At 38.8% G+C, this 72,089-nt stretch overlaps 4 protein-coding genes across 5 annotated transcripts; all 4 read left to right on the top strand.

Moving 5' to 3' along the window:
* The first annotated feature begins 772 nt into the window (after nucleotides 1-772).
* Nucleotides 773-2,965, top strand: LOC126630519 (uncharacterized). 2 transcript variants are annotated; one of them, XM_050300639.1, is made up of 3 exons: nucleotides 773-993; nucleotides 1,277-1,543; nucleotides 2,637-2,965. In XM_050300639.1, exons 2-3 carry the CDS (start codon nucleotides 1,288-1,290, stop codon nucleotides 2,783-2,785), a joined length of 405 nt encoding a protein of 134 aa, XP_050156596.1. In that variant the 5' UTR covers nucleotides 773-993; nucleotides 1,277-1,287; the 3' UTR covers nucleotides 2,786-2,965. The 2 variants fall into 2 exon arrangements, with proteins under 2 accessions (XP_050156596.1, XP_050156595.1); XM_050300638.1 differs by having other exon boundaries at nucleotides 773-1,543.
* Nucleotides 2,966-10,845: 7,880 nt separating this feature from the next.
* On the top strand, nucleotides 10,846-12,394 carry LOC126629759 (homeobox-leucine zipper protein ATHB-12-like). Its single transcript, XM_050299875.1, has 2 exons — nucleotides 10,846-11,413; nucleotides 11,683-12,394. The coding sequence occupies exons 1-2, from the start codon at nucleotides 11,042-11,044 to the stop codon at nucleotides 12,037-12,039; spliced, it is 729 nt and encodes a 242-aa protein (XP_050155832.1). The 5' UTR covers nucleotides 10,846-11,041; the 3' UTR covers nucleotides 12,040-12,394.
* An 8,231-nt stretch (nucleotides 12,395-20,625) lies between these two features.
* LOC126627720 (uncharacterized membrane protein At1g16860-like) lies at nucleotides 20,626-23,708 on the top strand. Its single transcript, XM_050297236.1, has 4 exons — nucleotides 20,626-21,102; nucleotides 21,857-22,012; nucleotides 23,010-23,218; nucleotides 23,339-23,708. The coding sequence occupies exons 1-4, from the start codon at nucleotides 20,791-20,793 to the stop codon at nucleotides 23,556-23,558; spliced, it is 897 nt and encodes a 298-aa protein (XP_050153193.1). The 5' UTR covers nucleotides 20,626-20,790; the 3' UTR covers nucleotides 23,559-23,708.
* Nucleotides 23,709-43,513: 19,805 nt separating this feature from the next.
* Nucleotides 43,514-44,065, top strand: LOC126630185 (uncharacterized). The gene has a single exon (XM_050300303.1). The coding sequence runs from the start codon at nucleotides 43,514-43,516 to the stop codon at nucleotides 44,063-44,065; it is 552 nt and encodes a 183-aa protein (XP_050156260.1).
* Nucleotides 44,066-72,089: the final 28,024 nt, after the last annotated feature.

Here is a 72,089-nt window from a genome sequence, read left to right as displayed (position 1 = left end):
TGAGGATATTCACTCTCTCCTTTTTTTTGTTTTTGTTTTTTTGTGTTGAACTTTTCAAGGATAGCCAAAGCTCTCTGTGTGGACAAATTCATACTCCATTACTATAATTTAATTGTAATTTGATGGTGAATTGAAACTCTAATTCTTGCAAAAGATGTATTTCAATCAGATACAAGCCTTTCTCAGTCAGTTGGGGTTGGGCTATGCCCTCATTTTGAGTGGCAAATGGTTTTTAAAACAATGTTAGGTCTGCCTTCGTGTTTGCCAATATCAAATTCAGGCCCAGCCTCAGAGTGGGCCTTTCAACCTTCAACTTGTAGAGGTGAATTAGAGGCCAATTTGTTTTTTTATACAACTGATATTTTAGAAGGGACACTACAACAAATAAACGTTTCAGCGACGAAATGATTCCTCAGTAGAAGTTCGTATTCGACACTTGAGGTGTTTGGCGAGGAAATCGCTTCGTCGCTACGATCGTCACTGGATCTCAGCCAGTGAATGTATACATGAATTTCCTCGCTGAAGTTTGGCTTTAGCAAGAAAGAAACTTTGACACTACTGTCATGGAATTTCTCGTGGTAGCTCAATTTCAGCAATGAATTTTTGAATCAAGTCACATGGTTTGGCTATAAATAATTAAAGTATTGACTTCTCTCCTTTTATGGATGTTAGGAGTATTAAGTGAATGGCTAAGATGTTGCCAAATGTCAATAGATTAGTTTTGCAGTTATAAGGTTGTTAGAAGATAGCTTAGTTAGGAAGCTACCTTAGATAGTATAAATACCCTTGTAATGAAATAGTTAAGGATGATGAAAAACATTCAATACAATTCAGATATATCTTTCTCTCTAAATATTCTCTCTCATCTCTCTCTCTCTCAATCTTCTTCTTCTCTGATATATGTGTAGCTTGTTTTATATGGTATATTCGCTGGAAAAAGTACGGTTCATCGATCTGGGAATTCTGTATCTGCTTCCGCTTCTGCTTGCACACGTATGCAATTCTTTCTCCGTATCTTGCTTCTTGATTTGGGGTTTTTCTGCTCAAATTAGGGGTCTTGAATTCGTGTTTGGTTTTATGCACACCAAGTGTTCGACATTTGTTCTCTGTCAATTTCAGTGAAGCAATTTTACAACAATGGTGACCATCTCTCAGTTGCAAATCTTGCAACCGCCTATTACATCTCTTATCTCCTCTGTCTCTAAGTTTGTAATCATGAAGTTGGATGATACCAATTACTTGACCTGACATTTTTAGATGCAACTTTTGTTGGAAGGTTATGGAATTATGGGGTTTGTTGATGGGTCTACTCCTTGTCCTCCTCGATTTTCTGATGTGATATATGGGGATTCTGAAGTTGTTTCTAATAGTACTACTGCTCGAGTGGAATCTGATGCCTACAAGATTTGGAAAATGCATGACAAAGCGTTGATGCAGCTAATTTTTGCAACCCTTTCGCCTCCTGCAATTTCTTGTGCAATTGGGAGCATTAGTTCTTTAGATTTGTGGATCCGTCTGAAGGAACAATGTTCTGACAAGAAAGGTAATGATTACATCACTTTGTATCTTTAAAGGATTAAAGAAGTTAGAGATTATTTGTCAACTGCTGGTGTTTATTTTGAAGATGATGATATTGTAATTCTTACATTAAATGGTCTACCTTCTGAGTTCAATACTGGTCTACCTTATGAGTTCAATACCATTCGGTCAGTCATTAGGGGTTGAGATACTGTTATTTCATTGAAATATCTTTGTTCCCAGTTACTTGTTGAAGAAGTAATGTTGAAAGTATGGATGCTGCCCCTATGCTTACTGTTTTGGTTGCTTAACAGTCTGCTTTTCCTTCAAAGAACTTTGGTGGTTTTCCATCTTAGAATACTAACCTCAATTATCAGTATAATGGTCATCGAGGTTTCAATAACAAGAATAAAGGTAGGGACATGTTTAATTCTAATAACAGGATTGGAAATAACAAGCCATTCTTTTCCAATTCTGGACTTGGAATTTTGGGAAACTCTCCACAATAGTTTGGTTCTCCACAACAGTTTGGTTCTTCGTTAATGACTTGTCAAATATGTGGCAAGCATAATCATCTTGCAGACACTTGTAGATTTAGAAATTCTCATGTTTCTCAAGGCTGCTAAATATGTGGGAAAAATAATCACTTTGCTGATACTTGTCGTTTTCAAAATGTTGGGGTTAATTCAGGATGTCAAATTTGTAGGAACCTTAATCATATTGTTTCTTTTTGCTTCTAGAAGAATTCTAATGTTCCAATGAATGCCATGTATGCTCACACCAACTTTGGACCTCAGTCTCATTATCCACAGCTATCTGCTCCATCTTAGCAAGTATGGCTCACCAACTCGGGAGCAACAAATGACATGACAACTGAGTTGTAGAATTTGTCTCTTGCCATACCTTACCCATCAAATGAGACTATACAAGCTGTTAATGGTGAAGGTTTAGGCATATCTCATATTGGCTCCAAAGTTCTTCAAACTCCAATACATTCTTTGAAATTAAATTCCGTTTTATATGTACCAAAATTAACACAGAATCTGCTGTTAGTTCATCGAATCTGCTTGGATAATAATTGTTGGTTAATATTTGATGCATTTTGTTTCTGAATTCAGGACAAAACCACAGGGAGGATAATCTACAATGTGTAATAATGGGTTGTATCCTATTATCTCACCAGCATCTAATGCTTCTTCAAAACGTGCCTATGCTGCTGCTTACCTTGGACAACAAGTCAATTCAAGATTATGGCATAACAGACTAGGTCACCCTTCTAATCCTATAGTAGCTCAAATTTTAAGAAAGTCCAAAGTGTTTTGTAGTACTGATTCACTGCCTATATTGTGTTCTACCTGTTTGGAAGGAAACTTTACAAAACTTCCTTTCCTTGTGTCTCAGTTTAAGTCTGTAAAACCTTTTGAGATAGTTCATAGTGATGTGTTAGGCCCAGTTCCTTGTTTTTCCATTGAAGGGTTCAAATATTATGTAACCTTTATTGATGAGTGTACACGTTATACTTGGATTTTTCCAATACGTAATAAAAGTGATGTTTACCATACTTTTGTCTTCTTTTATCAATACATTACAAATCAATTTGACATCTCTGTGAAAATATTACAAATAGATGGGGGATAGGAGTATATAAGGAAATCCTTTCAAGCTTTTCTTTTGAATAAAGGGATTCTTCATCATATGTCTTGTCCTCATACCCTTGAGCAAAATGGCTTAGCCGAGTGAAAACATAGGCACATCATTGAGACTTCTATCACACTGTTACAAACAGCTTCCTTACCACCTTTATTTTGGTCATATGCAGCTTAAACCTCTGTTTATCTTATCAATAGTATGCCATCTTCTACATTGAATAACAAATCTCCATTTGAGCTACTCTTTCATGCAAATCCAGAAATTCAACATCTTAGAATTTTTTGTTGCTCTTGTTACCCACTACTGAGACCTTATAACAGTACCAAACTCCAACCTAGAACTACAAAGTGTATTTTCTTAGGGTATGCTTCGAAGTTTAAAGGGTACATATGTTTTGAGGTGACTAAGAAAAAGGTTTATATATCAAGGCCTGTGATCTTTGATGAATTTGACTTTCCTTATTCCACCCTAGTGTCTTCTGTTAAAGCAGTCACTTCTCCAGTAATTACCTCAATGGTTTCTCATCCTGTTTTGGTGCCAAACAATGATAATGTGATGGTTATGCCTTCTGCTTTTTCTCCTAGCCTTATTTAGTCTAGTTCCTTATAGTTTGATTCAAATAGTTCAATGGACACTAGGAGTCACCCTATACCTACAAACAGTCTGTCAAATGAATCTAGTCTGTCTATGCCATCTGCCACATCAGTTAGCAATTCCTTCACTGGTGATTTCAATAAAGCTGCACCCATTACTGACACTGCAGATTAGTCCTTATCCTCTTCTATCCTTGTGGTACCTGAATTCCAGCCTAACGAACTCTAAGTAGCCATACTTGTTCCAACATTCAATTTGCATCCCATGCAAACTAGATCGAAGAGTGGCATTTCTAAGAAAATTGCATTCATGTCTGTGATACGTGAACATGGAAGGGCTAATCTCACCAAAGTGGAACTTGCTACCTATAAATCTGCTTTGAAATCTCCTGTGTGGTGTGATGCAATGAAAGAAGAACTCACAACACTATATAATCAAGGTACTTGGTCCTTGGTACCTCTTCCTCCTCACAAAAACTTAGTGGGCTGCAAATGGGTGTTCAAAATAAAGAAAAATGTTGATGGATCTATAGGGAGATATAAGGCCAGATTAGTTGTAAAGGGATTTAATCAAGAAGAAGGAATAGACTATGGGGAGACTTTCAATCCAGTGATAAAACCAACCATTGTGAGACTAGTTATTGCTTTGGTTGCACACTATGGCTGGCCTTTAAGACAATTGGATGTGAAAAATGCCCTTTTACATGGCATTCTTCAAGAAGATGTATATATGTCCCAACCTCCTAGATTCCTTGATTCTAAACATGGTGGTTATGTTTGCAAGCTTCATAAGTCCTTATATGGTTTGAAACAAGCCTCTAGGGCATGGAATGAAAGATTTACCAAGTTTCTACCTTCATTGGGGTTTCAGTCCACTTATTCTGATTATTCACTGTTTGTCAAGCATGCTGGTGGTTCTATTATGATCATTTTATTGTATGTTGATGATATCATCATCACAGACAGTGCAAGTCAATGTGTTGGTAAGGTTATTCATACCTTGGCAAATGAGTTTGATATCAAGGATTTAGGACCATTGGATTATTTTCTGGGCAAACAAATTGTGATGCAACCAAATGGGATATTTTTGTCTCAAGATCAGAATGTCACATATCTTCTCACCAAGTCTGACATGTTGTCTTCCAAGCCATGTGCCACTCCCTATTTACCTTACAATAGGTTATTGAAGGATGATGGGAAACCGTATAACAAACCAACATTGTATAGAAGTCTAGTGGGTGTTCTTCAGTATCTCACTTTCACACGGCCTGATATTACTTTTGCAGTACATCAAGTGAGTCAATTCATGCATGCACCAATGGAATCTTATTTTTTGGTAGTCAAGAGAATTCTTATATACTTTTAGGCAACACAGAGCTGTGGTATTCAATATGTTCAGGGAAACTTGGATCTTAAAGCTTTTAGTAATGCAGATTGGGCAGGGGATTCTAATGATAGGTGATCCACTACTGGTTTGGTTGTTTTTCTAGGGTCGAATCCGATATCATGGTCATCCAAGAAACAACAAACAGTCTCTCGGTCATCCACAGATGTCGAGTATATGGCATTATCTTTTACTACAGCTGAGATTGATTGGATTAAATAGTTATTGAATTTTCTGCAGGTATCTGATAAGCCAACTTTGTACTGTGATAATCTTTCAGCTATAGCCTTAACATTGAATCTTGTTCAACATCAACAGACAAAATATATAGAGATTGACATACATTTTGTGAGAGAAATGGTTGTTAAACAGCTTCTGCAAGTTCATTTTGTCTCTTTTGGTGAGCAGTTTGCAGATATTTTAACCAAGGGGTTGTTTGCACTTTTGTTTCGGCAACATTGCAACAATCTCTTGCTCAATTTCTCTATCCCTGAGCTTGAGGAGGGATGTTAGGAGTATTAAGTGAATGGCTAAGATGTTGCCAAATGTCAATAGATTAGTCTTGCAATTATAAGGTTGTTAGAAGATAGCTTAGTTAGGAAGCTACCTTAGATAGTATAAATACCCTTGTAATGAAATAGTTAAGGATGATGAAAACATTCAATACAATTCAGATATATCTTTCTCTCTAAGTATTCTCTCCCATCTCTCGTTCAATCTTCCTGTTCTCTGATATATGTGTAGCTTGGTTTATAATTGAAACATTTAAACGATCAAAGAGGATTGAGTGTTCCTCTATTCCTACTACGCTAGATATTCTCGAACCCACTCGATGGACAACAATGGTTCAATATTTTAACAATCAGATCTCAAAATATAGAGTTATAAACCATAGTACTAGTGGTGACATGCCAACTCTTTAAAAAGGAGAAAGGACTAGTCTGAGCAATCTTCTTTAACCATTTTTTTAAGGTAATAAGAATTTATAAAGAAACCATCAAGAGGTCATGCGTGTCGAACATAACCAAGAGGTCACACATGTCAAAAAAAAAAAAAAAAAACCACACAAATTCACTGTTACAAACTCATCATGATACAATATAATTCTCCAACCACCACGGAGACCCATATCTATCCAACAATAAAGATAACAATATTGCGAGTTGTAGAAGCACCGTAACAACATCACGAGGAAAAGACTACACCACCTTTGATGATCTTGCAAACTATCAACAAAGAACTGTTGTAAGTCATCTCCAAAAATATTGAGCTTCCTCCTCATAGTCCTTTGCCATGGACACAAACCAAAAGAAAAATAAAAATCTACTTAAATTTGAACAATAGACGCTTCTTAAAGATTTGAATTTGATCCTTCAACCATAACCATCAATACATCCATCCTAATAAAATCAATTGATAACAAAAGGAAAAAGCCTATGATTATTTAAAAAGTCATTCAAGGCTTCACCTCAAGACGTGAAATTCATATTCTCCACAATACATAACAAATTTAATTACATCTTAAAATTTCTCATCCAAATACACCATTAGTCCGAAATCTTGCACATCTTTCTAACGACAAAAAGAAGAAATAGGGAACTCAAACTACTAGTAATCCACAATAAAAGATAGGACGAGTGTCGTTTGGACAACAAAACAAACTACAAGTTTGTCTTCTTGATACTAATTTTTCAAGTCACATCCAATATGGTTTTATCAATTTTCCCTAATACAGATATCTGCTATCCTCTTTATGTTGGCTACGAATCAAACTTAGAGACTAATTACAAAGGTCATTTTCGCGACTTGAATGTAGTAGCACTTTGGAATTTAGGCAACGAAAACAATAGGTCATCCCCTTCTTAGGAGTTTGACATGCATTCACATGCACTATTCCACCAACCTTCATGATGTATAAGTATAACCTTAATTCCTAAACGCGATGGGCACTATGACTATGATTACAATTTGATCCCTTCCCCGTGTTCCTAACTTTTGATATCCCAACATACACTAGTAAAATAAACCTACTTCTTCCAACAAGCTCCACCTTGTTCCGCTCGTTTTGCACCATGTTGCTAGTACTCATTGGTCGTTTGCATCCGAACGATAAACATAATGCTAATCTAGCAAGAAGGAAATGGGACAAACAAATTTCATTTCGTAAAACATGATCAACTAATTATTAAGTCTTGGTCTGCTTTGCTACTCAAACAGTGTAGATTGGTTCAATTCTTTTTTTGCTGTCCAAACTTTACCCCATATGGAACGAATGAAAATAATGATGATAAGCCTGTCTATACAAATAAACTAGTGTCATCTTCAAACACCATCTTCATGGTCACTTACCATCTCTCTTTTCCTTTCTCTTTAATTTTTACAATGATGCTAATAAGGACTGCGATCAAAATACTAAAACAAACATGACTTCAGTCTAATAATGGGTTCACCAAGGACTGGAACTAAAATAACCCTTTATTTAATTTAATTAATTTAGTTTTTCATGGTCACGAGTCTATGTTTTAGCACACGCTTAAAGTTTTCATACTTTTTCCTCTTGATACGATATAAAGAGGAAGTTCCTGCGTAGCAACTAGGTTCTAAAAGATGCTAGGTGTTAGTCGGGGGCGTGCTGGGGTCTAGCGCCTAGGCGGGGGCATAGACGGATTAGGCGGATTTAAGTAAATTTTATTGTATATCAAATAATTAAGTGCCTATTTAAACTTAAAAGAAATACAAACTTGTATTGGGATACATAAATTACAAAATAAAACTATATATAAATTATAAAGTATTAAAACATATTGAAAACATGGGGAATAAGTATATAGTGAGTGTTTATTTGAGTATTCCACAGGTTTCTTACATTTAATTGAAAGTTTCTTACATTTTATTGAAAAAATAAAATGCAAAATGAAAGTTATCCATTTTGTGTATAAGTGAGAGTCGTGACCTAAGCCGGTGCCTAGGCGAGTTTAGGTAGGCTAGGTGAACACCTAAGCAAGTTTAGGCTCCTTTCTTAATTTCCAATCACCTAAAGATTAATTGAGGCGGTGACCAGCCGTCTAAAGCCCACAGCTTAGGCGGTGCTGAATGGAGATTTTAAAACAGTGCGTAGCTATGATGATATTGTAAATAAAAGGCCTCAGTAACCCAATCCCCATCGTCCAACTGTTGCCTACACACAATAGTATAAGGAGAAAAAAAGGACAACAAACATTTTAAAAATTAAAAATTAATAAATCAAAAGATAAACAACAACATAGAAGAAACGTGAGGACATTCCCTTACCCTACATTTGTGCCCCATAGAGTATTTAAAGAATTTTTCCTACTCATACAATTTTGTGGGTTATTTAACAATAAATAGTACAATAAACTTTACTAAAGTAATACACCATTATTCTAATATTCTATAAATCCTTCAATATGATATTAGGAAACGATCGATTTGAAATGAACTTTTTAAACCGGCATCGACAGCATCCCAGATAGCTGTTAAGAAAATTAGTTTCATATAATTTTCTAAGCTAGAACTCTTTATAATTGTGCAAAAGGATTAAAAACAAACCAGGGTTCTTATACCAAGTAAAAAATGACAAAAAATTGTGGTATTTGAAGGGTTTACTATGATGTTGTGAAGATGTGAAGGCAAGATAAAAAAAGGGAAGGGTTTGCCATAAGGAAGGATTAAATGAGTGGACTAGGATTTTTTCCTCTCATATTTTCATTTACTTTCAACCCTTCATCTTACACTCTTTATTTTATCTTTTTTTTAATAAAAAATTAATATAAAATATTAGCATTACTTAATTGTGATCGTTTAAATAAAAAAGAATGAAAAGGAAAAAAAAAAGGACTTACACTCTTTATTTTATCTTTTTTTTTTAATAACAAATTAATATAAAATATTAATATAATTTAATTATGATCGAAAAAAAAAAGAAAAAAGAAAAAAGAGAGAATCCTTCTCCTAAACGACCACGTCGCAAACAGCACTGCATGACAGACAACCTGAAAGACTGGTCCCCACATGCACGACGCTGTGAATTGGGCCACTCAGATCAAACATAAGGGCACGTGTCGGCTATATTCCACAAGCTTTCTAACGTACAACCACCAGATAAATGCCACATCAACGAGCCAGCAATGGAAACCCTAAGAAAATGGGTACCAAGATTTGACCGAGGGCAGGTGGCAAGGAATGAATGGGTGACGTGTGACAGGTGACGGACTCTTGTCAGGATGCAACTAATTTTATTGGTTTAAAATAATATCCTTTGGTGAATTAGTTAATGTTTATCGATTTGAATAAGATTTAAGATTTAAGGTGTGGGGTTTATAAATTGATCGTATGGAAGGAGAACCAAAGTTGGACACGTTCAGATAGGGACTTGATCAAAGCCATTTTCATGGCTTCGAGTCGAAATTGGAACTGGCTTACCTAAGTCTAAGCCCTACCCTTGAGAAGTTTTTAATCGTAAGTATGAAACTTGGTTTGTGACGGAGAACTATTACTCACTAAGTTTAGGTCCAATGTTAATAATATGTAAAATATCTACGTGATAAACATGACGATCTTTCTTTTATAAGACAATTTGACGCATTATATTACTAAACTCTTACACAACTGTATTGTATAAGTGTTTGAATAGGCAATTTTGTTGATAATCTCATGCTATCCTAAGCCAAATATGTTCATGTTCTTTTTTAGAGATCTTTGAGTGTACATGTTGGAAACCTACTATTTAATTAGTAATTAAGGAGCGGGTGTTATACCAATTTGCCTCTCACGAAGTATGTAATAAGATCAATATATATGTAATACATTATTTTGATGTTCTCTTTGATCATGAATGTCGCAGGAGAAAGTTTTTGACAAAATTCCTAAAAATGTTGGGGGTAAAGCAAGCAAAGTGTAACAAGGAAAAGTGGCATGCAATATTCATTTTGCTTCCGAATTAAAAAATTCTTGGATTCACCATGATCTTTCTGTTACAGAAAATATAGTATATAGAAATTAAACCTGAATGTAAGTTTAAACTACGATTATTTCAAAGACCTGGAATAAAAGACACCAAAACCTAAACATAGATTAGAATAATTATTGTAACATCATAAATTCATATATATATATATAGGTCTCACAAAATCAACAAAGGCGGAAGGTTCAATATTGGAACGTGATTCACGTTGCCGACACTAAATAGCTCACTAGCAGAAGACTTGGCCAGAGTTCTATGTATTGTTCAGATTATGAAAATGACAAAGGCATTTTAAAATCATATCATAAACAATTTAAAAATCACTAAAAATGTGCCTGCATTAGTGCAAGATAATTAACAAAGACAGCTCGGCTGCAAAGCTAGCTAGAGAGCTCTAAGTTAATGAAATGAAAAATCATATTTATTATATGGTATTGCCTATGAGTAATTTATAGAAGAGATTTTTTGGTGTATTCATAATACCGTCATGTGTATTTTTTTAACACTTTAAATTTAGAACATGTCAATAGTATTGTTTTTCATGTTTATAACACGTAAAATGTGATACCAGGTAACAACTGCCCTGAAAAATACATAAAACTTCTCGCAATTTAGAAAAGAAAATGGAAAAAAACCATCATGATGTTTATAACAAGTAAATCATGTTGATTACTTCAGAGCCCATGGATTGTGGATATAAAGAAGAATCCCAAGTCACTAAGTCACAAAACCCAGTCAGACCAAAAAACCATGACATCAGACGCACATTGCTTAAGGCCTTAAAAACCACCGAATTCCATATCATGCATATATCAGAAAAAGCACACACGCACACTCCCAAAACATTCTTTCTACAACCACCCACAAAACCCTATTAGGATTTTCTAGTTAAGCTACGAAGATCCTAACAAGATGCTCGATCAGATCGAATATTCGAGTCCCTCGGCAGAAGATCATGAGACTTTCAGCTGTATGAGCTCACCGGGAGCTGCTACTACAAGGAGGAAGAATGACAAGAACAAGAAGAGGTTTAGTGATGAGCAGATTAGGTCACTGGAGTCCATCTTTGAGTCTGAGTCGAGGCTTGAGCCGAGGAAGAAGATGCAGTTGGCCAAAGAGCTAGGGTTGCAACCGAGGCAGGTTTCTATTTGGTTTCAGAACAAGAGAGCTAGATGGAAGTCCAAGCAGCTTGAGAGAGAATACAGCATATTGAGAGCCAATTACAACAACTTGGCATCAAAGTTTGAAGCTATGAAGAAAGAAAAGCAGGCCTTGGTTGTTCAGGTAATTATTCATTCATTCTGGTTTTTTAAATATGCCTAATTGAAGAACACTGCTTGTCCTTACCTGTAAGAAGTCATTCTTTGTTAACCATAAGTTCAGACTAGCGCATGTAAAAGTAACTCTTTAAAACCATAAAAAAGGAAAAGTGTATGCACATGTCATATATAAGAAGTAATGAACCCTTACATGTCCGGAACAAAACATTTTTCACTAATTTTAACATGTTAAGATAATCAATAACTGATAGATTATGTCTTATTTTGTGACAGGTTCAGAAGCTGAATAATCTGATGATGCAAAGGGAGAATCGTGGGGAAGATGTAGCTATGAACAGTGGCATTGATGGTGAGTCAGATAATGGAGATGCCACCATTTCTGAATCTGATCAGGTGAAGCTTGATTTTTCAGTGGAAAAATCAGAGCAAGGAGAACTTGGGGTGCTGTCAGATGATGACAGCAGCATAAAAGCAGAGTACTTTGGACTGGAAGATGAATCAAACCTTGTTAACTTAGTGGAGTATGTAGATGGTTCCTTAACATCAGCTGAGGATTGGAGGAAATTGAATTCTGATGGTCTTTTTGATGAATCAACTGGTGATTATCAGTGGTGGGACTTCTGGTCTTGAAAACAGAAAATGTGTGTATATAATGAAGTGCTTCTTCTATTGGAGTGATCAAGAGAAAGGGGCTTATAAACTCATCAGAGTTACATTAGCTTTTGGAGATTGTTTGTTCTTCACCATGTCACTTGCAGACATTGTGCTACACTCAATCACTTTGATGTCCTGTTTAATTACGATGTTGCAATTCTGATATGTGGGTCTGTGTCTAATCTTGGATAAGTAACATCATAAGGCCCAAAGACACACACATGTATGCCTGCAGTCGGCTAGAATTTTGTAGGAGTTGGCATGTTGCTCAATACTCTGAACCTTGATGTAGCCTCTAACATATGTGAATTTGTTTTATTTGTGGTGTCAATGACCTTTTACACACACGCACACTCAGTTAGTTGTAGCATATGACGACCTTCTTTATGGTAGACAATAGTGATCTTGTTATATTATAACTGTGTGCTGAATTAAATGTAAAATTGATAAATATTACATAAGTAAGAACACCAACCACGCAACAACACAAAAATTTATAATCGTTCCAATCTATTTTGTCTACATCCACGCTAGTGATCTTGTTTTGGCCCAAAATATTGGGCATGGGCCAAATGAGGTTATAAGCTTGATATGAGTTAGGGATTCTCGGCCCAATTCTTAATCCTTTAAATCAGGTCGAGTCCAGCCCATAATATGACGACTGAGTTTTAAAAGAAAGACTTTTAAGGGATCTGGTTGAAGATTGATTCAATTGAATCCTAATGTAAGTAAAATTGTTAAGGATCAATATGAGTTTTGATAAGATTCGTAATATTCCAAGAATCAAGGCTCATGTTGATTAGATTAGGAGAGAATCAAATGCTGAAAGAGGACTGAGTTCATAGTCCTAATTTTAATGGAAGATGATGAAGGTTGTGCACGAATTAGGTTTATCTAATAGGAGATTGGATCAGGAGATGCCAAGGAGTTTCACCCATATAAATAGAAATGGTTTTGCAATATTAAAATGGTTTTCAACTCAACACACAAATGCCCTGCGAAAATTCTCGCTTTACGTGAAACCCTCTCAAACCATTGAGAAACCACTAACTTCCATAACTTAGTCAACATACCTTCAATTTGGATTAACAACACTAGTTAAAGAAGGTGTCGAAGACTGTGCACGGATTAGGCTTATCTGATAGGAGATTAGATGAGGAGAGCCGATGAGTGACATTCCATATGAGACTCTACTTCGGCGTAAGTGAATAGCACGTAATTCACCCTTATAAATAGAAGTGGTTTTGCAACATTCAAAGAACCTTCAACTCAACATACAAATGCCCTGCGCAAATTCTCGCTCTACGCGAAACCCTCTCAAACCTATGAGAAACCATTTACTTCCTTAACTTCGTCAACATGCCTTTAGCTTGGATTAACAGCAGTGTGTTAACAACCGGCAACATCTTCAATTTGGGTAACAACTTTGGAGCTGTAAAATCAGGCGACTGAGAAGCATCTTCACTTTTGAGTAATAACACTCATTCGAGTTCAGCTAGTTATCTATCTAAGTTTTTGTCATTAAGGATTCTTCGGTCTTCGTATTGATAGAGGTCATCTTATTAGTCTTCTTGGCAAAGTGAGGCGTTACCAGGTTATTTAATATTCGACAAATTGAAATCCAAGCCTGTTTATGATTGGTTATGCTAGGTGCATTTTAGAGTTCGGCATTCTAACGGCCGAACAACATTTACAGAGACATTTATCTCTTTCGAGTATTTGTGTCATTACAGTTTGATACCAATTTGGCGCACCGATATTTTCACAAATATAGTTAAGGCAGCTGAACCTAGTGCAGAAGATTTTGAACTTCACATTGGCTAACAACATTGTCTTTACGTTCTAGAGTCCAAAGGTTGAGACATGTTCCTTCCTTGACCATGATTGATTAGATACAAAAGGTAAAAGCGCATTTAACACCGCCAACACCTTCATTCTACTAGCCAACCAATGTCGGCGGCTAGTTGGCACTCTTGCATTCACCAGAAGAACGTAATTAGCTCTTTAGTTACTCGATATGCGAGCCACGTAGGCTAAGTAGTTTTTAAGGTCAACATGTTTGGCACGCCCAGTGTGTAACATCCCACATCGCCCAAGGGAGTGGATCCTCTAATTTTTATATGTATATTCCCATCTCTACCTAACACGAGGTATTTTGGGAGCTCATTGGCTTCAGGTTCCATCGAAACTCTGAAGTTAAGCGAGTTCGCGCGAGAGCAATCCCATGATGGGTGACCTACTGGGAAGTTCTCGTGTGAGTTCCCAGAAAGAAAATCATTACGGCGTGGTCGGGGCCCAAAGCAGACAATATAGTGCTATGGTGGAGTCGAGCCTGAGATGTGACAATTTGGTATCAGAGCCAATCCCTGGCTGTAGGTGTGCAGACGAGGACGTCGGGCCTTTAAAGGGGGTGGATTGTAAGATCCCACATCGCCCAGGGGTAAGGATCATGTAAGCCTTATATGTATATTCCCATTTCTACCTAGCACGAAACCTTTTGGGAGCTCACTGGCTTTATATTTCATAGGAACTCCGAAGTTAAGCGAGATCACGTGAGAGTAATCCCAGGATAGATGATCCACTGGGAAGTTCTCTTATGAGTTGCAAGAAACAAAACTGTGAGGGCGTGGTCAGGGCCCAAAGCGGACAATACGTGCTACGGGGAAGTTGAGCCTAGGATGTGGTGGGGCCCGGGCCGGGATGTGACACAGTCGGACCAAATGCTAAAAAACTACGAAGTTCATAACCATCAAGACCCGCTATGTCAAGAAGAAAACAGCGATGGGAAAACTGCCAAGAAATCAGACATTTGCAAATTAGGCAATTGTGTCTTCTAGCATATAACTGGCACGTGATCCTCATGCTGTCGCCATACAAGAACATGGAGCACGCTGAGAGGTAGAAATTAATTTCAACTGCCATAAGCACAGTGTATTGGCAATCACAAAGACCATTAAGCCCGCTAATTTTGACCTTCTAGAAGGGATAGTTGAGGAATATCATGACAAGGACGATAAAACCTCAAATGTACTTCCTAAGACGTCCATTTGGTAAAGGCTTGAAAAGCACACTAGACATTTTGAGTTTACCCTCGAACGAGAAATTGGCCCGCTGAGTCTTCTTAAATAAGACATAAAAAATTAGTACCATAAAGGAATACAACGAAGCCAAGAAAAGAAAACTGTCTGCTCAGAACATGAGTTATTGAGATTTGGCAGACTAGAACAAATTCTAGCGTCGAGAAATAGCCACCTAGCCCCATCTAAAAAGAAAATGATTCTTGACGGGATAGGTTGTTGCCACCAAAGTTTGAGGATTAAGCGGACATAAAGTCGATTTAAAGTCACTATATGGGCCATTATTGTTTTACGGTTTCGCTAGAACCGACAAAAAGGGTGCCAACAGTAAAAAAAAGGTCGATGGTCTCGTAGTTTATTCATCCTTATCTTCCCTGTGTCAAGAAATACAAATATCCTCAAGGGTTCAAGATTCCTGACTTTAGCCTTTTTAATGGCGAATCAAGTCTCTCATGATTAGAGCATATTGCTTGGTTTATTGCTCAGTGCGGTGATGCCAACCACGACTATCATAAGTTGCGATTGTACAACTTCTTGTTAACTTCGGTCGCATTCTTGTGGTATATAAAACTGTCATCAACTCAGTATAAACCTACGATGACTTTGTCAGGAAGTTTCACGAGCAGTTTTATCACACCATAATGGAAGTCTAGGTCTCTTTATTTGCGAGAATGTCTTAGGCACCTAAAGATATTTGGGAAGTAGATATTGGATCCTATTAGGAGTGAGATTACTTGCGATGCATGCTAATCGTTAGATTGTAAGGACTCTAAAATTGTAGGAAACTTGTTGATTCCATACTAGATTAGGTTCCTGAATCTTACAAAACAAGATGGTAACATCGCTTATCTATTGAGTCAGCTCCATAATGGAGGCTGTTGAGTCGATAATCGAACTTTTGAGGTAGGCGTAGTTTGATTTGTCTTTCTTCGGCCTTGAAAAATCATGGATCCATAATTACCCTTAACTAGGTATCGAAAATAACTTGTTCTCCTTGAGGATGGATAGATACTTAAAAACCAGGTCTTTTAGAGTAAGTCTGGATACGTATTGTTTTCTTTCTTTCAGACGTGTGATGTCTTAACTTTGTTGCTTGTGAATTTTTGACATTCTAGATTCAGTCGTGTGATCTTAAATATTGAGAAAAAGGCACAATAATGATGAAAGATGCTAGGTTACTTATGCACATTAAACAAGGAATGGCTCTCTATATCATCGAGCAATTATGAAAGACGCCAGGTTACTTGTGCACATTAAACAAAGAACAACTCTCTATATCACCGAGCAATCTTCGTTCTTTGAACACATAAATCTCTTGGTGAAACTTTCCAAATTCAATGGTGAAATCTCTTGTCACTTTGCCTTTAAATAACTTTATTGCATCGGTGGTTTTCGCATAGCATAACAAATCTAGTAAAGCTTCTCACAGTATGTTCCATAATATTCATTCTTTGCCCTCATGTCTGCAATGTCTTCATTGCAATCTTCACATAAAGGTTCAACTTCAAAAGGCCTTTGGGATTCTTGAAAAAGTTCTTCATTGTAGCTGTCTTCACGTTTTTTCATAGAAGTCTTTTGACGACGATTGAACTTCATCAAAGTTGATGATCTTCGTCAAATCCACTTCATAATTTTCCAAGGGCATGCTAGGGGTGAAGGCTTGTCTCCACCCCTCCCCCCAAATAATTGTACCTTTTCTGCCCTGTTCATGGGACTTTGATAATAAACATGTACTTTATGTATTATAAACACTTCCCATTTCATTCAAGTCATTTATCCAATTTAAATAAAATGTTGAAATTTTTTCATCCCTTGCCTCCACATCATGCGATAATTTATTAATCCGACGAATGCTTTCAAAATAATCTAACTTCAAAGTAAGAAGTGGTAGAGTAGAGTAGAGTACGAGCAAGCTTGTGGGCCCGTGACATGGCTCAAAACCTTTCTAGGTAACATTGATTCGGAAAAACACTATGTCCCAAACTTGGCATTCATAATGATTCCCACTGCGACCATCAGAGCACTACCTTACTCTAACACCATGTCTAATGCCCATGAAAATCCTTTACTATATACTCATAATATATTTGTCAGACTTAGGATAAAAAAAATGACAAGTCTTACCCAAAATGACCTCCAAAGTTTAGTTTTGAATAAGCGTTCTTGCTTTGATATGATGTCTTTTTCGTTCACCCTGTCCAATTTCGGGTATGAGGATTTTAGATGTTGCAACATCTAATAGAGAAGAGGTTGGGTTCCCAATCTAGATTGTTGATCCATCCCTAGTGAATCTTAAAACAAAAATTCGATAGGGACTTGGTCGCCTGCATATGGGTCGGAAATACTTAATTGAATTCCATTGTTAGACCTTATACGTATGACCTAATCATTTCTTGTAGGACTACACTGAGCTGACTTGGCTCAGGAACTTTCGTGCACCAGAGCTCTATTCGAATAAGATTCATCCTAAGGATTTCCTAGTCTAAATGCCTTTTTCAGACCTGCTTAACACATGGTGTTGCAGAATGTATTTGACATAGTACACTAGTATAGGATAGAAGTGATCGTACTCAAGGTCGTGATATAACGTATTTCCCCTGCTCGTAGCTTGCCAATCATTACAACATTTATTATTGTTCGAGTCTCCCAAGTTGCTAACCGGACACTACGGAGTGGGCTAAAGGAAACTCCTTTGAGCACAATCACTTTGAGTTGTTTAGATTTGCAGCTAAGGCTGGGCATTTTATTAAAAAAAAAACTGAGTGAAGTGCCCGAACAGCACCGACGGCTTGGTTTTTGTTTTTGTTTTTTTTTTAATTTTGGTGATTAAACTGAACTGCACCGATCTTAATCGATTTGGCAATTAGTTCCCAAAATTCTTAGGGTGCGGTTAACCGAACTGATCCTTATATATTTATTTATTTTTAATCATAATTAATACGTGTAGTAATATAAACGGTTAGTTTTTTTACGAGTTACCGTGTTTCCATCACATGAAAACAAAACCTGATTAACTTAAGAGTCCCTTTAGGGAAGAACACGAGGGACCATTTGGAAAAGGCAGCAACTACTGCTTTGGTGCTCTCCTTGGGATACTTCATTTGTGCTTTCCTTTAAGTAATCACTCATCTTGGTGCTACGTTTTGTAGTTTTTAGAGAGAAATTTGTTATGTTTTTTCATCTTCACACAAACCGATAATCGACCCAAACCAACCAGCCACTGTCAGCTAACCGACCTGATTGGTTCTAAGCTTGGTCTGTTTCGGTTTTAGCCCAAGACTGACCCAAAAAACCCATGCCCACGCCTACTTGTAGCTGTGCGAAGTTTCAAAGTTTTGTGTGATTTGGAATTTTAGTATTTTCATTACCGTAAAAAAGAAAAAAAAATGAACAAGTACGTAGCGTAGCTATGAGAGTAGAGCACCCTTGTCTGCTGGTCTCAATAAAGCACCCTGGTCTGATGGTTTCAGTAAAACAACTTGGTCTGGTGGTCTCAGTAGAGCACCCTTATCTGGTGGTCTCAATATTGCACCATTGTTTGGTGTTCTCAGTAGAGCACCCTGGTCTGGTTCTTAGTAAAGTACCTTGGTCTGGTGGTCTTAATAGAGCACCCTAGTCAAATCGTTTAGTAGAGCACCGTCCACTAGAGTGTAGACCATTAGATAACTGACCATTTGGAAGAGGTGGTCTATGACGAATCAAAGTGTCTCCTCCATCCAACGGTGATCTAGTCTATAATAAAAAAGTCTTCCCTTATAATGATGACATGGCAAGAGTGGACCGAGTCATTTAGGAGACCAACGTTAACAATAACTGATCATGTGAAGCTATGTCGTCCTTGATGATGCAAGTCAGTCGCCGGAATCTTGCCAACTAGTAGTTATGAAGGTCCTTGTTGGTAAGAGCGCAATCACACTAAACACATAAGTGCAGACTCCAGAGAGTTGGTGCCCTGCCATCTTTAGATTGGGTATGGATCTATAGCACTCACGACGTTGAAAGTAAAACCGTCACATTAAACATATTATTCATGTGTCATTCTCCTTTTGAAAGTAGTTAATTTATATCTTCACTAGTTACACACGGATTTTATGAGAAGAACAAACCAAACTATAAGCTCGCACATATTTGTTCAATCTAAGCACACTCAACCGAAGAAAAAACGAGCTAAATGCAAATTGCATCGATCTGATTTACGGCCCCTTCAGACAACCACACCATTCCAACTAGAGGTGGGCACAGGCCGGGCCAGGCCCAAATTTGGAGGGACCGGACCGGATCCGCTTAAAAAGGAAACGGGCGGGGCCGAGCCGAGTATTGCAAAACTAATCACTGGAATCGGACCTAACCCGGCTCGTTTGAAACGGGCCGGTTCGGGACGGGTCCACGAGTCTTTTTTTTTTGGCTTTGATATAGAGCTCCAGATCGCCACCACACCCAGTTCCAAATCGCCACCGCCTCCTCGACCTCGAACGACTCGTCGTCCTGCCACCGGTAATTCGATATCAACATAAGCCACCAGCAATTCGATATCAAGATAAGCCATCAGTAATAAAACAACAAATCAACCAATTTAAACAGAAACCTATGAATACCCCTAAATCATACCAAACCATCATAGAAAACCCCTAAATCACTAACCCAATCCCTAAATCCCCAAATAAAAAAAACCCTAACCCAACAGAATCCCCAAAGTTTGAAACCCTAGAATCAAACCAAGCAATCACGAACAAGAATTAAACCAAAATTCAAGGTTAAATTGGGGTTTAAACATACCAGAATAAGGTCAAAAAGCGTAGGTTGGTCAACCTTGACGAATTCCTGATCTTAGCCCTTAAGATTGTCCTCGGGAGATCTTCTTGTCGGGCTTGGTGGTGTCGACATGTTTCTTGCAGTACTCAATGACCATGGCCAAAATATTGCGTTGACATTGGGCAGAGGAATGCCGTTGTCGGCGCAATCGTCGTCGATCATGTGCTTGATGGTCTGCGACTCCAGAGCCATCGCCTTCTCGACCTCGAACGACTCGCCGTCCGAACTCTTTAAGGTGATCTTCTTCGACGATGGCGACATGGTTGGTGACGATGATAACGAGGAGTGGAGGGGTGAAATTTGATTCTGGTTGTAGTGAGAGAAATTTCATTTCGCACAGAAAAATATGATAAAAACGAGGAGTGGAGGGGTGAGTTGGGTGACTGGGGAAGGAGCTATGTTTATAAACGGGCCGGTCTGGGTACCCATTTTTCTGTACTTCTAGACCCGGCCCACTCCTAAAATTTCAAAGCCCCGCCCCGCCCTGCCCCATTTCTCTTTAAAAAATTAGGAACTGGCCCGTACCCATCCCAAACCTTGATTACCAGTCCTAACCCACGGTTCCTATACCCGTTTGCCCACCCCTAATTCCAACATAGTCGTCTCACGTGAAAGTCAAAAACAGTCAAAGCACCACACCTCAAACACTATTCCGTGTTCATTACATAATACAACATTCACAAGAAAACGGCGTGGTATGACCGCTGAGTGTCGAAACGGCATTGCGTTTTAGACCTTACCCAACTGTCTTCTCCTTCGTCCTCACTGATTCAGGAAAGGTGGGAGCTTAACCGAAGGAGCAACGGCATAACCGCCGACTCAAAAGCTCGGAGGAGTAATGAACGACCTCTCTAATGGCGTCCTGAGAGACCACGGTGGCAGAGCCTTGAAGCCCATTCCGTCTCTGGTTCTCTACATTCTCGTACCCATCTTTTTTCTGGGCCTCTCCGTCTCAATCTTCATCCTCATTGTCGTCCGCAACGCCCTCTTCTTCGTCTTTTTCCTCCTGCTCTCCGCCCTCGTCGCCGCCTTCGTCGTTTGGAATGTACGGCACTGGGCGACCAAAGCTGCCGTCTTTTGGTTCCTCGACTCGGTTCCGGAGTCCGACCTCCGCCTCGCCCAGCACGGACAGCTCGTCAAAATTACTGGGGTGCTCATTCTCTCGCCCTTTTAGCTCGTTGTTATGGGTTTCTTATAATTTTTTATTGGGTTTCTGTATTACTTTCAAAGGTAATAAAATTGTTTTGGGGTTTTTTGGAATGATTTGGTTTTGGGATATTAAGGTTGGGAATGTGTAGTTGGAGTGCAATGTAGATGTATGTGATAGGTTGCTGAGAAATTGGAGGAAAACGAAAGGGGAAAAATGGGGTGTTTTGTTGATGTTATCTCTGTTTGAATGTTTTTATTATACGGGGCAGATTGTATGTTCCTGTGTTTGGTTTCTGACATTTTAAACAGGAATAATTTGAAGTTCTGGAAAATTATTATTCTTAGAAATCGAATGAAGCGCAGCTGAACTATTGGAGAATAACATTAAGTGGCGAAAAATCAGAAAATTTGTTTGGTATCATGGAACTAAATTAAGACTTTGGGAGCTTGGATGGTTCAATATTTGTTGCAATAATAGGTTTATGCAGCATTTTCACTTTCTAGTTTTATATGTATATGATAGCATCATCTTGAAAGACTTTTCGCAGAAGTTTTTCTAATCAATTTTTTTTAATTATATAACAAGTGGATTGTGCACCTCATATGTGCTGATCTGTAAACTTGTAATATATGCATCATGGTTAACCTTACCCTTTTTCTTGGTTATTTCCACCGGTTTCTCATCAGTCACTCAGTATGTGGTTTATTCAACATATGAGAGGACGAACAATAACATGTTGTTCCAATGATTTCAGATTGCATCATGTGGGAGTCTATCCCTTGAATCTTCATATGAAAAAGCTACCGGCTGTATCTATGCCTCTACTCTTTTATATGAATACAGGGGATTAACTCTACAGCCAGGGAATGTCAAGAGATCATGCTTCCAGTGGCATTTAGCATATTGTGAGGTATGAATACTCTTCTGTTGCCATGTGGATCAGCAAGCTGTTGCTTGTCCTAATTAGATCAAATAGGTGGATTGCGTCCATGAGATGGATCAATCATTTGTACTTGTTTCCATGTCCATTTGTGCTTTGCATCAATTTATGCGTTTAGTTAACTATCACGATTGGAATGCTTACTTGGCACTTGGTACTCAGAATGTTAAGTTTAGTCTCCACATCCTTCTGATCATCTTGCACCTCGACTTTGGACTTCATTTGGCCGATGGAGTAAAAAACATGGTCCAAATAATTTATTGCTGCCCATTTTGCTCCTTATTTGCTCATGGCTAAAAATTTTGGTGTATGTTGCACATTGTTCTCAATTAGAACTTCATGTCTTCTATCCGGGAGCTTTGTCTGATTATGTCTTTTGCTATCTTTTGTCTCCTTTACATTGGCAAGCTTACATCGATTTCACTCATTGTTTTTGTGATGCTTGGTCTTTTGTGCGATGAAGCTTTACGAGGTTTGAAGGCCTCAGGCCTTTCCCTTTTGTTGCCTTGGATGGCTTATCCTGCATTTTTAAGCATCTACTGTTTCCTGTAATGGTCAAGGACCCAAGGTAATTGGAGGAAAGATGATGATGGTAAAAAAAGTTTGAAGATAATATGTATGACTTGTAATCTATATTTGGCTAGTGATTAGTTCCAATGGTTAATTTGTAATTAGTACAAATAATACACATTTGAAGTCTCTCGTTTGTTTCTATGCTTAGTATGCTTTAATATTTCAAGTTATTTGTGACTTTGCCAAATCGAAACTTCTCAAACGTACTGGTGTAATTAAACCAACCAAATGAATCTATTATTTTCTTTTTGTAGATAATAAGAAAATTTCTGCAGATCTTTTTGTCTAAGATTTTTATTTGCATTTCTATTCTAGTATCTGAATCATGAGGAAAATATCTGTGTACTTAGAATTATAATTGTTTTTTCTTCTTCTTCGGCTTTCCACCTGACAGAGATTCTCCACAGACTTTTACTTAACCGATCAAAAGTCTGGTCTTACAGCTATTGTCAAAGCTGGTTCTGGTTGCAAAGTTATCCCACTAATTGTCGAGAGCAAACTTGTCAACACTAAAAGATGCAGAATCCTCTCTCCTCACTTGAGGAAATGGTTAATTGAGAGAAATCTCTCATCTGAATCCCGTCTACTACGTCTGGAGGAAGGGTAACCTAATTATACATTACAATCTCAATTGAATACCCTACTGCATAAATGGTTTTGTTTATATTTTAACCTGAGCTTCCTAGGAGCTTATGTACTTGAGATTTGCACGAATTTTTGCAGGTATGTTCAAGAAGGCAGCTCAGTGACGGTATTCGGAATGTTGCATAGAAACAATGAGATGACTACAATTGTTCAACCGCCAGAAGTAATCTCAACCGGGTGTCTCTGGCGAAAACTGCTTCTCCCAGTTGACGTTGATGGGATGATTCTAAGGGTCTATCAAACGGCCGCTGGGCATTCAATCAACCAAGATTCAATACAGCAGGCAGAAAGATGGTAGTAGGTAGGACAAGATTTTTGGATGATAACCCAACTCCCCTTCAATGTGTACACCTTCAACTAATCACTAATCACCATGTAGACCTTCTACAACTGTACTAAGCTTGTAACATTATTTTGCTTTTGAAAATGAAAACGGCTTTTATTCCGACTTTTTTCAATGCACTAAAGTATTTTTACTACGTGCAAATGTCTCTCCTTTCTTGTAATGGGCCAGAAAAACAAATGAAAAGCTCATTGTGTATTTAAGCTCATTTACATTTCGATTAAAAAAATAAATAAAGGGAACTATTATGAGCACTTTCAAAATCTCATTCTACACTTCTCATAAGTGTATTTTTCTTTCTAATTATAGAAAGTTTGGAGTGCCAAATTAGATTTTTGGAATGCTAATAACAACTCCCAAAATAAAAACGTAATAGAGAAAAAATTATTTCTAAATACTTTAGCACTTGACTTTTTAAAAAGTTCGTTGTATTTGTAATAAAACCACTGAAAATTACAAAGCATCATATTTTTTTTTCATGGAAAAATAAATATATTAAATCGAAAAGTCTCTAATACAACCAGTTCCAATACAGTCAAAGTTAAAAGCTTCTAAGGCTGAAGTGGGGAGGCAATGGTCCCAAAAATGAGGATTTGATACCGCCACACCCACATTAGCCTTCTTGTCGGCCACAAAATTGACTTCCCTAAAAATATATTTCCAGCAAATAGAATGAAGGCTAGCAGCCAGCCATTTAGTATCTTCGATAGTAGAGAGGAGATGCCCTGGGATTTAATACCTTCTACCGCTTGAGTCCACATTGTTGACATTAGAATGATAATAATCCAGGCCCAGTTTCACAACAATTGAAACACATCTTGGCGGGAACGGCACCACAGTAATTTGTCAGCAATTCAAAAGGGCTTTTCCAAGATCACTTAACCCGTTTCTCTCCGAAGTGCACAGAGTGACAAGCCATTCAATAATATTATTCCAATGGTTAGAATTATTTGACCAAGGACTTAACGAGGACGAAGTGCACACCTGTTTGTTTTTTTTTTTTTTTTTTTTTTTTTTTTTGCAAAAACACACTTGAGGAATAAGTGTGTGAGATTTTCCTCCTCCTTACCACAAATAAGGCATGACAAGCAAATTTTTTCCAATTAACCTCTTGATTAGTATTGCCTTGAAACCATGTAGCACATTCAATTGAGAATTCACCAGTATAAGAATAATTCCAAATAAAGTAATCCTAGGTGTCCCTCAATGGGATGATCACTAGACAATTTTTTTTAACAATATCAGCATCCAGTAAACAAAATAAGTTATTGGTATCCCAACATTTATCTTGAATGAAGTCGCTTACCTTTAAATTCCAGTCAATATTCTGCCCTTAGATTCGGGAACAAGGTGGAAAAGTGGGTAGGAAAAAACCCAACAGTGAGTCCAGAAGAGAAATCTCCTTGCCATTACCCACCATCCATCTCAATCATGTGTTGACTCTGAAGAATGCCCTTCCAAGCCAGGGAGTGATTGTGCTTAATTTTGCAATTGAGGAAGTCACTTCTCTTTAAGTATTTTCTTCTGACTATTTGAACCCACTAGTTATTATCATTTGTAAGCACTTTCCAACCCAATTTGGCCAAGCAAGCATTATTAAAATGATCCACTCGACAAATTCCAAGACTAACCTGGTCTTTAAGCCTACAAATCTTATTCCAGGCTAACGGAACAAAATTTCTTCACTTCCCCAGAAGAAATTTCTACATTCTTTATTTAAGCGTTTAGTCACCCTGGAGGAGCAGTTAAAGTAGGACATGAGATGATTTGGCATACCTGATATGTTTGATTTGGTAAGAGTGAGCCTGCCAGCTTTAGATAAAGTCTTCGCGTTCCAACCTTCTAACTTTTGTTTAACTCGTTTGATAAGCTCCTGCTCATTTACTGGATCCTTCCAAAACACAATATTATGTATTCCCAAATACTTGCCAATTGTAGTTTTATGTTGAATTTGCAGGATATTAACAATTGGATTTCTCAACTGAGACGAAGTATTATTCGAGAAGTACAAAGAAGATTTATGAAAATTAATTTGTTGTCCAGAAGCTTTCGCGAATAAATTTAACGCCTGGAGGATATTTCTAGCACCCTTTGTGGTCGCTTTAGCAAATAAAAGACAGTCATCAACAAATACTAAATTAGAAACACGAAATCCTCCCGGGGAGGATAGGATACCCACATGGTTTTTTGAGTTTATAGCTAACAAGTTAAGATGTCTGATAAGAGGCTCCATGCAAAGAATGAAAATATAGGGTGGTAAAGGATCACCTTGTCTAATGCCCCTAAAGGGGTAGAAATAACCATGAGAAGAACTATTGATTAGGATTGAAAATGAAGTGGACGTTAAACATTCCATGATTAACCTAACCCACCTCTCATCAAAACCAAATTTTAGAAGCACATACCTGATATAATCCCAATTTAGCAGGTCATAAGCCTTCTTAAGGTCAATCTTTATGCCCATGGAACTCATCCATCCTTTCTTACATTTAAATCTAGAGAACATTTCGTGGGCAATTAGAATGTTATCATGGATTGAGCGACCCGAAACAAAAGCCCATTGAAACTCAGAAACACAACGATCCAATAGCGGCCTAGCCTCTTGATAATAATTTTCGTAATAATTTTGTAACTTACGTTACATAGACTATTGGGTCTATAATTACCAACTGTTTCGGGGTTTTTCATTTTAGGAATAAGAGCAATTTTTGTATGATTAATTGGCCTTAAACTCGAATTATCGAGAAAGAAATCCTTTATCATTGGACTTATCGAGTCTTTAACAATGTCCCAACATTCATGATAAAAACCCGCTCCAATCGCATCAGGTCCAGGTGCTTTGAGTGCTCCAATACTTTTGACAGCCTCCCAGATTTCATTGTCCTCCACCGCTGAAGCAAAGCAGCATTATCACAACCATTAATGTAGGGGTGGATTAAGTCCAAGTAATTGTTTAATTCCGAGGAAGAGGGCGAGGGTCTCGCAGAGAAACGTAGCATAAAATCCTGCACAAAAAACCTGCTCTAAACCCTCCCCAGCATTCCACCAGAACCTATTGCGATCCTTGACCTACTTTGTTTCATTTCTTTTCGTCCTAAGACCATCTCCAATGGTTGGGCTAAAAGCCAAATATTTTAGCCCGAAAAATTTAGTTTTTAGCCCAGAAACAGCTTTTCTGCTCCAACAGTTCTAGCCTAAAATTTTAACCCGGAATTATTAAAGAATGAATTTAGGCTATTTTTTTTTGTTAAATTAAATTTAAAAAAAAAATAAATATGTAGACTATCGTAAATTAATTTTATGAACATTTTAATCTAAAAAAATTTAAATTCTGATAAATATTGAAAAATTTAAATTCCGATTTCTGGGCTAAATTTCAAGGGGAATCTGACCTTGGTTTAGCATTTAGCATATAGCCCAAATTTTCTCCTTGGGTTGGAGTGGGTTTAGGGGGAAACTTTAGGGGGTAATTTGGCTTTTAGCCCACCATTGGAGTTGGTCTAATAGTGGCAACAATATGAAAAAATTTGGTATTTCTATCCCCAAGCTTCAACCAGTTAGCTTTAGCTTTTTGAGCTCACTTGATTTCCTCGTCTTAAAACTAGATTGAGATCATCACTAATTTTCTCTTCTAGTTATAACTCGTCAGTTACTTTGAAGATTATTCATTATTTTCATTTGAACTTCAGAGAGGTCTTGCAGTAACTTGTCCTTACGAGCTTTAACATTACCAAAAGTACTCAAATTCCAATCTCTAGCTAAGTACTTGAAAGTGTTAGCACAAACACAAAAATTATGGCCAGGCCCAAGATCATCACCACATCTCCAAGCATCTTTCATAGACCCTTCTGTTGCGATTCTGATTATTACGCCTAGTCTAAGGAACTCCTGAGGCATTAAGAGAAATAGGACTCCCTTTATTTAAGGAAGTCCACAAATCTATTTATGAACACAGTGGCTACTTGACAACCCCCCTTCTTCTTAGAAAGATCCAAAATATTATTGAAATCCCCCATTAAGCACCAAGGTTTATCCCCCGGATCTAGCTGAAGTAAATCTTCCCAAAGCTTAGGTTAGAGCTGCTTATGACGGAAGGCATAAACAAAGGTAACAAGAGATTCAAAGTTTGAGGCCCTATCAATCACAAGACAATGAATACAACGAGAAGATCTAGAAATCACATTAATAACAACTTTGGAAGAATTCCAAAACAGAACTAAAACCCCGGCCTTGCCAGTGGGTTCACAGCTAACAAGCTGATCAACATAACTACCATACAAGTTCTCTTGGACCTTATCCACATTCATTTTAGTCTCCATTAAACAACAACAACAACAACAACAAAGCCTTTTCCCACTAAGTGGGGTCGGCTATATGAATCCTAGAACGCCATTGCGCTCGGTTTTGTGTCATGTCCTCCGTTAGATCCAAGTACTCTAAGTCTTTTCTTAGGGTCTCTTCCAAAGTTTTCCTAGGTCTTCCTCTACCCCTTCGGCCCTGAACCTCTATCCCGTAGTCACATCTTCAAACCGGAGCGTCAGTAGGCCTTCTTTGCACATGTCCAAACCCATTTTGTGTACGTGTTGATGCTTCACCGCCCAACATTTTGTGCCATACAGCATTGCCGGCCTTATTACCGTCCTATAAAATTTTCCCTTGAGCTTTAGTGGCCTACGACGGTCACACAACACGCCGGATGCACTCTTCCACTTCATCTATCCAGCTTGTATTCTATGGTTGAGATCTCCATCTAATTCTCCTTTCTTTTGCAAGATAGATCCTAGGTAGCGAAAACGGTCGCTCTTTGGTATTTCCTGATCTCCGATCCTCACCCCTAACTCATTTTGGCCTCCATTTGCACTCCATATATTCTGTCTTTGATCGGCTTAGGCGAAGACCTTTAGATTCCAACATTTCTCTCCAAAGGTTAAGCTTCGCATTTACCCATCTTGAGTTTCATCTATCAACACTATATCGTTTGCGAAAAGCATACACCAAGGAATATCATCTTGAATATGTCCTGTTAACTCATCCATTACCAACGCAAAAAGGTAAGGACTTAAGGATTGTTGATGCACAAAATCAGTGAGGACTTTGGTACAACAGAAAGTATTAAGTTTGTGATCTTCGCTAGATTGCTTTGGTCATTAGTGTGGATAAGTATGTAAATGGATAGAGACAGGAAAGTAAACACAAGATGTACGTGGTTCACCCAGATTGGCTACGTCCATGGAGTAGAGGAGTTCTCATTAATTGTGAAGGGTTTACAAAAGTACATAGGTTCAAGCTCTCCTTTAGTGAGTACAAGTGAATGATTTAGTACAAATGACATAGGTTCAAGCTCTCGTCTTCACTTGCCTTATCTGTCTCATAGGTAGATGTGGCATCTTCTCTGGAAGTACTCTTTCTCCATCCAGGGGTGGTATCTTTAACTGGTGGAGATGCACAAGGTAATGTATCAATTTCACTTGAAGCTTACTTGTAGTTTCAGGCTTGGTTAAGCGCGATACAAACCATGTAGTAGGAGTCCCCAAAGTCGCTGAGCTAGGGGATCTGCTGAAAGAGGCGATAGACAAGGTAAGCAATCAGAGCTCCAAGCAATCAGTCCCAGATCAGAAGTTTGATTTCGAGTTCTGGTTGATTGTTCTCATTCTCCCTATCTTGCAGGCAGCATGAAGGATAAAAAGAAGAAAAGGAGAATAGATGATATGAGATACTTTTGCTTTTGAAGAAGTAACTTTCCACAGGCTTATTCTTGAACTGGGCTGGAGGATTTTCTGGTTTTTTCTAGAGTATAAGGCCGACTGAAGAATTTGAGGGTCAAAACAAGTCCATCAAATCTAGAGTACGTTCGACCCTGCTGATATGGGATACTTTTGCTGTTGACAAAGTAGTGGATGTATCGGCACGTGTTCTTTTACGCTTGTCTCCACATGCTTCCTTGTATCCTTCTCACTTTCCCTATCTGTTCCTCAGACAGATGTGGTATCTTCTCTGGAAGCATAAGATGTTGAAGATGAGTACTCGAGAGCAATGCCAGGTAAGTAATCAGGTAAGGGGTTCCAGGCAGTCAGTTCCTGACTAGAAGCTTGATTCCAAGTGCTGACTGATTGCTCTCTTTCTCCTTGTCTTGCAGGTAAGAACAAGGCTAAAGGAAAAGACAGGGAAAAAGCATGATATGGGATACTCTTGCTTTTAACCCTGATGATATGAGATATTCTTGCTCTGGTGTAGCTTGTTTGCAGATGGATTATCGGGGGGAAATAAAGCTGAGTATTTCGAGAGGCTTCGTTGGGAGTGCCCTCTCAGATATGAGGAATGGTTGAGCATTTTTGCAGGTCTGCCTGTCCGTTGAGGATGGAGGTCGACATATATAGGAGTTTCCCTAACAACAAGTAGTAATGCTATTCCTTTACCCTGCTTGGTTATAGCACGGTAGTGGGAGCTGCCAGCTTCACGTGTGTCAGAGCACTTTGAAAAAGTGGTCTGTGGTATCTGGAAAGCTGATGTTGCGTGTGAAGATTACAGACAAGCTTTATCCAAGGAGATCTGGCTCTCGAAGTTGAGAAAGCGGTGCCTCTTCGGTTTTCGAACAAGTAATCCTGTCGGGGATCTGGCTCTCGAGATTTGGAGAACGGTGCCTCTTCGATTTTTGAGAGAGCAATCCTGCTGGGAGTCTGGCTCTCGAGATTCGGAGAGCGGTGTCTCTTTGATTTTTGAGAAAGTAATCATGTTGGGAGTCTGGCTCTCGAGATTCGGAGGACAGTGCCTCTTCGATTTTGGAGCAAGCAATCTTGTTGGGAGTGTTTTCTCGAATGTGAGTAAAGGTTAGGCATGTTTGCTAGTCTACCTTGCCATGGAGCACAGAGGTTGACACATAGGGACTTTCCAATTATCCAGCAGTGGTGCTGTTCTTTTACCCTTGTGGGTAATAATATGGTAGCTGGACCTTCAAAATTTATGTGTCTAAACTTTGTTAGTGCTGTTTCTTTGCTATTCTTTTACCTTTCTTGGTCATAGCGATGTAGTGGGAGCTGCAAGCTTCACGTGTCTAAACTTTGTCAGAGATCTTTGGCAAAGTTATCTGTGGTACCCATGAGCTGATGGTGCGTGTGGAAAGTGGATGATTGAACAGTAAGATTCACGTGCTTTCTACTTCACCAGAAATCTTCAACAGAATGCCCGTAATTTTAGCAAAGCTAAGTGTGCATGTGACAGGTGTTGACAAGGTTGAGAAAAGTAGGTGCCTCTTCGATTTCTGAGATCGGCCCTCGTGGTCTCTGAGCAGCCTAGCTTTTGAGAAAACAAGCGCCTCTTCGATTTCTGAGATCGGCCTTCGTGGTCTTTGAGCAGCCCAGCTTTTGAGAAAGCAAACACCTCTTCGATTTCTAAGATCGGCCCTCGTGGTCTCTGAGCAGCCCAACTTTTGAGAAAGCAAACGCCTCTTCGATTTATGGGCAGGCGCCTCTTCGATTTCTGAAGCTCCGTCGAGTGCAGATTTTTATAGAGGCTGGCATTAAGTTCCAAAGCACACTTGAATCTTCACCAGTAGAAGCTCCCTTCTTGCACTTCTAAGATCTTGATTTGTCCGACTTTTTCTCTTTTCAACACCTTTGAAAATGTCTGGCCTCTCCGACCGTCGTTTTGACTTGAACCTTGTTGAAGAGGCAGCCACGCCTTCTCCAGACAACATATGGCGCCCATCCTTCTTATCCCCTACTGGTCCTCTTACCGTTGGGGATTCCGTGATGAAGAATGATATGACTGCTGCGGTGGTGGCTAGGAACCTTCTCACTCCCAAAGATAACAGACTACTTTCCAAACGGTCTGATGAGTTGGCTGTCAAGGATTCTCTGGCTCTAAGTGTTCAGTGTGCAGGTTCTGTGTCTAATATGGCCCAACGCCTATTTGCTCGAACCCGCCAAGTTGAATCATTGGTGGCTGAAGTGATGAGTCTCAAACAGGAGATTAGAGGGCTCAAGCATGAGAATAAACAGTTGCACCGGCTCGCACATGACTATGCTACAAACATGAAGAGGAAGCTTGACCAGATGAATGAATCTGATGGTCAGGTTTTACTTGATCATCAACGGTTTGTGGGTTTGTTCCAAAGGCATTTATTGCCTTCGTCTTCTAGGGCTGTACCACGTAATGAAGCTCCAAATGATCAACCTCCGATGCCTCTTCCTTCTAGGGTTTTGTCCAGTACTGAGGCTCCGAATGATCGCCCTCCGGTGCCTTCTCTTTCTAGGGCTCTACCGACTGCTAAGACTTCTCCTAAGCAACCTTTGTGAAGGCTCCCTCTTGTTTGTTTATTTTGACTCATATGTATATGTACATATTTGTAACTTATCGGAGATATCAATAAATAAGCTTTGCTTTATTTCAACGTATTGTGTTAAATACACCAAAGCCTTCTTCACTGAGTGAGGTCGGCTATATGAATCTTAGAACGCCATTGTGCTCGGTCCTGTGTCATGTCCTCCGTTAGATCCAAATACTCTAAGTCTTTTCTTAGAGTCTCTTCCAAAGTTTTCCTAGGTCTTCCTCTACCCCTTCGGCCCTGAACCTCTGTCCCGTAGTCGCATCTTCTAACCGGACCGTCAGTAGGCCTTCTTTGCACATGTCCAAACCACCGTAACCTATTTTCTCTCAATTTTCCTACAATTTCAGCTACTCCTACTTTACCTCGGATATCCTCATTCCTAATCTTATCCTTTCTCGTGTGCCCATACATCCAACGAAGCATCCTCATCTCTGCTACACCCATTTTGTGTATGTGTTGATGCTTCACCGCCCAACATTCTGTGCCATACAGCATCGCCGGCCTTATTGCCGTCCTATAAATTTTTTCCTTGAGCTTCAGTGGTAGACGGCGGTCACACAACACGCCGGATGCACTCTTCCACTTCATCCATCAAGCTTGTATTCTATGGTTGAGATCTCCATCTAATTCTCCGTTCTTTTGCAAGATAGATCCTAAGTAGCGAAAACGATCGCTCTTTGGTATTTCCTGATCTCCGATCCTCACCCTTAACTCATTTTGGCCTCCATTTGCACTGAACTTGCACTCCATATATTTTGTCTTTGATCGGCTTAGGCGAAGACCTTTAGATTCCAACACTTCTCTCCAAAGGTTAAGCTTCGCATTTACCCCTTCCTGAGTTTCATCTCTCAACACTATATCGTCTGCGAAAAGCATACACCAAGGAATATCATCTTGAATATGTCCTGTTAACTCATCCATTACTAACGTAAAAAGGTAAGGACTTAAGGATGAGCCTTGATGTAATCCTACAGTTATGAGGAAGCTTTCGGTTTGTCCTTCATGAGTTCTTACGGCATCATTTGCTCCTTCATACATATCCTTTATAGCTTGGATATCTGCTACTCGTACTCCTTTCTTTTCTAAAATCCTCCAAAGAATGTCTCTTGGGACCCTATCATATGCTTTTTCCAAATCTATAAAGACCATGTGTAAATCCTTTTTCCCATCTCTATATCTTTCCATCAATCTTCGTAAGAGATAGATTGCCTCCATGGTTGAGCGCCCTGGCATGAACCCGAATTGGTTGTCCGAAACCCTTGTCTCTTGCCTCAATCTATGCTCAATGACTCTCTCCTAAAGCTTCATTGTATGACTCATTAGCTTAATACCCCTATAGTTCATGCAATTTTGTACGTCGCCCTTATTCTTGTAGATAGGCACCAAAGTGCTCTTTCGCCACTCATTTGGCATCTTCTTCGTTTTCAAAATCCTATTGAAAAGGTCAGTGAGCCATGCTATACCTGTCTCTCCCAAGATTTTCCACACTTCGATCGATATATCGTCTGGGCCCACTGCTTTTCTATGCTTCATCTTCTTCAAAGCTACAACCACTTCTTCCTTCCTGATTCGACGATAAAAGGAGTAGTTTCTACACTCTTCTGAGTTACTCAACTCCCCTAAAGAAGTACTCCTTTCATGTCCTTCATTGAAAAGATTATGAAAATAACCTCTCCATCTGTCTTTGATCGCATTCTCTGTAGCAAGAACCTTTCCATCCTCATCCTTGATGCACCTCACTTGGTTTAGGTCCCTTGTCTTCTTTTCCCTTGCTCTAGCTAGTTTATAGATATCCAACTCTCCTTCTTTGGTATGTAGTCGCTTATACATGTCGTCATAAGCCGTTAACTTAGTTTCTCTCACAGCTTTCTTCGCCTCTTGCTTCGCTCTTTTATACCTTTCATCATTTTCATCGGTCCTGTCCTTGTATAAGGTTTTACAACATTCCTTCTTAGCCTTCACCTTTGTTTGTACCTCCTCATTCCACCACCAAGATTCCTTTTGGTGTGGAGCAGAGCCCTTGGACTCTCCTAATACCTCTTTTGCTACTTTTCGGATACAACTAGCCATGGAATCCCACATTTGGCTAGCTTCCCCCTCTCTATCCCACCCACACTGGGTGATTACTTTCTCTTTGAAAATGGCTTGTTTTTCTCCTTTTAGATTCCATCAACTAGTCCTTGGGCACTTCCAAGTCTTGTTCTTTTTTCTCACTCTTTTAATATGTACATCCATCACCAACAAGCGATGTTGATTAGCCAAGCTCTCTCCCGGTATAACTTTGCAATCCTTACAAGTTATACGAACCCCTTTCCTAATTAGAAGAAAATCTATTTGTGTTTTTGACGACCCACTCTTGTAGGTGATCACATGATCTTCTCTCTTCTTAAAGAAGGTGTTGGCTAAGAAGAGATATGCCATTGCAAAATCCAAGATAGCTTCCCCATCCTCGTTTTTCTCCCCAAAACCATGGCCACCATGAAAACCTCCATAGTTGCCTGTCTCCCTGCCCACGTGTCCATTTAAATCTCATCTTATAAATAACTTCTCCGTCTGGGCAATTCCTTGCACCAAGTCTCCAAGGTCTTCCCAAAATTTCTCCTTCGAACTCGTATCCAACCCTACTTTAGGTGCGTACGCACTAATCACATTGATGAGTTCTTGTCCTATTACAATCTTGATTGCCATGATTCTATCTCCTACCCTATTGACATCTACAACATCTTGTGTCAAGGTCTTGTCCACGATGATGCCAACATCGTTTCTCGTTCTATTTGTGCCCGAATACCAAAGTTTAAACCCTGAGTTTTCTAGATCCTTTGCCTTAAGACCAACCCACTTAGTTTCTTGTAGGCACATAATATTTATCCTTCTCCTCACCATAACTTCCACTACTTCCATAGATTTTCCCGTTAAGGTTCCTATATTCCACGTTCCTAAACGCATTCTACTCTCTTGAACTCTACCCTTCTGTCCTAGCTTCTTCACCCTCCCCCGTCCAATAGGATCAAAGTACTTCTTTTGTGTGTCCTGTGTAAAGTTGATAGGAGCATATGCTCCCAAACAACTTTGAGTGGAGTCGTTCGAAAAGAAGTTTCTATGGCCCCCTTGCTCATTTAACACTGCATCCGGGTGCCGATGGAGATACAGCGACCCTTGCTCACTTATCATTGTGCTGAGGCCACACAGCGCGCCACTTACGGGTGACGCCCTAGCTTTAGCGTGATTTCGTTCTGGATTCATTTTCATAAGGATTCGACGTAACTGAGGAGTGCCGACTGTCGACTACCTGACGCCCTCCCCCTCCTCCTTTACCCGAGCTTGGGACCGGCAATGTAAGATAAACTTACACAGGCGGAGTTTTAGTCTCCATTAAACAAAACTCTAAAATTACTTTCAAAGTCTGGCCTCCCTGGGTCCCTACAGTTTTAAGTTATACACTTCATCAGTTGATTTCTTCATGCTGGCTCTTGCAACTTGCCTCTGCTTTTGCAAACTCCTTGTGGATTCTCTTCCTTGGACTTATCCGACCTATAGTTAGTCTGGCTGGAGCCTGGGTGGCCTCCGCAACCATGCTAGCCACCACAGCATCCCTGACACTTCTACTACTTTCCCCCAAAACCTTACTACCCCCTTGCACAATAACATCCTGAACACAAACACAACATTCAACCACTACCAAACTAGAAACATCATCAAGGCAGTTCCTTTCATGACATAAGAGCAGCCTCATGATGAAAAAACTCAGCAGATAATTGGTTGTAATAGACAAACCAAAGCCATACAAAAGCTCAAACGACGCAAGATTAAAGGCGCAAAGATCAAGCAAGCATGGCAAAAGCAATAATTATCACAACACTAAACCCTACTCACACAATGCAAAGCAGAGAACCATCCAATCAAAAGGTCAGAATAACAAACGTCTAAAAACTCAAATGAAGATCCTCTAAGCCTACAAGACCTACACTCGCAGACTCTAATTACCCAAAACCCTAGCCCCAATAATTTAAGACCCTTCCACATCAATCCAGTCCAATCCAAGTCAAGGAAGAGCCGTGCAAGAAACCAAGGCTTAATGCAACAAGGCATAAACTCCCAACCATAACCCTAGAACTCCAATTAACAACCAAAATTTTCCTCAGTAGGCAATTTACCCAATTATCAATTCGAATTACCTTCTCCAAAATGCCTTTAACACCTTTTCCAATTAGCGTAACTGATAAGATTAACATTAACATGATTAATTTTAATACGAATTTACAACAAAATACCTCCCATGGCTGCGAGATCTCATCATAGCCCCACAGAGGAAGCTGGCGGCCCCCTCTTCCCCAACTAAACACACTAGAGAGGAGAGCCCCCTTTTTTTTTTTTACAAAGCATCATATTTAGATGGGCCCTTACCCAATTTTGGTTTAAAGTTCGTTGACAAAAAAAGAAAAAGAAACATAAAATCTTGGTTTAAAATTCAGACCAAAAAAGAAAATCTTTTGTGTAAGTAGTAGTTTTTTTTTTAAATTAAAAATCTTGGTATTAATTTTTTTTAAATTCAGTTCAAGTGGAGGAGTTGACAAAAATTGCTCTCTTTTAACGGAGATTTTTCACAGAATGACAAAAATGATTGATGATAGATGATTTCAGGGACCACTTTTTGTTATTTCAAATTTCAACGACCAAAATAAAGAGTTTAACCAATTTTAAAGACCATTTTGGATAAAAAAAACCTTTTACAACCTTGCAGTATTTTTGAAGGGATATGGTGGACAAATGGAATACAATAAAAATTTTAAATCACTCGTACTTTATTTTATTTTATTGTTTTTGTAATTTGGAAAGGTTTTCTTTGGAGGTGATTTACCACATGTAAGGTCAAGGATTGACAAGTTGAAAATTATACAGGATATGCTTTTCATCATTCAATTCATTTTTTCATTAGAAAACTGTCAGTCACTAGCCTAATTGCAGATTAGTGATAACTAATGGTGTGTCTGGCAATTCCAGGACTTTCATATGGATTTCACTTTCAGTCTTTTTCTTATATATATGGTGCGTCTGGTATGGTGTAGAAGATGTGCCTGCCCTGTTATGGTGTTAGGCATTTACCCACCTAATAGACTTGAACATGTTTAACAAACTTCCACCACAATTAAACTCAAATGACATTCAATGTTGACCTTCTTTGTTTGTTTTGAATTTGACTTCTTAGTCAACTTTACTTAGAATGTGATAATTATGAATATGAGAGAGATGAAATGGGTATGGGATCGATTAGTCCTTTTCTTTGTAGTCAAAATTCTTGATTTTCGGGGTGTTAGATTACATAATTTGATATTATAAAACTTACGTAGTTCTTGACTTGTATGTGCTAGTAAATGCATAAAAGTAAATAATTGGAATTAGTTTGTACTTCTTGATTCATGCACACTCATGTTTATTTTTTTATCAAATGAAAAAAAAGATAAAAATAAACAAGAATGTATAAAAAAGAAAAAAAATGTGAAGAATTCATTTTCCGTTATATTCATTCTACTTAAATAAGCATGTCTTCGGATGTGTCTAGCTAATAACATTCAAATTTAGTCAATTAGAGTATTTCCAATAGCCTCCACAAATGTAACTCTTCAAATACAAATTTATTGACCTATGTGGCAATTTGAACACAAAAATTTGTTACTTTGCGATTTTACATTGAGTAATGCTAGGTAGACCAACTTTTTAAATTAAATTTACAAAACATGTGATGTGTCACCTATAAAAAATAAACACGTTGATTAACACTTAAGTAATGTGAGATAAGTTGGTCCTAGGTTTTTATATATTTGATTATTTTTTATCTAATGCGGGGTAAGTTGGTCCGGAGTTTTATTTTGCTGGTGAAGGTGAGAGATGGACAAAACACATTGTTATAATAAAAAGAAGGTTTGAAGAGTGCGATAGCAAATTCCAAATACAAGGAGTGAAGCAAAGATCCTAAATTTCATGAGTGAGTTTATCCACTATGTTGGACTTAATAATCCTACGTAACACTTCAAATTTAGAGAAACACAACATTTGTAGACTCTCATGGAGATGTCTAATTCAATAGTTGCACATTTTTTGTTGTGTTTGGGATGAAGTGACTCAAGTGGAAAAATATTTTCAAGTATTTTCCTCAACTGTAAAATAGACTAGCACACCACTATGGCCATACAGTCTCTATTTCACAAACATAGTGAATTGTGCTAGTAATGAGCACTTCAAAGGTATTGGGTTTTTGCCACTTAGTTTTATGGTCTAATTTAATAGTTATACACTTTTTGTTGTTCTTGGGTGAAGTGACTTGAGTGGAAAAATATTTTCAAGTATTTTCCTCAACAGTAAAATAGACTAGCACACCACCATGGCCATACTTGTGACAACCTGTTCCTAATTTTCTCTCCCCGAGTATGCGAATTGACTATATTGCCCTTAGAGGCAAGTAAGGTGGAAGTGTTAATTCCTCTTAATTTATTTCCTCGTTTCCGTAATTAATCTGTACACTTTGTTACAAGGGTACGTGAATTTTATTTTCGATGTGGAAACACTATTATGGATATATTTCGATTTCCTTTTACTATAGGAAATCTGAAAACCCTATCCCTAGTTCTATTTTCTACCCATACCCGTGCACTTTCCCCCATTATTTCAACAATCTTTTTTTTCTTCATATTAATGGTTCCCAGCGGCTTATTTGTTAGTAGTGCTATTAAATCTATAGATTGAAGGGCTACGCCCCCCATGCTTTTTCTTCCTATCACTTCACACTCACCAATCACATCGTTTCCTACACTCTAGCATCCAATCAAAAAAAAAAAAAAAGATTCTATCTTTTCCTTCTCTCCCTCTTCTCTACAACCCAGTGAACGAGTCCCAAACCCCACAGATCGAACCTAAAAATACCCCCATTGTACTCCTCTCATCTTCACGAACTCAACCATGTTCTTAAAACCCAGTTTGGATGAGTTTTAACTTGTTAACTTGGAAAGTCCGAACTCGGGCTAACTGAGTTCGACGTGTTTTCAAGTGAGTTGGGACATTTTGAAGCTTGGGTAGACTTCTACACAACCCCACGAAGCTCCTACAACACTTTGATGAAGAAATAACATCGAAACAACCCAATTCAAAAAGTCATAGTTTTGCCGGAGCTTTCGAGGCAATTTCTGGCCAAACCACGACGAGTTGGCCGGCATGCGAGTTTCTGACGACCTCTGTGGCTTTCGAGGCAATTTTAGGCCAAACCACAGTGAGTTAGATGTCGGTGCGACGTACTATTCTCTTCGTCTCTTCTAGAACTACAACTTTCGTTTTTGAATCACTCAATTTCGTTGAGTATTGACAAAGTTATTAATGTTTAAAGGTTGTTCAGTTTTTTGGCCGAATCCAGCCTTCCCTTCCATTTAGCTCCGGCGAGCAGCAACCCAAACTCAGGCCCTTCGGGCCGTGCCTGCCAAGCCCAAAACCCTGGGCAACCCAACCTAACCCTTTATGTTTTTTTATTATTATTTGGTTAATTAAAGGCCTTTAGGCCATTTCCTTTTAGAGCTCTAAGCTCATGCATTTTAAACCCTAAACCCTTTTAGTTTAGGCCTTTAGGCCTAGAACCCTTAAGTCCAACCTATTAAACTAACCTAACCTAATAACCCTTAACCCAGATGAAATATTCCGTTAGGGAATATCCCATCCGTCTGAGAATATTCTGTCCTTCAGGGAATATTCATCATGTTGATTTTTGTTGACTTTTCGGAAATTTAAGTAGGACCCTTCTTAGGGTAATTCGACGTCTTGAATCCATTTTTGACGTCTGTTTTCCCAAATTCAATTGTTATAATATAGTTTTATTAAATGTACCTTTATGTGCTTAGGAAAAATTATTAGTGGCGTTTCCATCTTCACTAAGTTGCGTGGCTCGTCAGTGGCGAAGTATCTGTGAGTGGGCAGTTTATTTTATACCAATACATATTGATAATTTCCCTAAATGCATAGTTACTTCACTTTTACACTTATATTGCCAAGTATTCGATATTGTGATATGAAATGTGATAAATGCTGCTATATGGTTGAGATATTATTGTCATGACATTCATACATATTTGTACATGCTCATCTTGCTGCACCCCGGTGTTAGTACTCTACCCAGGGCCAGGGCCAGTTGTCACATCTCGGCCTGGGGTCCACCATGTCCCAGGCTCGCTCCACCACCTTAACACGATATTGTCTACTTTGGGCCTCGACCACGCCCTCACGGTTTTGTTTCTGGGAACTCACACGAGAACTTCCCAATGGGTCACCCATCATGGGAGTGGTCTCGTGCACTACTCGCTTAACTTCGGAGTTCTGGTGGAACCCGAAACTAGTGAGCTCCTGAAAGGCCTCGTGCTAGGTAGGGATGATAATATACATTTAAGGATCACTCCCCTAGGCGATATGGGATGTTACACCAGTCCTTTACGTGTATGTTCACATCCGCACCCTTCGCTTGCCTTGGATCCAAGTTAGGTGCCAGTCCTGTTGGGTAGATTGCATTAGGCAATCCGACTTGTACGTGACCATGCTTTTGCACCAGTCTTCGCGTGATCGTAGTACTAGAGTGCCTTGATTACACCCAGTCTTGTCGGGTAGAATTGCCTTAGGCAGTTCCGACTCGTGTGCTAGCTTAGATGATGAGCAAACTACTTATAATTGATTATCACATGATTATATTACTTTGGCATTTGATATATCATGACTTGGCATATTTTTGGTTATATTACTATTATATTTGATTACATACTTACGTAGTATGTTTTAAGGAAACTATACTTGTTTTACGGCGAGGGGTTAGTATATTAAAAAATAAAGGTTTTCGTATAAGCATTGTTTTGCTGACCCACTCAACTTTGTTTTTCCCCCCTCCAGGTTTAGTAGCTGTGTTTACACGTATACGAGGATTCTGACAAATCTCAGGAGATGGTTACCTTCAGTGGTATAACCCTCATCCTATTTGCTATACTGTCTTATGCAATGACATCACGTGTGAAAAGGGTTCAATCCCGCTCACCCGCGCATTCTTTTGATTAGGCACTTTTAGGTTTAATTTATTCACTTTTTCCACATCACTACAATTTATGGTTTCGTCACCTTCCAGGTGTCGGCCAGCACAACTTGATTCGAAGTCCAAGTAGACATTCCGGGTTGAGGTGTGTCAATACTTGTCTCTATTTCACAAACATAATGAACAACACTGACTATTGTGCTAGTAATAAGAACTTAAAATATATTGAGTTTTTGCTAATTAGTTATACATTTTCGTTGTGCTTGGGTGAAGTGACTCAAGTGGAAAAATATTTTCAAATATTTTGCTCAACAATAAAATAGACTAGCACACCACCATGGCCATACTAGTCATTTCACGAACATAATGAACTACGCTGGCTATTGTGCTAGTAATAAGAACTTAAAATGTATTGAGTTTTTGCTACTTAGTTATACATTTTCGTTGTGCCTGGGTGAAGTGACTCAAGTGGAAAAATATTTTCAAACATTTTGCTCAACAATAAAGTAGACTAGCACACCACCATGGCCATACTAGTCTCTATTTCATAAACATAATGGACAGTGATGACTACTGTGCTAGTAATAAGCACTTAAAAGGTATTGGATTTCTACCACTTAGTATTAAAGTCTAATTCAATAGTTGTACACTTTTCGTTGTGCTTGGGTGAAGTGACTCGAGTGGAAAAATATTTTCAAATATTTTCATTAAAATAGATTAGCACACCACCATGGCCATACTAGTCTCTATTTCACAAATATAATGAACTGTGTTGACAACTGTGCTAGCAATAAGCACTTAAAAGTTATTGGGTTTCTGCCACTTAGTATTATGGTCTAATTTAATAGTTATACACTTTTTCGTTGTGTTTGGGTGAAGTGACTCGAGGGAAAAATATTTTCAAGTATTTTCCTCAACAGTAAAGTAGACTAGCACACCACCATGGCCATACTAGTCTGTATTTCACAAAAATATTGAATTGTGCTAGTAATAAGCACTTAAAAGGTATTGGGTTTTTGCTACTTAGTATTACGATCCAATTCTAGTTATACAGTTTCGATGTGCTTGGGTAAAATGACTAGAGCGGAAAAATGTTTTCAAGTATTTTCCTTAACAGTAAAATAGACTAGCAAACCACCATGACCATACTAGTCTCTATTTCACAAACATAATGATATGCAATAGTAACCTCTTTAGTTACTCCAGTTTTAGAATTAAGCAAAAATTTAGGAGGACAAACAGTCATATCGTTAGAATGATCAAAGAGCTTGTAACCCTTCAATACAGACTTAACTAAAATAGTCACTTAGTGTAGTTATGATTACCGAGTTTAATCGTCAACATACTCGACAACCCTTCAATTTTAACAAATGTAGAAACCATTATCTACTTCAAAATATCGAAATTCAAGAAACTAGAAAAAGAAAAGCCAGAAAAGGCAATCGAACAAGAAAACACTAGCGACTACAATCTAATCAATGAAATCACTGGATTTGGCCTTTTGAATTTCAATCGAACACTGAACTAACAGCTTTTGGCCTTTCACAACATCAGCTAACATTCAACATCATCAAGATTTAGAGAAATGGCATTGGCCTTCACACAATCAAGAACTTGGATATACTAACAATAAAAAACATCAAGGTGAAACCAATCTTGTAAGAAAGAACCCAAATTGAACAAGAAACAGTTCAAATTACTTCAAGAGAAAATTATCTTTTGCAGAATTTCAAACACTGAACCTAAGATTTCACCCGATTTCACCTTTTCACCATAGATCGATGAAAAAGCAGCACAAATTGCATAAAGCATGATGAATTTTTCCCAGTTCAATTTGTCACCCTAAAAAAATCTACCAAGAGTTGAAAGCTGGGGCCCACAGTAGATCGCAGGCTTAATACTATTATAACACTATTGAATTAGAGTAGTAAATTTAGGCAATCTCCAACCGAAGAAGGGCCAGAGGGCTTGTTTTAGCCATTTGGCTCTCCAAGAAATTAATATTTTAATGAACAGTGCATGGCCATATTTCTTACTATCTTTAATCGAGGGGCCAGAGGACCATAGGCCAAACATAACCTTGTGACAAAAAACCATATCCAACCGAGGGCCAAAGGGTCATAAGGCCAAACATAACTTATTATTTAAATTTAAAAACTACAACAACTTAAATTTAAAAACTACAATAACTTAAATTTATAGGAAAAATGAGAAATTTTCAATATATATTTTTTTTAAATTTGGCCGAAAAAAATAAATTCAAATACAACAGTAACTGACGTCAGCTAGCCGTTGGATTTGAATTTCTTTGGGCTATAAATAAGGTGGATATTGGGCTATAATTCACACACCTTTGAATTCAATCTCTTTCAATTCAAGTTTGCAATGAATTCCAACTTTGGATCCTCTTCGGATTCCAACAGGTGGTCCTTATCCAATTTCGAATTGGAAGAAAAATGGGCGCATATGAGACGAGAAGATGAGGAGTCTGATGAAGAAGATGAAGCATGGCACAACACACAATATGTGGCAGCCATGGCTACGGTCATGGTGTGTCAGCCAACTGAGGAACAACCTCAATGGGGTGGCTCTATTTTTGGTCGTTCTTATAAACCACGAAACAGAGCAATGATGTATGCCAATCTGATGAACAACTACTTCAACCCCAACTCGGTATACACAGAAAAAGATTTCAAACGTCGCTTTCGGATGATGCGTCATGTCTTCGTGCGTTTACTTTATGATGTTCAGCAAGTCAATCCATACTTTCGACATAGGCTGGGCAAAGCAAGCCACCCTGGTTTCTCAACTCATCAGAAGGTTACTGTTGCACTACGAATGATAGCCTATGGCTCCCCAGCTGATTCGATGGATGAAACATATGGTATGTTTGAGTCTATATGCCTTGATACTCTTGCTGAATATTGTAACACAATTGTTCAGCTTTACAAAGAGGAGTACATCTGTGAACTAAATCAAGAAGATATGGATCAGCTCATTCGCAAAGTTGAAGACCGTGGGTTTTCGGGCATGATAGGGTCATTAGACTGTATGCATTGGACTTGGAAGAACTGTCCCACCGGATGACAATGAGGCTTTAACGGAAGGTTGAGAAAGCAAACTGTTGTGTTAAAAGCGGTTGCTTCATATGACACATAGATCTGACATGCTTTCTTTGGAGTCCCTGGATCCCAAAATGACATTATAGTTCTTGGGCCTTCACCCCTCTTCAATAACCTGACGAAAGGGAAATCACCTCAACTTGACTACTACATCAACAATCGTCCGTACAATATGGGGTATTACTTGGCAGATAACATGTACCCAAAGTGGGCGACACTTGTCCAAGCAATTCCAAACCATGCGAATGACACCGAAAAATGGTTTACCTTACACCAAGAGGCATACCTGAAAGATTTTGAGAGAGCTTTTGATATTCCACAAGCACGGTGAAAGATCATTAAGGAACCAGCAAGAGGGTGGAGTTGAGAAAATTTGGACTCCATCATGATGTCTTGCATCATATTACACAATATGATTGTGGAGGATGAGTGAGATGGGTATATTGATGGAGAGCCTGATGATGACCAAGAGGATCCAATTTTCTTTTGAATCCACGAACTAGTAATATCTCTTTAAATGAGTATATGAGGTGATATAGGATGATACGTTCCCGTGCCACAAACAAGTACCTACAACAGGATCTTGTTGCACATCTTTGGGCCAAAAGAAGTATGGAGTAGGCGTTTAAGTTTTATGTTGTTAAAAACGTTGTTTAAGTTTCATGTTGTTAAATGTTTTTTTATGTTGTATAATTTTAATGTTGTTTAATGTTGTTTAATGTTGTTTAATATTGTTTAATGTTGTTTCATGTGACTTAATGTTATTTAATGTTGTTTAATGGCTTAGGAAGTGATAGGAAAAAAATATATAATTTTTAATTTAAAAAAAAAATTGTAAAAAAAAATCAAATATAATGGCTAGCTGACGTTAGCTAGTTGTCGTTGTATTCAAAATCTAGCTTGACCCGAGGCTGGCTGGGTTGGGCCAGCCGGTTGGCCCTTTGGCCTTTTTTTGGCCTAACCCTCGATTGGAGACGAATTTTGGGCTATTTTCGATTGGAGATGGCCTTATAGTTCTATAGAAGAATTATGAACTGCATAAAGGAAAAAGATGAATTGCAGAAGAAGAAAGTAATAGAGAGTGATACAGTTGAATCACAATGGTTTCCTTCTCCTAGTTCGCGTGACATGGCCCTCGTGATCCCAAGTCTATTGCTCTGCTCCCTATGTCCCTGGGCCTACCTATTAAGAAAGCTCATGTCAACTTATCTCCAAACTTTAGTAGAACCCTCTGGCTTTCCAACAATAAAGGTAGATTCAACAAACAGAAAACCAAGTCTAGGGTTAATCGTGGTTAATCGAGGGATTTGGCTTACACAAAAAATGATATCTCTCTAGAGAATTTGAGTGATCTTATCATAAGCCCCTCTAAGGAAATGCTAAACATGCGGGCTAGTTGGAAAGATCGAAAGGTCTGGGTAAAGGCAAAATTCAAACGGCAACGGCTAAGATCCTTCAGCCCCACTAACAACCATGATCACGTTATTTTGGAACTGTCGGGGGCTTGGGAACCATTGTACAGTTCAAGCGCTGCGTGTTCTGCTGCAGCTTCAAGATCTCAATGTTGTATTTTTCTCTTAAATAAAATGCAGCGCTTTAGATTTAGATTCGGTAAAATTCAAGCTCGGTTTTGATTATGCTTTCGGGGTTAATTCTTTGGGACAATCTGGGGCCTTAGTCAACTATGGCGCTCAAAGATCCTGCTCTGTGTAATTTCCTCTTCATAATTTCACATTGACTCTGAAATTGGGGGTATTGGTGATGCGGTCCATTGACGTTTAACCAGATTCTACGGACACCATTCTCCCTTTGGGCGTGTTCAATCTTGGTAACTTCTCTGTTCTCTTACTGCTTCCTCCCTGCTCACATGGCTCTGCAGTGGATATTTTAACGAGATACTTCGTTTGGAGGAAAAGGAAGGGGGAATCTCCGTCCAATGGGCCAAATTTTAGATTTTTGGGAGGCCATCTCTGACTGCAATATGCGGGACTTGAGGCTTCTTCGGGGAAAAATTCACATGGATGACCTCTCGAAATGAAGGAATCAAAGAACGTCTAGATCATTTATTTGCTTGCACAAAATGGCACTTTTGATTCCCCCATTCGTGTGTCACTCATCTCAAGCCTAGCAAGTCTGACCACATCCCCATTTTAGTTAAGATTCATGATGTCCCCTGAGAAATGTTGGACGAAGAATGAGGATTGCCAAGAGATTATTCATAGAGCCTGGTCACATACCTCTGTGGGTGTTCACATGTTCTATGTCATCGAAAAAATTAAGGTCGTTCGCGTTGCCCTTCTCAAGTGGAAGCAGAAGACCTTTAATTCTCGCTTAACTGCTATTAATGAGGTTCGTAATCGACTTGGTTTTATCCTTGCTCATAACAGAAAAAGGTATTTTGAGGCAACGCTCCCGAGTTTTACGGTTGAAGGACAGCGATTGAAACTCCAAGTTTTTCCATCAAAGTGCAAATGCCAGAAAATCAAATAACCGAATTGTTAAACTCTGGGATGATCAGGGAGATGACATTTGAATCTGAGTGGGATTGAATCTGTGGTGACTAATTACTTGTTTGATATTTTCTCCACTCGTGATGGGAACTCTCATGTCATCGTGGATGTTGTGGACCGTAAAATCTCAGAAGATATGAATTGTGATTTAACTCCCCCTTCATCATGGAGGAGGTGAAAAATGCCATTTTCTAGATGCAACCGTCCACTTCTCTAGGGCAGGACGACATGTCACCATTGTTTTTTCCATAAATATTGGGCGATTGTTGGAGTTAACGTATCCACTGCCATTATATTCTTTCTGGAATCTGGTTGGATCATTCGCAAGATCAATTTTACTCATATAACCGTGATTCCCAAACAGTTTCTGCCTTCCGAGATGTCCCATCTCTGGCCTATTAGTTTATGCATTGTGCTTTAGAAGATTGCATCAAAGATGTTGGTGAACTGCATGAAAGCTACTATGCCGAGCATCATCTCGCTAAACCAAAGTGCCTTTATTTCTAATCACCTTATTTCAAACAATACCATTCTACTAAGGTTGCCCAGACTCTGTTCAAATGAAAAAGAGGGAAGAAAAGGCAAATAGTTATTAAACTTGATATGAGCAAAGCATACAATCACATCAAGTAGGGCTACTTGCACATGATCCTCACAAAATTGGTCTTCTCCATTCGTTGGGTAAATCCTCTCATGCAATGTGTTTCCTCGGCCACCTACTCTATCATTGTGAATGGCTTTCCATGTGGTTACCTCATCCCCTCTCATGGTATCCGCGAGGGACACCCCCTCTCACCCTATTTATTCTTCTTCTGTGCCGAAGGAATTTCTACACTCATTGATAAATGACACATGAATGGTGCCATTCTGAGGATCTCCATCTATTGTAGCATGCTACCAATCCACCACCTTATTTTTGTAAACAACTACCTCTTATTCAACCGAGCCATTAAGGATAACTGCTCCGAGATTAAGTCAATTATGAACTTTTATGAGGGGGCCTCGGGGCAGTGACCACCTACCTAAATATTTTTATGATGGGCTTAACAAAATAGTGGTCAAATTTTGGTGGAACGGTGTGGACGACGCTTGAAAGATTCAATGGATCTCTTGGGATTGACTTTGTACTCTGAAAAACGAGGGTGGCTTAGGTTTCAGGAACCTCTATTCTTTCAACCACCTACTCTATCATTGTGAATGGCTTTCCATGTGGCTACCTTCTCCCCTCTCATGGTATCCACCGGGGACACCCCCTCTCACCCTATTTATTCCTCCTCTGTGCCGAAAGAATTTCTACACTCATTGCTCAATGACACATGAATGGTGCCATTCTATGGATCTCCATCTATTGTAGCACACTACTAATCCACCACATTATTTTTGTAAACAACTGCCTCTTATTCAACCGAGCCATTAAGGATGACTGCTACGAGATTAAGTCAATTATGAACTTTTATGAGGGGGGCCTCGGGGCAGTGACCACCTACCTAAATATTTTTATGATGGGCTTAACAAAATGGTGGTCAAATTTTGGTGGAACGATGTGGACGACGCTTGAAAGATTCAATGGATCTCTTGGGATTGACTTTGTACTCTTAAAAACAAGGGTGACCTAGGTTTTAGGAACCTCTATTCTTTCAACCTTAGTCTATCTGCTCAATTTTGACAAAATTGGGCTTCTCCGTTCGTTGGGTAAATCTTCTCATGCAATGTGTTTCCTCGGCCACCTACTCTATCATTGTGAATGGCTTTCCATGTGGTTACCTCCTCCCCTCTCATGGTATCCGCCAGGGACACCCCCTCTCACCCTATTTATTCCTCCTCTATGCTGAAGGAATTTCTACACTCATTGATCAATGACACATGAATGGTGCCATTCTGAGGATCTCCATCTATTGTAGCACGCTACCAATCCACCACTTTATGTTTGTAAATAATTGCCTCTTATTCAACCGCTATTAAGGATGACTGCTCCGAGATTAAGTCAATTATGAACTTTTATGAGGGGGCCTCGGGGCAGTGACCACCTATCTAAGAGCACCGTTTACTTTAGTCGAAACATTTCACGAGAAGATCATGATCATTTGGCTAGCGTTCTCAGCATCGACCGGGGTTATAGGCATGTGTATTTGGGCCTCCCAACACGGGTGAGACATAATTAGGGAGCGTGCTTCGGTTATATCAAGGAACGATTGTGGAAACGCCTTCAGAGTTATAAATGTAAACTCTTAAGTTCGGCTGAAGAAACTATTGATCAAAGTTGTTGCTTAAGCCATTCCCTTATACACCATGAATTGTTTCCTTCTACCTAAATATTTTTGTGATGGGCTCAACAAAATGGTGGTCAAATTTTGGTGGAACGGTGTGGACGACGCTTGAAAGATTCAATGGATCTCTTGGGATTGACTTTGTACTCTGAAAAACGAGGGTGGCTTAGGTTTCAGGAACCTCTATTCTTTCAACCTTACTCTATTGGCTAAACAGGGTTGAAGGCTTATCCACGACTAATCCTCGCTGGTTACTCGTGTATTGAAGGCTAAGTAGTTTCCTAACTCATCATTTTTGGAAGCATCCGTGGGAAACAGAGCCCTATTGCTGGAGAAGTCTGTGCTCAGCTTGCCCCATCATCGAGTTGGGCTCTCGGTGGCAAATCAAAACTAGTGCCGATGCCAATATTTGGAAGGGTCGATGGGTACCTTTGTCTTCCAAATTGATGATTTTCTTCTCTTACTGTTAGGGTAAAATTGGCTATTTCTAAACAAAACGCCTGAGTCTGTAATCTTAGACTAGTGCTTGTTTTCAATTATAATTATTTTAGTCTAAGTTTGTCTCATGTGCTCTCGATCACAAAATGGCAATCGTTTCAGAGATATCCACTCAGGTAAATTTGGCATGCATATGCATTCATATAGTCTAAGTCTATGTTAAATGGATTATTTAGTTTGGACTTCGCATATTTATCAGTTTGATATTTTAATTAAGATTCCATTATCTGAATTAAAGTCCATGTCTTTTTAATTAGCCGCATATCCTTAGACTACTTGTTGATCTGTACATTTGCACCTTTAGCATATTGATAATTCCTATTGGTTTTAATTTTTATCTCGTAACATGTCATTCTAATCTTAAGGAATTTGAAATCAAGTTAAAGTCTTCTACTGTAGTCTATTTATAGATGTATTAGGTTAGGGTTTCAGGTGGCTGCCGTATTACAAAATATATATGCATTGAAAGCAGCCATTTATTTGCAGAGCATGCGTTAGGTTTTAGGAAGTCATCATCGTATCATAATTGTTGGTTTTGGTTGCTGCAACATGCATTAGAATAGGCTTTGTTTTTTGGGCTGTTGTTTTTGTGCTTTAAAGGGATATTTGAGCTTTAGTCAGCAACACTAGCAGCACAACATATATTCCTTCATTGTTTTTGTTGTCCATGCGTCGCATGAATTAGATTAGGATTTTGGTTGTTTTTGCTGCATGAAATATCATTTGAAAGCAACGACATGTGAGCAGCCCGTGTGCACAGAGAAGGATTTTCATAAATAAAAATCAATTTTTATTGTAAGTGTTTTCAATGAGAAAAAATATTAGTTTTGGTTCACTGATTTTTCATGCGCTTTAATTAGAAATCAATTATGAAAATGTGCCTTGTGATTTTCATAATTGGTTGATTTCCAAAAATCATTTCATTACATACATTCTGCATGATCGCGTTAGTATCCTGCAAAGTTCGAGATGACAGTGATTGACGGCCGCGTTAGTGTCGTGCCACTTCAACTCGAAGGCTGAAGAGAGATCAAGTAGCAAAGCGCGGAGACAAAACTGCCTACTAGTATGCGTGTCTAGTTGATGAGTTTTGTAAGTCTTTCTGTACTTATTTCTCTTAGTGTTTGTCCTGGCTTGGGAGCCCGAGGATTTTCCCAGTGGTGGGTTTTGCCTCGTTAAATCCTACATCCAGTGTGCATATTTTATTTATCTTTATAATTGCATATGTGTAGGATAGGTTATATGTGATGTGAATGTGAGATTAATTTGAGAACTGAAAATTAAATTGAAAATTAAATTGGATTTTTTAAATTGGAACCTATTCACCCCTTCTAGGTTAAACTAGTACCATCCTAGAACTTACAATTGGCACCAGAGCAGGTCACTAAAAATACCTAATGAGATCCGTGGGTAGTCTAGGATGAATCGTGCTATGGGTTCAGTTTCTCATCCACCACATTTTGATGGTGACAACTATGCTGCGTGGAAGTCAAAAATGAAATCGTTTTTATGGGCGCAAGATGACAAGGTGTGGCTTGCTGTTGAAGAAGGTTGGGAACCTCCAACGATTGAAGAAACTAAAGATAAAGGAGAGTCCTCTGTGTCTATATCTAAGCTTAAGCCTAGGAAAGAATGGAGCAATGATGAGCGTAGCTCTAGCACTTTTAACCAAAGGGCTTTGAATTCTTTATTCACAGCAGTTTCGCCTGAACAATTCAATTACATAAGTAAGTGTACAACGGCGAAAGAAGCTTGGGACATTCTTGAAGTTACTCATGAGGGTAACTCAACTGTTAAAGAATCCAAACTTCAACATCTCATCACAAAATTCGAAAATATCACAATGTCTGATGATGAAAGTTTCTCTGACTTTTATGCTAAGCTTAGCGTAATTGTCAATGGCTGTCACAATCTTGGTGACAGTATTCCTGAGCATAGGATTGTGAAAAAGATCTTAAGATCACTTCCTATGAGGTTTCATGCTAAAAGGACGGCGATTGAGGAATCGAAAGATCTAAACACCTACAAGCTTGAGAAATTGATTGGGTCTCTGCAAACGTATGAGTTAGAGCTTCCTGATTCCAAGAAGATGAAAAGCATTGCTCTCAATGCTGTCAAAGAAGAAGAAAGTGATGGCTCAATTGAAGACTTGTCCGAAGATGAATTGGTTGAATTAACCATGCAAATTAGAAGGTTTCTCAAGTCTCAAAATTCCAAGGGTCGTGAGCAACGAACCAACTCAGGTTCGAACTCAAAAAAATTTCGTTCTCTAGATATCTTACATGACAAAGCCTTTAGATCATCTAGAACTAGTGAACATAAGAGTTCTAACAATAGGGTTCAATGTCATGAGTGTCAAGGCTATGGACACATTGCTTCTGTGTGTGCAAACACTATTAAGATAAAAGAGAAGAAGAATAGGGCAATGAAGGTCACTTGGAGCGATAGTGATTCAGGGGATGCATCTACGTCAGAATCTGAGAAGGATACGATTGCGTTTATAGGAACTGTTGATGGATATGACACAGAAGGTTCATTTGTTGAAGAACCTGACTTGGAAGAAGTCTTGAGAAAATATTCTGATCTCTATGACATCAGTGTGCAAGTAAAACATAACATTGTCCCTAAATATTCTGATCTCTATGACATCAGTGTGCAAGTAAAATATTCTGATACCAATTGTAAGTTCTAAATTCTCATTCACAAACTAACATTGTCCCTAAAACATAACATGTATGAGTGTAGTTGCAAGTATAGCCGAAAGTTGATACTACACAAATGTAATTAAGTCTTACATGACCAACTTAACTTTAACCCTTAAGCTCACAAGATATACACTCGAATTTTCATTCAAAGTGTTTGGGGGTAAGTGTATACGCTCAAAAGATCATTACATGAATGCTCTACCATAGGCTTGCAGATTGATCTCATCTCCACACATCAAAAATTAACTTATTTGGATCAAGTAGGTCTTTGTTAAGGGTGTAATGGGGCTTCGGGTACTCGGTTAAAGAAATGAAGGATATAGGAAACACAAAGTCTAAGAAACTAATAGAGTAGTTGGAAATGAAACCGAGAGAAGCATGCAACAGTTAACCAAGCAACTTGGCAGTAAATTGAGTGGTTGGATGAACGACTTATAACTGCACAATTGATTTCTGATGATTCTTCCTTTTCATTTACAATGACACACTTGATTTCTTATAATGTTGGCAGCTCACTTGTGATTCATAGTGACTTCTTTTCATCTTTTCTTCTTTTGCTCTTCATTTGTAGTTGGCTTTCTTCACAAAATTTGCATCTTCAACCTTTAAATAACCTTGAACTCTCTCTTTTGAAAAACTTACTCTACTAGCTTCTTAGTAGGGTAGGGAATTTTTAATATAAGAGGCTAGGTAAGAAATGTAGGTTTAAGAACAAAAGGCTTACATATAGGCTCAAAAGGGCTAACTAGGGGAAAACATGTAAGGCACTGGCATATATGGCAATGATGGTAAGTCCTAATGCCTACTATCGTCTCCAAAATAGAATAATATATGATACAAAGTTTTGAGAGGTCTCAAAGCAAGTTCTAGAGAAGCAAAACACATAAGATCACACACATGAAAAAAATAAGAGTGTATGAAAAATGCACACACTATATTTAGGCACAAAAGCTCACATGGGTGCGGGTTTTACTCAAGTTAAACATGTTCAACTCATTAACATTGATATATTATCAACAAGAGGCTATTGTCCACAACAAAGTCAAACATATCATGCTAGGGTCATGTTATCAAGTGAACAAAGCTAGAACTCATATGAAATCATACTTTTCCATTTTTCCTCATACATTTTTTTTTTTTTTTTTTTAACAAGAAGAAAGATAAAACATGCAGTATTTATGCTACATGAACATGCAAGCATACATTAATGAAAACATTTGCAAAGAGAGAGCTTAGTCAATATAAACAACTTGAAGGTGGAGATAAATTGACAAGTACACCACTTTGATTCTCTTTTCTTCTCCAAACTTGTCTCACTTTTGGAACTACCGTACTTGGAACAGATATAATTCTTGCAATCCGATTAATCTCTTTCAAATAAGTCACAAATTGTTCCTTAAGATTTTCTTTTTCAAAGTTCCTTGAAATTTTTTCTTGATAAGAATTTTTCTTTCTAAGCTTATTGCACTTAGGCCGGATGTGACCAGGAATCCCACAAAGATGACATATAGGAATGAACTTCCTAGATTGTTTGGGTTTGTTAAGATTAATTGAAGTCTTTACAGGATTTAACACATGTGCAAAGATTGTAGATGTTTCGGGAGTAAGACCTAAACATTTATCGCCACCTACTTTCAAACTAGGAATATCAGAGGCTTTGACAAATCTGGTGACAGAAGAGGAACTTGTAGTCTTTGTAGACTCGAATCCTAGACCTCCTTTGTCTCCAAAACTTTTTCCATAGCTAAGCATCTTGTCAATTTTCCCCGAACCTATGCTCAACTCCTGAACTTTTCTTCTCATCTCAACCATTTCGTCCTCAAGAGCTTTCTTATCAGACGAGAGAGTGTTAATTGTGGTTTGTAGAATGTGAATCTTCTCTAACAGCGACTCTCGTAGTTTTTCTCCATTGTCCAACTGAGATTGATGCTCAACTTCAGCTTCTTTCTTTTCACTTTCAACAAATGAAAGTTTCTTCTTCAAGTTAGAGTTATCCTTTTTTACTTGCACACTGATGTCATAGAGATCAGAATATTTTCTCAAGACTTCTTCCAAGTCAGGTTCTTCAACAAATGAACCTTCTGTGTCATATCCATCAACAGTTCCTATAAACGCAATCGTATCCTTCTCAGATTCTGACGTAGATGCATCCCCTGAATCACTATCGCTCCAAGTGACCTTCATTGCCCTATTCTTCTTCTCTTTTATCTACATGTGTTTTTACACTCTTTCATTCTTGTTGGTACAATCGTATGCTTCTCATACAATTAAAAAAAAATAAAAAATCATATCATTTGTGTGTTGCATTTCATTATTATTAGTTTTTTTTACGCATTTGTTTAGGGGGAGCTTAACAAAATGAAAGATGTACTTTTCTGTCCATGTTTATTCTTTCAATCGTTACTTTGTTATTCCTTTCCCTCCGAATTCATCCCCACTTTTATTCTTCCGAAGAGGTTCTAGTTTACAGAAAAGAAATCATTTTCCGTCACATTTTGTTATGTTTCACTTATCTTCCGCTGACTGCACCTGATGGTTACCTTTAAGGCCTTTGACCTTTCTAGACAAAAAGGGGGAGAAGTATGATGCTTATATTTAGGGGGAGAAGTAGAATTTCGAAAACCTGGTTGTTTTATCTGGTTGTTTTTTGTTACGTACATAAATGCTTTAATTTTCAGCAACGTATATCTTTTGTACGTCACAGGTTTTCTTGTTTGAGTGTGTGCAGGTTACAGACTTCAATGTTATGCATGGTTGTTAATTTTATTAGTTGTCTATAATATTGTGATTGAGGGTTTTGTCTAGGAAATGCCAAAGGGGGAGATTGTTAGGGTAAAATTGGCTATTTCTAAACAAAACGCCTGAGTCTGTAATCTTAGACTAGTGCTTGTTTTCAATTATAATTATTTTAGTCTAAGTTTGTCCCATGTGCTCTTGATCACAAAATGGCAATCGTTTCAGAGATATCCACTCAGGTAAATTTGGCATGCATATGCATTCATATAGTCTAAGTCTATGTTAAATGGATTATTTAGTTTGGACTTCGCATATTTATCAGTTTGATATTTTAATTAAGATTCCATTATCTGAATTAAAGTCCATGTCTTTTTAATTAGCCGCATATCCTTAGACTACTTGTTGATCTGTACATTTGCACCTTTAGCATATTGATAATTCCTATTGGTTTTAATTTTTATCTCGTAACATGTCATTCTAATCTTAAGGAATTTGAAATCAAGTTAAAGTCTTCTACTGTAGTCTATTTATAGATGCATTAGGTTAGGGTTTCAGGTGGCTGCCGTATTACAAAATATATATGCATTGAAAGCAGCCATTTATTTGCAGAGCATGCGTTAGGTTTTAGGAAGTCATCATCGTATCATAATTGTTGGTTTTGGTTGCTGCAGCATGCATTAGAATAGGCTTTGTTTTTTGGGCTGTTGTTTTTGTGCTTTAAAGGGATATTTGAGCTTTAGTCAGCAACACTAGCAGCACAGCATATATTCCTTCATTGTTTTTGTTGTCCATGCGTCGCATGAATTAGATTAGGATTTTGGTTGTTTTTGCTGCATGAAATATCATTTGAAAGCAACGACATGTGAGCAGCCCGTGTGCACAGAGAAGGATTTTCATAAATAAAAATCAATTTTTATTGTAAGTGTTTTCAATGAGAAAAAATATTAGTTTTGGTTCACTGATTTTTCATGCGCTTTAATTAGAAATCAATTATGAAAATGTGCCTTGTGATTTTCATAATTGGTTGATTTCCAAAAATCATTTCATTACATACATTCTGCATGATCGCGTTAGTATCCTGCAAAGTTCGAGACGACAGTGATTGACGGCCGCGTTAGTGTCGTGCCACTTCAACTCGAAGGCTGACGAGAGATCGAGTAGCAAAGCGCGGAGACAAAACTGCCTACTAGTATGCGTGTCTAGTTGATGAGTTTTGTAAGTCTTTCTGTACTTATTTCTCTTAGTGTTTGTCCTGGCTTGGGAGCCCGAGGATTTTCCCAGTGGTGGGTTTTGCCTCGTTAAATCCTACATCCAGTGTGCATATTTTATTTATCTTTATAATTGCATATGTGTAGGATAGGTTATATGTGATGTGAATGTGGGATTAATTTGAGAACTGAAATTTAAATTGAAAATTAAATTAGATTTTTTAAATTGGAACCTATTCACCCCTTCTAGGTTAAACTAGTACCATCCTAGAACTTACACTTACCCCTCGGACTGCTCTCTGTCGCGTTTTGCTAGTTGATTGATAATCAACAATGGAAGGCTTCCCTGATATGTGCCTTATTTTCTGACTTGGAAGCCAATGCGATTCTATCTCTACCTTTTAGCTTCCATAGGCCTGGGGACGAGTTGCTTTGGCACTACGATTCCAAAGGACTCTTCTTGGTTAAAAGTGCATACCATCTTGCTGCTCGATGGATCCTGAATTCTGGCAACTTTGCTTCGTCCTCCCATTTTGGGTGTAGCCTTGGTTTGTTGTGAAAACGAATTTGGAATGCTCGTGTTCCCCCATAATGTTAAGATGGCGGCTTAGTGTATTTGCAGGGATATCACCCCATCTCGAGCAAATCTCCTTCGTCGCCACCTTGGATCCTCTTTTACTTGTGTATTTTGCCTTTGTAGTGAGGAATCTACTCTCCACCTAATGCGAGACTGTCCTTTCTCCATATGCACCTGGTTATCTACTTCTCTAGGCCTCCCACCTTTTGGCTTGGGTGTTACTTGTATTGGAGATTAGGGCCTTTTTCTGGCGAATTCCTTATCTTATGAGAACTTTGATCTTGTCATGATGATCTGGTGGTCTTTATAGAATGCAAGAAATTCTCTCCTTTAGAACGGTAAGTTTGAGAGGCCAAATCTTGTGGTGGCTAGTTCTTTGAGCTATTGGTAGGATTTCATTGCCGTTTCCTATCTGGCTACTTTTCCTCGACCTTCGATTCACCCGATTACGCAATGGTCCAAGCCCTGGTTCGGATTTGTTAAAGTTAACGTTGATGGCGCTTGGGTGGAAGATAAATGCCTGGGGGGAGTGGGTATTATTATTCGAGATGAGTTAGGCTTATTTGTGGATGCTCGCGCCATGCGATTCGATTTTGTATATGGTCCCCTGCATAGTGAAGCCTTGGCGGTTCATGAAGGCGTGTTCTTGGCGATGGAAAAAGGGTCTTACTGACGTTATTTTTTAGGCTGATTTGCTCCAAATTGTGAATGAGACGCTTGACAAATCTTCCAATATGTTAGCAATTGGACCTATTGTAGAAGACATCAAGGCTTGTCTTCGCACGATCACTGGTGTTACCATTTCCTAGACCCGTCGCCAAGGAAATGGCTTTGCTCATTACCTGGCCAGTCATGGTTCTCATATGGATTCCGTGAAATGATCTTGATTCGAGGAACCCCCTGATTTCTTACATACTTTACTTTGCACAATAGTGTATGTATACTATTGCAGTGATAACAACCAAGCCTATGTAACAATACAATCCAATCGTATCTAATCCAACTCATTACACCATGGCAAACTTATCTAACATAAACCAATAATGATCTAATGACACTTAGATATTCAGTTATATTGGTTATTATTTCCCCTCAATCTCAGCCAAGATACCCGAGCCTGAGATTTCAGCAATGTCTTATGAAGACTGGACTATATAGACCTATAGTAAGAACATCAGCTATTTGGTTGTCTGTGAAAACATAATGAACACTATATTATCCTTCTTTTGAACTCTTTCCCTCACAAAATGATAGTTTGTATCAAGATGTTTGATCCTGGAGGGGAATATTGAATTTCACCATAGATCGCCATAACCACCAAGGTAGCAGAATTAAAGCAGAATTAACGAAAAAGCACTATAAATTGCAGAAAGCATAATCTTGCCCAGTTCAATCCGTCACCCCCAAAAAATTCTATCAAGAACTGACAGATGTGGGCAACCCACAATAAATCGCAAACTCAATGCCATCCTAACACTACTGAATTAGGGTAATGAAATTATAATTCTGTGGAAGAACTATGAACTGCATAAAGAAAAAAAGACGATTTGCAGAAGAAGAAAGCAAGAGAGAGATGGAGCTGAATCACGATGGTTTCTAATTAATCAACCGAAGTCAATACAACAGTGCATGTATACTAGTATAGTGATAACAACCAAGCTTATGTGGCAATACAATCCAATCGTATCCAATCCAACTCATTACACCACGAAAAACTTATCTAACACAAATCAATAATTTAATGACAGCTGGATATTCAGTTACATTGGTTATTAAATATCTCTTCATAACTTAATTTTGATTGAAATCAAAAGATATGATTCTAATGCAGTCAAACACTTAACTCCTGTAATCAACATTTATCTTGATCTTGATCCCCAACGTGGATTTGATTCTTAATTTAACAAATGAATAGTTAATTGTATGCACAGTACTATACCGTGTACCCTCTAATTGAATCTTTCCTGTTCATGCAATACCTAGATCTTTGAGACTGTACGTTCGGTGTTAGATCTTTGAGACTATACTTTTGGGTTGTTTGGCACCAACCAAATTCTAAGAACTATAACTATTGAAAGAAGCAGTAGAGAGGAACAACTATTTGACTTTAGAAATTAAAATTTTTGCATCGGTGTGATGAATATCGAGTTTGCAAGTTGTATAAGCCTGTAACAGGTTAATAACTATAAACAAACATTTGCATCAAGAATCAAATCTACAAAAAGGAAATTGAGAATATGAGCTCAAGATTATGCTTTGTTGTTTATCTAGCTGGTGCACTTTGGTTATGCCTTTAGAATTTCATAGAGTCGGTTCTCCTTTAAAGTAAGCATCCTCCATAATTTTTCTCTTAATTTGTTGCCTGTTCGACTAATTAAACGATCTTATATGATCATTTTAATCCACAGAATTGTGTTAATTATTTTAGTTGATTAATTAGCTAGGGATTGCAACATTAACATTCCTAGTATCAATTTGATAATCGGGATTTATTGAAATATGTTCAATCTAGTCATTGGTCCAAAAACTTTCCAACATAAGACTTGAATTCATGATTAGGTAGGTTGATCTTCATGGACTTCAATGACTTTAGGAAATACCTCTAAGCAAAAGAGTGTGCAAAAATAAGCAACTGTCATCGATCCATCGTCCAACGTACGAAGTATAAGCATGCATGTTGAAGTAGGTAGACAGTAAAGAAAAACATTCGTGTTTCATATATATATATATATATATATATATATATATATATATTACTTTGTTTATGGGAAGGATATATAATTGACATTTTGATAGAAACAAATTTCCTATTCATCTTTGTAAACAAGTTCATAAGAGGATAGACTAAGATAGGCAAGACAACATGATAATGCACACTGAGTCGGTGACTGATTGGAAAATGTTTTATGTGACATTCAAGAACAAACAAAGCTACATCATAATGCACACTGAGTCGGTGACTGATTGGACCCAGTTTAGCTTCTCAGTTACCTCTGTTCATCATTTTGCAGTCAAAAGAAAGTGGCAATGCAAGGATCTTATGTCATCAAATTTTATTCCTGAAGAACCCCAAAAAAAGAAGGGCTCCTTGAAGGACCACGGACCAAAGTTGAGCATATACTCCAATAACTATTCAAAGATAAATCAAGTAGTTTTGAAGGAAAAGATAACGAAAACCAAAGTCCAGAATCTTTAGACCTCCCTCACACGCAAGCCAGTCAAAATGGAACTTCGCTCTGTTTCATAACATAGCATATCGAATCCAATCATCGTAGGATTAGTGCAATCATCGTATGCTATCCCACTACTTGCTCAGTTGATTGTTAATTTTTCATTGACCTTGCTTTGTAAGATTAGTGCAATCTTTTATCCATACTTAATGTTTCTTTTTATTAATTATTTCATAAGTTACACATGAAAAAGTTAGGTGAAATTAACTCTTTAGCAATAGTCGTGTGAAACTTATATTTTCCTCATAGTGAAGAAGACCATTATGATGAGTTGATCTTAATAGTTAATCCATACTAAGGTTTCTTCTTCACTCTTTCATGGCTTGTTTAATAAATAGTAACTAATTTATCTTTCATTAGTTGTGATTAGTGGTATGTCATCACCAATTGAAAAGCAAGTTTGTCATTAGGATAAATCAATGTTAAAGTTGGTGTGACTCTATGACTGCTTACGTGGTTTTGACCATGTCACCTATACTTTCGAGAGATTTTCCAATGTGCTAGGAACACGATTAAGTAGACCACGTGTTATACTACACAGTGGGGGAGCCACTAGGAGACCATAATGGTTCACGGCACACCCTGCCTTTTTTTCTTTCTTGCTATATATGATAACAAATGTTGTTGCTGCATATCAATCTAATACCCTTAAAATTCAAGTGTGTTCTCAATCAAACTCTTCTCCGTTCTAGTCTTCACTTCCCCTTCTTATTCAATCAACTTTTCTTTGGCTTTAACTTATGTTTTAAAAAATTTCGTGCTTATCTTTACCCAATATTTGGGTTTCTGGATTTCTGCAATGTTTTTAGTTCTTTCTATTGAATTTCGGGTGTTTCAATTTTTGTGCAAATTACTCCAATCTCTCATGTCCTGAGCTCAAATTACTTATGTAAGTGAGAAGCCCTCCCACACATTAAGGTCTGGCTCCGCCACTGATAATACAATTGGTTGAAAACTTGAAAAAAAAAATTCAATCAATTATTTACGACGCTTGGTGTATTGCGCCGTCATGGTCCGACACATTGAACATTTGAGACGGTCTAGTACATTGAAAATTTTCTCAATATCTTGATACATAATGGACAATTAGACAGAAAAGTATGATAAACTTGACAAAAAAAAAAAACTCAATATCTCATTATAGTATTCAAGTGTAACGACTTGAAAATTTCATTAAACTAAAATATAATAAACATCGAGTGCTCTAACTACCGTTTAATGTGGGGGTTCATGCACGAAATATTCCAATGTCTTTTTTCTTTTTCTTTTTATTTTCTTTATATGAGGACTACATTATGGCATTATGCATACATGATTGGATAGAAGACTTCCGACAAAGTTGTACGAGTAAACTAATAGGCATTGGATTTCTTGATACACAAATTAATCTAAATACGTATGCACAAAATGCTCAATCACGAACCATATATTCTCGAGAAGACCTAAGATATATGCATAAGTTTCATCGAAATGCCATGGATTTGCATCAAATATAAAACATGCAAATATCATATAGGTAGGCTTAGGAATTCCGAGTACATATCTTAATAACTTTGCAATCTCCGCTATTTGATTCGACCATTTTCTCTATAATTAGCTACATTTTGTTCGTACATGCATGAAGCCCTTTTATGTTAGACATTCTGTTTTAACGAGCAATAGGATAATACATTAAATTATGGGAGGGAGATTTGAATACGAAACCTCGATTGCAAGGACGAACACTCTTAACTAATTGAGATGTTATAAACTATTTACGAGTCCTTTACGTTAGAATACGTAAATAATCATATATGAAATCCACTTATTTGCAAGTTGCATATGGCTATCCTAATAACATAATTATAATCGGCATCAGACCAACTTCTTTTTAATTATGCTACATTTTTTGTTTGTATCGACCAGTTTTAAGTCTGCACCAACTTAAGAAATATTTTTATCGTACATAAAAAATTGGTATTCCACAAGTAGTTAGGGTCATTTTCTACTTTCTTTCACTGCAATTTCGTCTCTGGTCTTTTCAACCTCTCGAGTCTATAACACATCATCAATATATTGATTAAAAGATCCGTACAAGGCATGCCTTATATAATCAAACATTTAGTAAGCTGTGATGGTCATGGTGGCATTGTCTTGTGGGTTTTGGAAAATTTGTACATGATTAATTAACTAATCATCCATAAATGACTAACGATCCAACATGCATGGGAAATTTCCTTCAAGTTTGCTGGCCTCCTACGCGGTAATACAACAAAATCTGGGTGTTTGATTGGCTCTTATAGTCTTCATCGCTTTATGTATAATGAGTGCGAATTTTCTCACCGCTCTTACTATGTGGTGACTGTTAGACCCCTCTTGAATTGCGCTACGTATTCGTGCAGGTTTAACCATGATTGACTAGTTTTAGTTATATATATATATAACAAAATAATTCAATAATTAAATATATAATAGTTCCTTCCTAATTTGTTCTCCTCAAATTTTGAGATGGTTGAGAATGAATCACACATTGAAGAAAGACTTTGCATGGACTTATAAGTAAGTTGGGCTATTTCCTATATTACCAATTGGTTTTATAATGGAACCTCAACTTTCTTCATGGTATTAAAACAGGTTGTCCAACGTGCGAAACCCAATTGCCATACATGCTCCACGTAACCTGATTGTGTTGTTCCCGTGTTAGGTTTGAAAATTCGCCACATATGAGGGGACGTGTTGAGAATGAATCTCACGTTGATAGAAGGAGGGACCTTAAATAGGCTTATAAATAAATTGAGTTACTCCCCATATTGTTAATTTGTTTTATGATGAAACCTGATGAGTAGATTTTATATTATATATTTTACCCTATTCTTAGTATATTTTGGTTAATATTTTGGAAGAATTTTGATACTTTGAATTGTCTTTTCAATATAGGACTTTCGACTTCCTCTGGAGCAAAACAGGAACAAATGGATGAATTTTGGAGTAATTCCAGTTGGAGGACGTTCCTCAGTCACTCAGATTGATCATATCAAAATTTGGGATTTTTCCACTCAGCGGTTATTTTCTGGCAATAAAATAAAGGAGCAATGCGCGGTGCTGGAAAATGACGTTTCTGGGCTTAAATTGCGTTTTTGGAGCCCAAGATAACCTCGGATAGTTTTGTAGCCTTCTGGAGATGTGTTCCGAACGTCCTAATCTTTAAATCAAGCTATCTTGGGCCCGATTTGGAGGAGATCTGAGGCTAAAACATGGCTGGACAAGTACTTGGCAGATTCCCCTAGTTTAATTAGGGTTTGATTTTCTAAGATATTTTATTATTTTTCTTAGTTTCCTAATGGGAATAAGAGACCTATGTTTTAGGGTTTGGGGGCTTAGCAGATATATTGCTTGGCCGTCTACAGTTTTTCTCTACGCTTTATTTTAAGCAATTTTGGTGACAGAGATAATTGCTAGGGTTTTTGGAGATTTTCTACTTGAAGGTGCTTTCAATCCTTTTCTTAATAATATTTTCTATGATTTTAATTATGAATATGCGTAACTAATTCCTTTTGCTAGGGCGAAGCCTTGAGCCTTAGCATGAATATGTGATTTTTATTTAATTGCTTATGATTGATTGCATGCATACTTTGAATTGTTAATCACCGGGATAAAAACTAACTAATTGTTTTAATGCCTGATCACTATTAGGATCTTTAGAAAAGTAATTTGATGCAATTTTGGTCGGAAGGTTCCCTGAAATTGACGCTGGCTTCTTGTGATTAATAATTGTAATTTCACTTAGGATGAACACCACATCTTAAGGATTGCATGGTTTTTCAAAGGGTTTTCATAAAGCATAATGAGTCTTTCATGTTTAGATTTGATCTGAACGTCCGGATGGGTTGCAAGTTAGATATACGTTCTATGTTGGAGGTTCCAAGTAGAATATAAATTAGGAAAACGTAACCTTCAAAGTGGTATGTGTAGATCATAAGTAATTGGTAATAGTGCATAGGATTGCTAGGTGATGGTGGAACCCTAGTGCTTTCTTAATTTGATTTCTCCCAAAACTGTTTTCTTTTCCTTCTAGTTTTTAATATTGCAGATTGTCTTATTTTTATTAGTTAAATTCGTTTTATTAAATTAGGCCATAAAAATCAATCATCTCAAGTTCTACTTTACAATCATTAATTGGAATTTTGTTTGTTTCGAATTATTTAAATAATCCATGTGGAGAACGACCTTGCGAAATCCGTTTATACTACAACAACCTTGTGATTCTTGCAAGTATAAAAGGATTTTTAGCCCATTCACATGTGTAGTAAAATCCCTATCAAAACCTCAACTTTCTTTGGAGATTATTTTCTATCATCAATGCTAATTCTTTTAACATTAGAAATCATCAATAATAAAAAGCTTTTAAAGCAAGACAAATCGACTCCACGCGCAATAAGGAGTCTCGGCGAGTTTAATAACCCGGAAGTGAATCCGGCTCGATGAAAGGATAGGTTCAAGATCCTGATGGGAGTAGGAGTACTCGAGGGGATGTTTGATTAGAAGAAAAAATCCTAATCCGAGTAGGTTGTTAACTCGACCTAGAAGGTACATTACTACTATAAATACAAGACGCTGTGTAGCGTGAGAGGTCCTCCATTTCAACATACAACTGCCCTGCGCAAACTCTCTCAACAACTTTGAGATTTTTATTTTCTCTTTTCGTTGACACATCTTCCGTTGGCATCAACAGCACTGTGAAAGCAACCGGTGATATCTTCAGTCGGCATAGATAACTCTGTCACCGTAGTATCAGCCGATCTCGCAGCATCTTCCGTTGGCATCAACAACACTGCGGCGAGGACGGTTAGTTACCTATCCAAGTCTCGGTCGAGAAGGATTTCCAGATTCTTATTGATTGAGGTCATCTCGTTAGCCTTCTCGGCGAAGCGATGTGTTATAGCCTACTAAGCTCGGCGCATTGCATGCCGAGTTATTTTATGATTGGATACTCTCAAGTAGGATTTAGAGTTCGGCATTCAGACGGTCGAACTACGTTCGTTATTAAGACTCATATCTATTTTGAGTATTTATGTCCTTACACTTTGGTGTCGATTCGGCGTGAGTTTACTCTGACGAATACCATCACTGTGATCGAATCCAACGACGATGATTCGTGAACTTTGTAAGAATAGTAGCCTTGTCTTCAGGTTCGAGAACCCAAGAAGCCGAGACGTGTTCCTTCCTCGGTCGCAATCGCTAGACGCAGAAGTCAGCCGCGCACCCAATGCAACATTAACAAATTTACTCCTCGGCCGAGCTCGGCCGACGGGTTGGCAGGCCCCGCATTTAACCGAAGGACGTAGTTAGCTTATAGATTACTCGGCCTGTGCACCACGTAGGCTTGGTAGTTTTTAGGGTCAACATTTTGGCACGCCCAGTGGGACCCAGTGCTAAACTACGAAGTTTATGCCAATTGAAACGCGATCGGTAAAAAAGAAAACAGCTATGGGAAAATCAACAGCCGATTTGCCAATTTAGAACATAGGACAAAGTGTGCCGCAGGCGCAGAATCCTATTAGCACCGTGACACCTGAGTCCACGAGCGCGACTCGTCGAGAAAGGTAAGTTAATCTCGGCGGTCAGTTTCGCAGTTTAGAAATCCCTAACAGGAACACCTGTGTTCTCAATGAAGGGATAATAGAGGATTGTAACGAGGATGGTGGTGAAGGATCTGATCCACCAACAAGATTGTTTATTCGAAAACGGCTTGACGAGCAGTTTCGGACGGTTAAATAGATGTTTAGTCGAGGAATCGATAAACTTCATGACGTGATAGGCAATACCAGTGAGGCACAAACTAGATTACTCGAAATACTGGTTAGTAAGGTCAGCGACGGTAGGTCTTTCGATCTTGCCCAACACTTGCCACTAAGAAATAATCTGTTACCAATTGCACCGGCCGAGTCAATCCCTGCTCGGCTCAAACCAATTAACTTGGAATAAGGAAGAGGATCAAATAGTAGGTTAGACGGATCCGACCAGAGAGTGGAAGCAACACCCGTCGATATGATCGAGGTCCAACAGATGATCGATTCGGCCATGAAGAAAGGGCCGAAGTTCCCTAAATTTATACATTCTGTATCCAGCTTATGTGGAACAGTTCGAATACCCTAGAGGTTTCAAAATCCTAGATTTTAGCCATTTTGCAGGAGAATCATCCTTATCCTCGTTAGAACATGTGGCTTATTTCACCGTGCAATGCGGAGATGTCAATAGCGACTTTCACAAGCTGCGACTTTTCAACTTTTTGCTGACTGGTTCAGCATTTGCTTAGTATATCAACCTTTCACCAAATTCTATCCAGAGCTGGGAGGAGTTGGTTGAGAAATTTCATGAGCAGTTTTATCGTCCAGGGATGGAAATGTCAGTGTCCTCGTTAGCAAGGATGGCTCAAGCATCCGATGAGTCACCAATGGATTATCTTACCAGATTTAAATTAGCCAGGAATTGGTGCCTAGTACCTCTCCCCGAAGTCGAATTCGTCAGGCTTGCTCTGAATGGTCTTGACGTAGAATACAAAAAGAAATTATTGGGGGCAAACTTTCGGGATATGTTTGAACTAGCCCAGCATGTCGAGCAATATGATTATTTGTTCCGCGAAGAGAAGATCTCGAAAGCTCCATCCAGAGGGACGATCTACAAAAATCCCACTGTCAGTTACGCATCGGCCGAAGGTGAATGCATTAGCGTGGACGCAGCTGAGATAGTCATAGATAAACCATACGTTTGCAAGGCACTGACTCAAATTGACTTTAAGGAAGTCAAAACCCGTTCGACCACTGAAGAAACAATGAAAACGTGAAGTTTATACTTTTGATATTACAAAGGCCGATGCAATTTTTGATCAATTGTTATCAGCGAAGATCATCAAACTTCGGCCTGGGTATACCATTCCCAAGGCCGAAGAGCTTAAAGGAAAGATATATTGCAAATACCATAATTCTAGCAAACATACGACAAATAATTGCGTCGTGTTTCGAGACAACATCCAAAGTTGGATTGATAACGACAAACTCAGATTTCCAGAGAAGAAGATGAGTGTTGATACCAACCCATTTCCCACAGCAACAGTAAATATGGTAGATGCTCGCCTACCTAGGGACAAAGAAAAGGGAAGGCAGAGGTCGCTACAACGCAACGTTCTTTGAATCAGAATTCTCGACCACGTTTCAATGCTGATTTTTGTTCAAACAAACCACCTACAGCTCTAACGGGACCTGCTATTGTCAAGCCCATGACAGATTACAGCATTGATGAAGACAGTGGGTCGGTGGTTTTATGCAGAAAATGTAAAGCAAATGTCAACACCGAGCCAAAGGAAAAGTCATCTCTGCCTATAATGGAACAACCTACAGTCGCAACACAGCAAAATGTGCTCAACGCAGGCCAACCTCAAGGGGTTTTTGATAGGCTTGTCCCTAAAGTGCAGGTGGAAGAGACACCTTTAGTCATACGGCGCCTCGATTTTAATGCTCCATTTTATGACGAAGATTATTACATACGTAATTCTAGCAGCTCAGAATCATCGCAGAGCCAAAAAAACTTTCAAACCTCCCGAACCTCGAGACCAGCGTTGGTATACATATCACTCTTCGAAAGACGTCTACACTGCACTGTCCAAATCCCAGAAACGTCGGCACCAAAGAATAGATTGCATGGCCTGCCGACGGGCAGCCCAAGAAACTTTGATCCCTAAATGGCGACCGAAGGAAACAGTTGCCAATGACGATGAACGACCATCTCCAACGATTATGACAGAGCTGGTTCAAAGGAAACGGCTGGTCCATCGAGATGTCGAAACCACATTTGAGGAGGCTGATAAACGAATCAAACTTATTCTTCGACCAGGGGAAATGAAGGCACGCTTCGAGCATTTCAGGCAAGAAGCTGAAAGTAAACTGCCCCCGCCAACCACACAAGAACCTTTGATCAAAATTCAACGGAATTTACATCCACCATTCCTCAGGGAGGCCTTGGAATATTTACGAGAGTTTCATAAAAAACATTCGGCCAACGATCTATATGGTTTGCCGAAAGCATGTCAAGATACAATCGATCTCGTCCTAACTTGCCCGGATGCCGAACGAATTATTCAGAAGACCTCAGACCCAGGATTGAAAGCTAGGTTCCAGCACATACGAGAAGCTTAAGTCCTTAGCTTTGAAGTTGACCCATACACTGATATTGATGCAGCCGACCTTCTTTTCTCAATAGAGGACCTTCAGTATTTACGATACCACTTCGAAGTCTTTTCGGCTGTTTCTCTCTTCGGCCTTACGGCCGATGAAATAACATGAATCGCACGGTTGGATGTTTATCTCGACACCAGGGATGCCCGTATAATGTACCAAGAGCAAGCTCGTATCCTGGCACCAATCCCAGGCACAATTCTGATTTCAGACACACCTGAGGCACCTACGCAGAACCAACAGGCTGCCGAAGAGACACTACGGGAACAAATCATTGAAGAATGAGCAGAGAAGTCTTTTAGTACAACTCTGACGAAATCAGATGTCGCAGTCGGTAACCAGGAAAGAGAAGAGGCTGAAGAAGATGATCGTAACCCGATGGGCCTGTCAATCCTGGATAACATGGAAATCAGGATGGTCCATGTTTTGCCCGCTGATTTTCAGTCGAGCACAGCTCAACCAAATTTCCTCTAGCCGAGGAAGCCGATCATATTGATTTTGTTACTGTTGCTGAAGTCGAGTCGACAACAAAAGATAACAACCTCAAGGCAGCTTTGGCCGAATTGTTTCCTCGCTCATCATCGGCCAAACTTCATCATTTGAAGCCATTGTATGTAATGGCCCATATCGAAGGGTATCCAATCTCCAAAGTTTTTGTCAACTGTGGAGCCACCGTCAATATCATGCCTGTAAACGTCATGAAGGCATTACGTCGCTCCAATGACGAACTTATTCCCTCTGGGATCACAATGAGCAGTTTCGTTGGAGATAAATCCCAAACCAAAGGGGTGCTTCCTTTAGCGGTAAACATTACCGACCGTAATCACATGGCCGCCTTTTTCATCGTCGACTCCAAAACCGAGTATAATGCACTGCTCGGTCGAGACTGGATTTATCAAACCAGCTGTATTCCTTCATCATTATATCAAGTGCTTGTCTTTTGGGACGGCAAATCGATCATTGTTCACCCGGTCGATAGCCAACCCTTCGAAGCTAACATGATCCAAGCATGGTATTTTGATGACCATGTCGGCTACATCACCCTACAAGGTTTCAATGATGAAGAACGGCCGACTCAGATTTCTGTTCAGAAAGCTATTGAGGTTGGCGCCGAAACTGTTCACCAGGATTCGGCGAGACTCGGGTTAGCTAACTTCATCCCCGACCCCGATGTTTGACACCGATCGGGAAAAACATCGAGCCGCGGTTTCATCTACTATGGAATGACTGCTGGCTCATTGGTATACTTTATCTAAGCAACCAAATTCAGACGTTAACCTCGTAGAGTTCCTCACCGAGAGAGATAATGGTCCCGTCTTATCTCTTGACAAAGTTCAAGCTGCCCCGACCGAGCTCGAAGACAATCGGCCCCAAGTTAAGGACCCAATGGAAGAAATTAATGTTGGGACGGCCGATAATCCATGACCTTTATTTATTAGTATTTTGCTTCCCCAACCTATGAAAGCCGAACTTTGTGCTCTGCTTGAGGAATTCAAAGATTGTTTTGCTTGGAGCTACCACGAGATGGCTGGCTTAGATCGCACTCTTGTCGAGCATGAGTTACGTATTAAACCTGGGTGTAAACCCTTCCGTTAACCACCTCGACGATTCTCGACGGAAGTACAACTCGACATCAAGGATGAACTGGTTCGTCTCTTGAAAGCAGGTTTCATTCGGACAGCTCGATATGTTTAATGGTTAGCCAATATCGTTTCTGTTTTAAAGAAAAGTGGTGCATTGCACATTTGCATCGACTTCAGAAATCTGAATCTGGCAACTCCCAAAGATGAGTATACGATGTCGATTTTGGATTTATTAATCAACGCTGTGGTAAATCATACGACCTTATCTTTTATGGATGGACATGCCGGGTACAACCAAATTTTCATTGTCGAAGCCGATGTGCACAAGACTACTTTTCGCTGCCCGGGGACTCTCGGCACATACGAATGGGTTGTCATGCCATTCGACCTCAAGAATGCAGGTGCCACGTACCAACGAGCAATGAACACCATATTTCATGATTTAATTGGAACCATCATCGAAGTCTACATCGACGATGTTGTAGTCAAGTCTAAACGCCGACAAACATATCTGGATGATCACCGACAGGCATTCCTCCGCATGCGTCAACACAACCTCAAAATGAATCTTGCCAAATGTGCCTTCGGTGTGTCAGCAGGTAATTTTCTCAGTTTCCTCGTGCATCATCGTGGGATTGAAGTGGATGAAAATAAAGCACGCGCCGTCATCAATGCCCCACCCTGGACGACGAAGAAACAACTACAGTCCTTACTCGGTAAGATAAATTTTCTCCACCGATTTATAGCTAACTCGGCGAGTAAAATGAGAGCATTCTCTACGCTATTGAAACTTAAGGACTCAAATAAATTTGAGTGGAAAGACGAGCATTAGGCGGCGTTTACGCAAATTAAAGTCTGCCTCACGACAGCACCTGTCCTCGTCCCCCCTCGGCACGGTAAGCCTCTTAAGCTATATATCTCGGCGGCCGAAGAGTCCATCGGCTGCCTCTTCGCGCAAGACAACGACGCCGGACGAGAGCAGGCGATTTTTTATCTGAGACTAAATCTCAACCAACCAGAGATCAATTATTCTACCGTCAAGAAGCTTTGCCTCACTTTATTTTTCGCCGCATCAAAACTTAGGCATTACATGCTCCCGTCGGTCACCCAGGTCATTGCCCAGACTGACGTCATCCACTACATGCTCACTCGGCCAATAGTAAAAGGCCGAATTGGGAAATGGACAATGGTGCTGTCCGAATTCAGCTTGCAATATGTGCCTCAGAAAGCTATCAAAGGCCAGGCACTGGCTGATTTCCTTGCTCAACACCCTTCACCATATGATTTTGGGGGCAACGACGTCGAAATCGGCATGGTTGACACGCGCAATAACTACTGAACAATGTACTTTGACGGCTTAAGTACTTCATCATCGGTTGGCATAGGAGTCGTCATTCAATCCCTAAACCACGATCATTGGTATTTTTCGCTCAAGTTGGATTTTGATTGCACAAATAATCAGGCCGAATATGAGGCCCTTATCATCGGCCTTGGAATCCTTCACGACTTGCGAGCGACCTGTGCCCTTATCCTCGGTGACTCCGAACTTGTGATTAACCAACTTAATGGTTCTTTTCGATGCATGAGTTGTACCCTGGCACCCTACCACATGGTTGTCAGCTATTTGGTCGAATCTTTCGACGGTATTACATTTGAACATATTTCCCGGATTCATAATACCGCCGTAAACGAGTTTGCTCAAGTCGCCTCTGGGGCACAACTCTTGGGGGGTAAGCTAGGCCGAGAAATACCCGTGTTACGACAGTTATACCCGGCCTTGGTTAACCAGCAAGTCCTCCGACGTGATAACGTGATATGCACAAGAGTCATGTCCTTACCTTCGTTGTTAGACCGATAAGACCTTATTGATGTTTGCGTTGTCGAGGCAATACCAGATGATTGGAGAAAGCCTATTATGCAGTACCTTGACAATCCCAATGGTAAACACGATCGCAAGACAAGAGTTCATGCCACAAACTATGTCATGTATCAAAACGAGTTATACCGAAAATGCGAGGATGGTTTACTACTGCTACGCCTCGGCCCCCAAGAGAGTGCTCAAGCAATCACAGAAGTCCATGAAGGGGTTTACGGAGCTCATCAGTCTGGACGTAAAATGTGATGGTTGCTTCGACGACACAGCTATTTTTGGCCAAGAATACTAAAGGATTGTATCGAGTTCGCACGAGGGTGCATACAGTGTCAGATTCACGGTCCTATACAAAGGGTCCCGGCTGAATCATTACATTCGGTCACTAAACCATGGCCGTTTAGAGGATGGGCCATGGACGTAATCGGTAAAATCACACCATCCTCCGGGGCCGCCAAGCACGCATGGATACTGGTAGCAACCGATTACTTCACTAAGTGGGTCGAAGCAAAATCATATGCTGAGCTAACGTCTAAAGAAGTTTGCGACTTTGTGGAAGAACACATTGTGACCAGATTCGACGTACCAGAAACGA

The sequence above is a fragment of the Malus sylvestris genome, chromosome 7 (genome assembly GCF_916048215.2).
Source record: "Malus sylvestris chromosome 7, drMalSylv7.2, whole genome shotgun sequence".
In the NCBI taxonomy this organism is placed as follows: domain Eukaryota; kingdom Viridiplantae; phylum Streptophyta; class Magnoliopsida; order Rosales; family Rosaceae; genus Malus; species Malus sylvestris.
This window is presented reverse-complemented; position numbering and strand designations above follow the sequence as displayed.

What these genes read in the sequence shown, in the direction of transcription:
- LOC126627720 (XM_050297236.1), top strand. Translation starts at nt 20,791, where the DNA reads ATGAACGACCTCTCTAATGGCGTCCTGAGAGACCACGGTGGCAGAGCC. An exon ending in GGCATTTAGCATATTGTGAG is followed by an intron (nt 22,013 to 23,009) that starts GTATGAATACTC and finishes TCCACCTGACAG; the next exon opens with AGATTCTCCACAGACTTTTA. An exon ending in CTACTACGTCTGGAGGAAGG is followed by an intron (nt 23,219 to 23,338) that starts GTAACCTAATTA and finishes GAATTTTTGCAG; the next exon opens with GTATGTTCAAGAAGGCAGCT.
- LOC126629759 (XM_050299875.1), top strand. Translation starts at nt 11,042, where the DNA reads ATGCTCGATCAGATCGAATATTCGAGTCCCTCGGCAGAAGATCATGAG. An exon ending in AGCAGGCCTTGGTTGTTCAG is followed by an intron (nt 11,414 to 11,682) that starts GTAATTATTCAT and finishes ATTTTGTGACAG; the next exon opens with GTTCAGAAGCTGAATAATCT.
- LOC126630185 (XM_050300303.1), top strand. Translation starts at nt 43,514, where the DNA reads ATGGCTACGGTCATGGTGTGTCAGCCAACTGAGGAACAACCTCAATGG.
- LOC126630519 (XM_050300638.1), top strand. Translation starts at nt 1,258, where the DNA reads ATGCAACTTTTGTTGGAAGGTTATGGAATTATGGGGTTTGTTGATGGG. An exon ending in ACAATGTTCTGACAAGAAAG is followed by an intron (nt 1,544 to 2,636) that starts GTAATGATTACA and finishes TTCTGAATTCAG; the next exon opens with GACAAAACCACAGGGAGGAT.